General features: G+C 41.5%; 3 protein-coding genes, 1 long non-coding RNA gene and 1 pseudogene across 5 annotated transcripts; 4 read left to right on the top strand and 1 right to left on the bottom strand.

Moving 5' to 3' along the window:
* Window positions 1–11508, top strand: part of LOC111239404 — an 18223-nt pseudogene extending 6715 nt beyond the window's left edge.
* A 3362-nt stretch (window positions 11509–14870) lies between these two features.
* Window positions 14871–30345, top strand: LOC111239401 (alpha-2-macroglobulin-like). 2 transcript variants are annotated; one of them, XM_022769272.1, is made up of 32 exons: window positions 14871–14978; window positions 15139–15319; window positions 15466–15622; window positions 15759–15811; window positions 16075–16095; window positions 16365–16530; window positions 16616–16700; window positions 16816–16921; window positions 18224–18317; window positions 18407–18516; window positions 18618–18788; window positions 18965–19189; window positions 19283–19346; window positions 19969–20114; window positions 20849–20998; window positions 21536–21673; window positions 21800–21878; window positions 21992–22172; window positions 23270–23495; window positions 23612–23738; window positions 24434–24555; window positions 24731–24782; window positions 24923–25006; window positions 25125–25301; window positions 26107–26182; window positions 26719–26875; window positions 27066–27140; window positions 27768–27930; window positions 28023–28210; window positions 29068–29280; window positions 29911–30032; window positions 30186–30345. In XM_022769272.1, the coding sequence occupies exons 1-32, from the start codon at window positions 14893–14895 to the stop codon at window positions 30313–30315; spliced, it is 4125 nt and encodes a 1374-aa protein (XP_022624993.1). In that variant the 5' UTR covers window positions 14871–14892; the 3' UTR covers window positions 30316–30345. The 2 variants fall into 2 exon arrangements, with proteins under 2 accessions (XP_022624993.1, XP_022624994.1); XM_022769273.1 differs by having other exon boundaries at window positions 21800–21866.
* A 170-nt stretch (window positions 30346–30515) lies between these two features.
* Window positions 30516–31387, top strand: LOC111239402. Its single transcript, XR_002665860.1, has 2 exons — window positions 30516–30617; window positions 31051–31387. It is a non-coding gene; the product is annotated as an uncharacterized LOC111239402 (long non-coding RNA).
* Window positions 31388–35970: 4583 nt separating this feature from the next.
* On the bottom strand, window positions 35971–44919 carry hmbs (hydroxymethylbilane synthase). The gene is made up of 14 exons (XM_022769289.1): window positions 44761–44919; window positions 42932–42985; window positions 42454–42526; window positions 42028–42077; window positions 41564–41619; window positions 41028–41105; window positions 39611–39688; window positions 39453–39528; window positions 39199–39312; window positions 39065–39103; window positions 38834–38953; window positions 38659–38712; window positions 38308–38394; window positions 35971–38222 (listed from the first exon to the last, which is right to left on the bottom strand). The coding sequence occupies exons 1-14, from the start codon at window positions 44782–44784 to the stop codon at window positions 38049–38051; spliced, it is 1077 nt and encodes a 358-aa protein (XP_022625010.1). The 5' UTR covers window positions 44785–44919; the 3' UTR covers window positions 35971–38048.
* Window positions 44920–46892: 1973 nt separating this feature from the next.
* arcn1 (archain 1) lies at window positions 46893–56964 on the top strand. The gene is made up of 10 exons (XM_022769288.1): window positions 46893–47061; window positions 48280–48543; window positions 51989–52168; window positions 52435–52640; window positions 52762–52923; window positions 53453–53618; window positions 53734–53881; window positions 54007–54115; window positions 54486–54690; window positions 55808–56964. Exons 1-10 carry the CDS (start codon window positions 47059–47061, stop codon window positions 55895–55897), a joined length of 1533 nt encoding a protein of 510 aa, XP_022625009.1. The 5' UTR covers window positions 46893–47058; the 3' UTR covers window positions 55898–56964.
* Window positions 56965–71264: the final 14300 nt, after the last annotated feature.

The raw sequence follows: 71264 nt of genomic DNA on the forward strand, positions 1-71264 counted from the left end.
CTGTAACAACTCAATGGGTCCTCCATCAAAAAAAGAATTAACTAGCACTAATTTATAACGTACTGCTACTGCTTTGATATTTAGTAATATTTAGTCTGATTATTTTCGGCTCGTTTCTGGTGCAGTGCTTAGTTCACTGAATTATAACATTTTACTGCTGCAATTAATGACTCAGGGTTTTCAAGAGGTTGGTAACCAGCTTTGTCAGACCAGTTATTCAGGATCAGTTATCTTCAGTAAACTCAGATATCTCAAAGGGACGTTAAACAGACCCCAGATCTGTTTTTAGAGCAGCTGTATTTTAGCTGAAACCATATCTTTATCTCCTACTCACTGAATCGTACGGAAAACCTTTTGACATTTACATATTCCACAACAAATAACATGTCAAAGACTCACATCAGAACACCACACAGTGTTGTGATCTGATGTTGAATGGGAATCAGGTTTTACTTTTACATCACTTTGTGTCATTTCCTCTCAAATTCTCCAGGTCTTATCCAAAGGAGCCATTGTCACGCAAGGATTTAAACAGGTTGAAGTTCAAGATCAGTCAGGTGGGTAAAGACTGGCTTTAATCCTGAGTCTGGAGAAATGAGGCATGGACAGATAACATTTAAACCGCAGTTTTATTGATGCCTGGAGGCCTGTGAATGAAACAAACTGTTGGTTTGTTGTTTCAGTGAATGAGGGCGAGGTGTCCTTTAAGTTCAGCGTGAGTCCAGACTCAGCACCAGACATCCAGGTGCTGGCTTACACCATCCTGCCCAGTGAGACGGTGATCGCCCACAGTGCTGACTTCTCCACAGAGAAATGCTTCGGTCACAAGGTCAGTGTAGGAAGAAGACGACGTGGCACCAACACATGCACCTGTCGGACGTAGGTGTAGAATCAAAGTGTATATTAATTGTTAGTACAGAACATCAGTGTACCCACATGTCAGCCGTCTACATGAGGCATATGTTTTAGTAGAAATGATCAGTCAAATTAAAGTCACTAATGGTTGTCATCAGAGTGACTTCTGGGTCTTCACCCATCAACTCAATCATACAACCTTATGCTCCAGTTCTGGTCTGTGGTTCCCTGATGGCGAAGCCCAACATGCTAACTAGCACTTACTGTGCTCTTTCTGTGGACTTCTTCACCTGGTTAAATAGATGTAGTACTGTGTGCTCACTCAAGGTCTCCTACTGCGCTGAAGCTTTAGTGACGTCCCTCAGTTGTAGTTGCTAAATGAGTAAATGTAAATATCACACTAGCTGTAATTGAATTACTTTTACCTGAACTGGATGATGTTCCACAGGTATATTGGTGTGGAAGCATCACCCTGAGCACAACAGGCAACGAGGAGGGGCAATAACTTAACCCCCCAAGACTGCAGTGAGGTCAATGTAGGGTTTCACCCCACAGGTTTATGTGGGTCCACATGATTTTTAAGTTTTGTCATCTACCCAACTCTGAAAGTTTGGACGTGTGCATCTGTTACAAGTGCAGCGTCTCCACATGCAATAGAAAGGTAAACTGGACGCTTGTTTCACACATTGTTCCATATGTAATTCCTGAATTCCCATTGGTGAATCTGTCCTGAAGCTCGAAGCTTGATCACCATCAGCCACTATGAGGAATGTACCACCGGCTGAGTAAAAATCTATCATGGGAGATTTTTTGGGCATTTGTCAAAAATATAAAGAAGTCGGATTAAAATAAAGATTATAGGCTGTCAGTTTACACCACTAAAGTCCAGGTGGGGCGATGTATGTTTTCTGTGTGTGTCAGGTGTCGCTGGAGTTTTCTCCGTCCTCAGCCGTCCCAGGAGAGGAGACCACCATGCAGGTGACGGCCCAGCCAGACTCTCTTTGTGGCGTGAGCGCTGTCGACCAGAGCGTCCTCATCAAGGAGCCGGGGAAGACTCTGAATGCAGACAAGGTAACTGCTGCAATCAACCACAAATAGATGCATGCATGCAACTGTTACCATCATCAGTCATCCAGAGGTTACGATTTATTCTGCTACGATTTCCATTTGTCCTGATTCTTTTTAGTTTTTTTCTTCCTCTTCCAGTTGTACATTGTTACCAACTGTATAATTCAGCTGTTCAACGCAGGTCGATGCTGATTTTGTAGATATTTTTAAGCAGTTGTAAAGTATTCTGTTATAAAAATGCAATTTGAAAAAGTTTGCATTCTTCTGTACAAGTCAGTCATTTGGATGAAGACACTGTTTCTTACTCGACATCCACCTTTTCAAGATAAAAGAGCCTTAAATCCAAAGATAAACTCGATCATGAGTTCGTCATAGAACGAGAAACATTTGGCAGGTTAAAGCTTTGAACCCTGTTTTTCTTTACAGATATTTGGCTTGTTGCCTGTCAGCAAATCAACGTATATTCCATATGAGGTGCAGGATCCTGTCGAGTGCTTGCATGTGAGACCAAGAAGATACGTTTTGCCATATCCGTCTGAGAGAGATGATGCTTACACAGTTTTCCAGGTACGTCTTACACAACGATTTAGCTACGATATGAAGAATATTATTTGTTGTACAACTTTCCAACTTCTCTGGTTGTATGTTGTTGGATTAACAAGAATGTAGGAATGAAGATGGCAACAAACTTGTTTATCCGGTTACCATCATGCCTCAAGTACAGAGGACGGGAATACCACCACAGCCCCCACGGCCACCACGGCCCCTACTATGGTACCTTTTTTTTTTCAGAATTACTATCAATAAAACAGTTCACAGTGTCAATGCTGTCCTCCACCTCTGGTAGAATATTTCCTATTTTCTTTTCAGGTATTGGTTACAGATTTAACAGTGCTCCTGATTTAGTTTCCAGAACGGAAGTAGGATCAGCACCTGGTGGTGTAGGGGGAGCCTATCCTGAGCCTCCACCAATACAGACAGTCCGCACTTTCTTCCCTGAGACCTGGATATGGGACCTGGTGGAAGTTGGGTGAGAATGAAATGAGAGGATATTAGTGTATTTGAGTGCATCTTTGGGCCCATAGAGCATGTGCTCTAGAGTCCGTGTCTCTGGCTTCCTGCTGTCTCCCTGCACACATGAATGGCATGGAAGTAATTTACTAAAACTGCTCTTCAAGACTTTTATATTTAACTATATTTTTATTTAACCTAATGGCTCAAATCAGGATAACATGACGTCAGTGTGCGTCATGTTCAGGATTATGCTCTTTATTTAGGATATTGCATGAATTTCTTCAGCAACATGGAACTTTGATTAACTGCATTTTTTTTTTTTTTTTAATCTCAATATCACAGTATAACACAACAATTTCACATTTACACTTTATTATTTTATGTCAGTAACTATACTATAGTTACGAGTGTAATTAATCCAACACATTATCATCTACTCAAATTTTTTCCTTTGACTGATCTGGTCTATGTAAAACAAGTTTTTCTAAATCACAGTATGTGTCTCTGTATCTGTTGATCCAGAGAGACCGGAACAAAGGACGTGTCCCTCACCGTCCCAGACACCATCACCACCTGGGAGACGGAGGCTTTCTGTTTGTCCCCTCAGGGTTTTGGCTTGGCTCCGCGTAAAGAACTCACTGTCTTCCAGCCTTTCTTCCTGGAGCTCACCCTGCCCTACTCCATCATCCGGGGGGAGCACTTTGAACTGAAGGCAACCACCTTCAACTACCTGTCCAGTTGCATCATGGTAATGAAAGTTTACACATGAACTTAATGCTAATGTCAGCATGCTAACATGCTAACATCCCAATGACGATGTTACCATGCTGATGTAATGTTCCTTATCTACATCGAGGCATGTTAGCATGTAAACATTTGCTAATTTGCATCTGGATTGGATGGGATTTTTTTTTATTATTTTACTTTTTTGACCAATTGAAATTTTGACCTGATGAAAAGCCACATGAAAAGTCAGAGGAAATTCAGCAAAGTTGCTGCACTTCATCCTGTGGTGGACATGAATTTAATTAATTAATGCAGTTTATGGGTTCACAATCACTGAAATGATATCTGTGATTAAGACTTCACTGGTTGTCTGTGGGAAGCTCCTGTGCAGATTCAACACTAAATATGCAACAAGCTGTTACACTATCCTGTTTCTAAGTGTCACATGTTCGTATTGTGATCACAGTTTTTCTTCTTACGAAAACACTGAATGTCTTTAACTCGGATGATACGCAGCACAAAGTAAAGATCAGAAATATCTCCACAAAACATGGACTATGGATATAGGATTCAGTAAAGTTATGGATGTACCACACTGTAAATATGTGGGTTATGAGTTGAACTAAACAAGGGTCTGATTTTTCTTATTGAAACAATTTCACTTCAGGATGGAATCAGTATGTTTCACAGGAACTTTTAAAACATTGTTGAAACTCTTTGAAATCCTTGTTTTCTGAACTTGGTCAGTTTTCAAACAGCCTGATGATTCGATATCTGTTTATTTGAGAGAAAAAAAGGTAATAAGATGCACTTTGGCATTATTTTTTTTATTACTTAAGAGCAAATATTTTTAGAATTGACAATGTGATTATCCAGTTTCCATGATGGTGTCTCTACAGTTCATTAACTTTGAAGCATTTGGGTGATTCCTAGTTTTATGACTTCTCATGACGTCTCATATTTTATTTGTAGCAACACGATGGTATCAGTTTGAACATTTGTTCACCTCCAATTTTAAAATACATTATTGTCTCTTGAACAGCTCACTGTGACTCCAACACCCTCCTTAGATTACACTCTCACGCCACTTTCTGGTAAAGAGTACACATCCTGTTTGTGTGGCAATGAGCGCAAGACCCTCAGCTGGACCATGGCCCCTTCAGTCCTAGGTGAGGATTAAGCTTTCATCCACAAAATATTAAAGGGTTGGAGGAATTGCTGCCCCTCTTTCCCCAGCTAAACTTTCTTTTTCATTTGTATGAAATCAATGAGATCGACAAAACACTTTGATACTTTTAGGATTTATTGTGTTTTATGATCTTTTGTTTTAGGGGTTATGAATGTGACTGTGTCTGCTGAGGCTGTGGCATCCCACACTTCATGTAGCAACGAGGTTGTGAGCGTGCCGGACAGAGGTCGTATCGATGTGGTCACACGATCTCTCATTGTAAAGGTTGGTGCCTTAAAAAGAAGATCAAAGAGAAAAAGTTTATCCCAAAAACTTTTTCTTTTCTGATACAAGATGAAGACTCGCTCACAGATCTCACAGTATTCCCTCCCTCCTTCCCTCTCAGGCTGAAGGCACTGAGATGACTAAGACCCACAACTGGCTGCTCTGTCCTAAAGGTAGGAGGGGTGGAGTAGATTGGATGTCTAAATTCATCCTAGGTTATTATGGCAATTGTGTCAAGTTCAGTGCAAGTGCCTCATATTCTTTTAAGTGTCATCACTTCAATGCATTTTCATATATTTTATCAGTAAACTGTAATGGAAGAACTGACACACAGCAATTTGTCATGACACTGATCGTAACTTCCAGTCTGTTCTGTTACAACTCATGATCCACTGACCGCTGGTTAAATGTACATGACATCTTTGTTTTGATTGACTGCTGCTTGAGTTTCTCTCTAAAACTGTTCCCTGTCTGTGCACAGGAGAGGCTTTGACGGAGGAAATAGACTTACAGCTCCCTGAGAATGTGATTGCTGGATCCGCCCGTGCTTCACTATCAGTCCTGGGTAACCTGATTAATTCATTTCACTTGAGTGTAGCAACTTACTGTATCTGCTCTGTTAGAGGCTTATTAACATATTTTTATACCAACTGTGCCATGACAAACTGATGGGCATCTTTTCTAATCAATTTGAAATTAAAGGTTCCATATTTTAGTTTTATTTGATTATTTATTTTGTGTTGATCCATAAGAAGATATATTTTAAGAACACAAAACCATCTCAGTGTAGTTTTACATCTCCTCTCTCAGGCTTCTCTCTGGACTCTAGTAACAACAGGTCGGTGAGCCAATCAGAAGAGAGGAGGCTCTGAGCCCCTCTTTGTTGTGACATCACAAAGTTACAGGAAGTCCTGACAGCTCAGTTTCTGAATACAGGCTGTGTGCATTTCTCTGTTGACTGAGGCTTTGACAGCATTACTATAGAACCTAGAGCTGATCTATAATCAAACAACACATGGACAGGGACCTTTAGACGATATGGACCTTTAAAAGTTGGATCAGTTAGATGTTCAGTCTTAGTGAGTCAGTGTTTTTGTGCAGGTGACATTCTGGGCCGAGCCCTGAAAAACCTGGATGGGCTGCTGCAGATGCCGTACGGATGTGGTGAGCAGAACATGGCGCTCCTGGCTCCCAACATCTACATCCTCCAGTACCTGAAAAACACACAGCAGCTGACCCCAGCCATCCTGGAAAAGGCCACCAACTTCCTGACCAGTGGTGAGTCTCTTTATCTGAACAATCTGTTGCACAAAACATAAGAACCGTTGCCATGTGTAATCACTGGAAAATGCTCATCATTCAAATTGGAGACTACATATCAGGGGCGCCCTGGAGGGAGACTCATATCTGGCCACAGACCTTTGCTGTCATTCCCCCTCTCTCCCCTTATTTCCTGTCATCTCTCTCCACCCTCTAATAAACACGTAAAATTCCCCAAAATGTTGTTTTGCTTTACGTCTGTACATCCACACTTTTTTCAAAAATCCATTTATCTGACAACGTGTGCATCATTGTGCTCTAACAAGCTTGTGTTTCTATTGTGATACAGGCTACCAGAGACAGCTGAACTACAAACACAGAGACGGTGCTTACAGCACATTCGGATCAGGACCAGGAAACACCTGGTGAGAAGAACATTACTGATCAGTCATGATTTAGATGCTGTGCAACAATGATCATGTCATTACCTTAAGAAAAGAACCCGAACAGAACAGCAGCAAGTAGATGATGTGATTGCACTTTGTTACGGTCAAGAAAGCATGTTCACCTGTACTGCTAATTAATGCATGAAATAGCCCTGCCAATGACCTTAAACATAACATGTTATGTTTAGTGTGTCATGTTGACTATCCTGAGGCATTATACAGATCCAGCGCTTCCTCTTTGTTGTTTCACAAGTTATTGTCTAACCTTGTTTTGATGTCCTCAGGCTGACTGCTTTTGTGTTGAGATCTTTTGCCAAAGCTCAGTCTTTCATCTACATTGACCCAAAAAATATTGAAGAGGCTAAGGCTTGGCTGGAGAGTAATCAACGAGAAAACGGCTGTTTCCTAGCGTCAGGAAAACTTTTTAACAACAGAATGAAGGTAAGCTGACGCTACCTGCAGAGTGTGATAAAAAACGACAACCGAAACTGAAGGTTAGACATGTTCATCTTCACTGACTCTCATCTCGCTGTAGCAGGACCCCTTTCATTAATAACTGAGCAGTGACCAATTTATTACAAATTCATTTGCAGTTTGTGAGTGACAATAATTTGTTAACACTGCCACCATTTTCAGTCTGTATGTAGGCAGTGCTCAAAATCAGGCATCTGCATGTTGGAAGTACAGTGATGATGATGTCTGATTGGTGCTTCCTCTCTACAGGGTGGTGTGTCTGATGAAGTGACTCTCAGTGCTTACATCACTGCTGCCTTCTTGGAGATGAAAATCTCTGCTACTGTGAGTAGACTCTTTCCCCAAAAGATATCTTGTTTTTTCTCTAAACTGCACAATTACAAAATCTACACACAAACAAATCACCTCTGCACCAGTCAAACAAGAACATAAAATTGTTCTGTGATTTCTATATAAATCTCAGTCCATAGTTGTTGCCGTTTCAACATGTCGTTAATTGTAAGTTGTTAAATGCTAATAAAATAACTTTATCTCTGTCCGGATGTAGAAGTATCACTCATGTCGTTTTGAATATTGGGAGAAAATCACATTTTATGTTGTAGATTTCCAGACAGAAAGAAAGAGACTGACAGAAAAGTGGAAGAAACCTTCTGTACAAAAAAGGGTCAAGAAAATGAGAGCGTGTAATTAGTTTGAATTAGGTCGAATTCAGCCCACATAGCCCAGCCCTGAAGAACTGACATCGTTCCATTCATTTGCAGTATCTCTGTCTCACTTTGGTAACAAGCGAACAGATGACCTCAGATTTTAAATGTGGTGGTTATGTTAGACACTATTTTCTGACTTAAGCTACATGAATGCCAAACACATATTGTGTATTTGACTTCCAATATCGAAAACACCTGCCATTAATTCAGAGACAGACGAATGACTTGTTATTTTAAATCATATTTTTTATGATTGTCAGTACAACATATGTTTTCTTTTAATCTGTAACAGGACGATGTGGTGAAGAAGAGCATGTCCTGCCTCAAGGAGTCCATCGGTAACCTCAGCAACACCTACACTACAGCTCTGCTGGCGTACGTCTTCACCCTGGCAGGAGACACAGAGACACGTGATCACCTTCTGCAGCACCTAGACACCGTCGCAGTGAAACAAGGTGAGCCGTCCTCCTACAGGAAGTCATTCTGGATTCAGTTACTGTGAACGCAGCTCATCTCATGCCTGTTTGTTTGTGATGGCTGTTTTTAGGGAGTCTCCTCCACTGGTCCCAGACAGCAACAGATACTTCAGCCTCTCTGTCTGTGGAGATCAGCTCCTACGTTATGCTGGCTAAACTCAGCGCCTCCCCCACTCCTGAAGACCTGGGCTACACCTCTAGCATCGTCAGGTGGTTGACAGGCCAGCAGAACCATTATGGAGGCTTCTCCTCCACACAGGTACAGCCCAAACAGCATAAAGCTGGACCGTACTGTACTATACTTCCTGGACAAATATGATGAAAACAACGTTACCCAGTACCTCCACAATCAGTGGTTATACCACACCGAGGACAACAGCAGTGTTAGAGGCCATTAACTACAAATCACATAAACAGCAAAATATCCAGTTTTAAATTGAAACTTTCTTATCTTACATTTCTGTATGAAAATCAACAATTACAGAGACCTGATATTAAGAAAAATGAAAATGTTGTTTCCTATTATTGCTCTCAAAGCTGAAATATGATCTGTGCTGCATTACCTCTCAACAACGATGTTTGTTACATATCTCATACAACATGGACTCCTGTGTTCAGCACATGTCCGAATGAGTGACCTGACTATACTGAGTCGCGTGTGTGTTGTAGGACACGGTGGTGGCTCTTCAGGCTCTGGCTCTGTACTCCACTCTGACGTTCAGTCCAGAGGGTTCGAGCACAGTGACCGTCCAGTCCGCCAGCGGCCAGCTGACAATTGATGTGAACCAAAACAACAAGCTGCTCTACCAGGAGAAGACGCTGCCCGACGTGACGGGAAAGTACAGCCTGGAGGTGAAGGGCACTGCATGTGCTTCAATGCAGGTCAGTCAGCACCGGCGCTCTAACTGTGTCTCTTTGAAGTACGTCCTCCTTACGACACTGCCTTCAGGTTGGAAGCAGTGGAGCAATACAGAAAATTACAAAGTGCCATTTTGTTTAGCTTGTTTAGTTTGTTTCTTTTTAATTAAATGGTGAAATCTGACTATTCAAATTATTCTAAAAGGATTTTGTTGAAACGATTGGGAGACGTTGAAATAAGTAGAGCGATGTAGGCACCATATCCATTTCATTTTGAATTTTTAATCTAAAATCTTAAAGGACACTGAAACAGAGGAGAGCTCCTGTCAAATCACTTTTTGAAGCTGAAATCGTGTATTTGGCTATTTCATCAAACTCCAGGAGGTCCGGTAGGCAAAGTAAAGGGTCACATATAAAGATAAGAAGTGAAACCTTGTACTTGTCTCCATGTTGAGGACCTTTGATGGATGATGCTACATTAAGCTATTTGACATGAGAGTCAGGCATTTTTTAACTTTGATGTCTAAATGTATGAACCTAAAACCAGGATGCACACACGAGACCCGCTTGAAAACAGCATGATGCTTCTCGAAGGATAAACTTTGATGCAGCATAAATTTGAACCAAGTTCAGTGAAGGAAATTCAGTATTTTTTTTAATATTAAACTTTCCTTGTGTGCCTGTTTTCCAGATTTCTCTTCACTACAACATCCCAACTCCTACTGATGTCACAACCTTAAGTGTTGAGGTCAGACCAGAGGCTGTGTGCAACAACAAATCTCAAAGACCCAAACTCCATTTGAAGTTTAAGTCTCTGTAAGTAATTGACAAGCAGATAGAAGTTACAGCAATGACAGAGGAAATACTGACATTTTTGATGAACAATAATCTGCACAGTGCAGCTGTACTGAGGAACTGTTGGTGGATGGACGTGTGGGAAACATTACTACGTAGCTCAAACATATCCTAACTGTAAACAAATCCCCCAAAGTCTCAGATGAAAAACATCCATGCGTACAACTAGTAGAGCTCTGAAGAACAGGGTGAAGGTGTGTAACATCACATTTTTATGGTTCTGTTGCAGATATAGTGGAAAGGAGACCACTACCAACATGGTGATCCTGGATATCAAAATGCTTTCTGGCTTTGTCCCAGACCCAGAGTCTCTGAAACGGGTGAGTTATCGGGAGAAACTTTGAGCTCAGTAGAAACTGATGAGTTTTCATGCGTTGATGAAGCTGAGTATCGTCTCCTCACAGCTCCAACGTGCTCTGCTGGTGAACCGTGTCGAACAAAAGCAAGACCACATCATGGTCTACATTCAGGGGGTGAGAGGAATTCACAGTGAGGATCAACAGATGGTGCTCTCCAGATTTGTTACTGATCGTGTCGTCTGTTTTTCTTCCAACAGTTACCAAAGGACACAGCCATCAACCACAGCTTAGAGCTCATACAGGAGCTCCCAGTGCAGAACCTGAAGCCAGCCGTGGTCAAGATCTATGACTACTACCAGCCAAGTAAAACTAATACTCAGACCTCCTACACACACCATAATCCCTTTTACACATACCAAAACTGAGTAGTTGAAATGTGTTGGACTGTTGGACAAATGAAGAAAGTTGGATTTAAAAAAAACAAAACATAACCATCTCGCTTCCTGTTCTTTTTCCTTTCAGGTGACCAGGCTGAGACACAGTACATCTACCCTTGTGCTGCAGGTAATGATCCTTAATGATGCAATAACACAACAATATTTCTTACTGAATAGATTTATGGCTGAGAAATCTAAACCACAAACAGCAACAGTGTCTTAAACTACTCAGAATCTTTCACGTTTCATGTTGTATAAAAAATATGTTTGTAACATACTGTAGACTAAATCCTCACCGTGGATTATATCTTCTTGTTCTTTTGCAGCTTGAAGAGAGAAGTGTGGTCAGTCATCGGGTTGTCACGGATACCAGCATATTTAAAAACACCAGCATTTTTATTAGATACATTTTGTGTACCTTGTGAAACTCCATGTCTGTTTGTGTAAACAGACACGTACAAACCAACAGTCAACATTTGCTCAACATATTTACTGTGTAACTACTGTATGTGTCTAAATGTGTCTGAAACTAATGCATAATGCACAATAAAGTAAAGTGATATGAATGTCCCACTCAGAACTGGTTTGGTGTTTCACTTCGTTTATCCACTATTTCATCTTTGTGCTCGTGCACCATTCCAGTTTCGGCAGTTGTGTATTTATGCCAGGCATTTCATCCACATACCAAAACAAAGGTTAAATGGTGAAATATATTCAAAAATAAGTGTTTTCATGGCTCTCTAAGGAGGCATTCATTTAAGTAAGCGTTAGATAATTTAACTCAAACGAATGAGTATGACTGTATGTACAAATGTGATACAATTGTTGTTACCTCAGTATATTTCTATTTGATTTATAGAAGATAAATTATCAAATAATGATGAAAAACACATTTACAGTTACTATGTTAGTAGTAGCTACAGTTCCTGTAGTGTCTTTGCAGACTATAAACCGCAGAGGAGGAATCGTAATGACTTGATCCCGTAACCTTTCCTTGAGTGCCACACTGAAATTTATTTATTTTTTTAATTTGTGAAATATCTCAAGAACTAGTGAAGGCTGCGACCTCGTACCTAATCACCACCTTGCTGATATTCAGTTGTTCATCACTCCCTCATATATGATATTGGTTTCATACAACAGTTTTATGAGCACCATATCAGTTAACATTAATAAGTAACTACAGATCATGATTTGCATATTTATTTCATCATTTATTTAGCTACGCCAAAACAAATAGTTCCGCAACTGAACTAGTGCTGGACTTTTGCTAAGCAACACATAAAACATTTTTCCTGACCTGTCATACGGGCGCACTTGAAGGTGTGCACCGAAGTGTGCAGGCTTATTTCCTTCCCTTCATCCTGACGACAATACATAGTCTAATACAAATGTTATTTCTGGAAATATATCCATCTTCGCATTGCAAAGTTTGCTACAATCTAAGATAGATAACGGCCGTTAATGTAACACTAATTGTACAACAGTTAGTTCCGACCAAGTAATTTGATTGGACGAGAGGCATTCCATGAGTGCTGATATAGAGTACAACAGCACTGGGACCTTTAACTACATGTATCACTCCGCTTCCTCCGCCTGTGTTCCATTAACCGTTGATTAGCATTACATTAACGGTCGTTGTCTATCTGAGATTGACACAAACTTTGCAAAGATAAATATATATTTCCAGAAACAACATTTGATTTAAACGATGTATGGTCGTCAGAAAAGGATGAAGGGAAGAAGCCTGGATGCTTAAGCACTCACCTGAGGTAACGTGTAGAGTAGCAAGCTAGTGTGCACTTTACATCTCAGTTTTTCAAATTTTTGTGTTCCTTTGCAACAGTCCCGTATCAGTCCAGTTCCGGAACTATTGCCTAGCAAACTAAACCATAAAATAAACAAACAAATCATAATCTGTTATTGCTTATTTAACTAATATGGCACTCGTAGTAGTGCGGGCTCTTATCTATGAGGGAATCACAGCCGTACTGATATTCAGTATAACATAACTCCGTCTCGTGTGATATTACTTATTTAACTGTTAATTTAACAACTCTACATGTACTTGGTCGGAACTAACTGTTGCGTAATGATATTTAATTTGTGATATACAAACTCTCCGGCCAGGGGTCGGTAACGGCAGCTATCATTCACGTATCTTTCGGTAACATTCAGCACGTACATTGTTCAATCTATTAAATCTTTTTCATTAGACTTGTTTCCCACCACAAATTCAGCACCCATCTTGTTTTTTGTCGTCCCTATTTAAAGTAGAAATTGCGTATTTTCTGCCCAATTCCCATGGCGGGCAGTACATAATACAGATAACAGGTAGCTGTCCTCAGTTCTGGTCCTTCCGTACATGTCCCGTTTCCTGTTCACCCAACTACCGATGTTACAGGTATTAAAGCTGTTTTGTGTTTGTTCCCCAGTTTATTTTTCTTACCTTGTTGTTATTCATGTTAGGAAACTTAACAATAAGATAATTTTCCAACCAGTATGTTTCTGTTCAATTAACAGAAATCTCTTAAAATATGATGACAGATTTTTAATTGTACATTTGAACTATATATTTTCTGCTGTCTCAACCTATTTATTTTCTTCTACCAAACTTCTCTCATTGTGTGCATTAAGCATAACATTTCTCTGCTGTTCAATGAGTGTAACAATACATACCTTTTTTGATATTTAATATTTAAGTTGTATTTATGTTAACCTAACACAAATTTAGGTTTCAAGACAAGATAAGCTAAGATGTACTTTTATTAATCCCACGGGGGGAAATTTGTACTGTTACAGTAGCAGCAGGATAAAGACGAGGGCAGGTATCAACCATCCACCCTCTCAGTAATTGCTGCATAACAAATGAAAAGCAGAGTAAGAACTGCCTAGAAATAGAAATCAAAACCTGATTGTCAAGCCTTTGATGAATACATCTCAAGTCCACTTCCTCCACTGAGTGAGGCTTTTTCCATATGACACAGATGGTGTATTTTCTCTGTCCGCTATGTGCACATTGGCTGCCCTCGAAGGGGTGTCTTTCGTCCCAATCCTTGACGTTGAACTTTAGTATGTTGGATGGTTTGTTTACTAGTACAAAATCTACCTTTGACTTAACAGTCAGGAAAAGCACTGTTTATATGGAAAAACCGAACCACCCACACAGTTTAAAGGGCAATGTTGCATAATAGGTACTAAAGTATAATCGAATTATACTTCAGTACCCAGACCCTAATGATGGAGAGTTCTTAACTGAAGAGTGGTTATAGCGGAAAATAATTTTTTCTTTAGTTGCAGTAGCTGTAAATTTTTGCCAGCTGAGTGGGTGATCATAATTCCACCATTAGTCAGCTGAATGCCACGTGACTAAGATGGAGTTTCCCCATTGGCTGTTGCTCGTTCAAAACAAATTGTCACATATGGTTTCTAGCAGGGCGCGTTTACAGCCTGCAGCCAACTTAGCGCATTTGTCACTAGCTTTAGCGACCCAACAGTGGTGCGGAGCCTTGATTTATATCAACATCTGAAGGTTACAAGTCTTTATTTCTAATTATTTCTGTTTGATATGTATCATTGGTCATAGCACTATTTTATTACAAAGCCACCTTTTAATCTGCTCCTGTTAAAGTTACTAGCCTACATCACGCATCAATAAAAACTCAAAACACTTCCTGTAATCATTTCAGATTAAAAGCCCTCTGGCATTTCAGTGGACAGAAACCCAAATCCACAGATCCTTTCACCAACCATAGTATAAAGTAAATGAAGTTGTTGATTATTCTTTAAAACAGCTTAGATCCGTCCTCTGGATGTGTGACATGTGGCTTCAGGATTTTGGTTTTGTCTATAAATGATTGACTTAAGGGATATGTTACGTTGTTTGTGTGATTTGGGTGATGAAGGAGGATGGATTTGTGGCAGAGTGAACAGAGGCTGGCACAGAGGCTCATGTCAGTCAGTCATGGGTTTTTCTGGGTTACAGATAAGGACATGGAAACTCTTTGTCTGCCTGAGTTGGATCTGTGTGGTTGGGACGATGGCAAAACCGTAAGTTTACCTGGATTGTCTCAAAAACTTACAATAGCATGTGTGTAATTTAGTTGTACACTGCACACAGAAAAGATGTCAATGCCAACACATTTCAGTAAGTATTAGAACTTGTTGTTCTGCTGAATTGTTTGAGTGCTGAATGTTTCTGTGTCTATAGACAGTACATGGTGGCTGTTCCTGCGGTTCTTGAAGCTGGAGCTGAAACCAAATTCTGTGTGAGTCTCCTGCAGCCCAACGAGACTCTGGTCATGACCGTCACTCTGATCTCCCAAGAGAAGAACACAACCCTTCTCAAACAAGCATCCAGTGAAGAGTTTCATACCTGCACTCACTTTAAGGTCAGCTCCAGAGAAAGTCGTTGATTCATTTCCTCTATTCCACTTTCCCCATTTTTTTGAATGTCTGCTAATTTATAAATATTATCAGTTTGGTTTTGCCTTGTTAACGGTTTTCCTGGTTTCTATACAATATTTTTCTCTCGCAGGCTCCTTTAGTGCAGAATAAAGAGGTGCAGAAGTTCGAGGTGGAGGTACGAGGCGACACATTTTACTCTAAAGAAATCAAGAAAGTCATGATCAAAGTCTATCAGCCAATGACGTTCGTCCAAACAGATAAACCGATCTACCTCCCTGGACAAACAGGTAACCCTGATCTTATCTATGGTGTTATATACTACAGCTCGGTCACATTGTTTAGAGTATTTTTCTAAAGTAAAAAATAAAAAGCCATATGAGAAAAAACTGTAAAATCTTAATTTAATCTCTGGATTATTCTCAGTGCATTTCAGGGTCATTACACTGGACACCAGGTTGAGACCTGTCGGTCAGCTGGTGAGTATTTGAACAGTATCTTCTTTCTTCTATTTAATTTACAAAGGACAGTGTTAGTGACACTGTGATAACGGTGCAGGTTTTAAGTTTTGCCCCAATGAACCAGAGTATCAGCTCCTGATGGATCTCTGGGTCAATAGTCCAACCAGGATCCCTTTAGGTTGACCTGCCTGTGCTGATTTGAAAGTCTCATTAGGAGACTACATGGTGGCAAGACACAAGCTCGTCCCTTAACAGATCTCTCTGCATCTTTTTTTTTGCAGTACAATGTCATCGAAATTAAGGTAAGGTTAAAATGCCACACCTTAACACACACAGTAATTATGATATTGTTCACTCTGAGGATGTGATCTGAAAGTTTTGTCCTCCATCTTTTTAGCAGGATGGTTATCATTATCACTTCACAGCAAGAGTTTCTTGGGTTTGAGCCCCATTAGAGCTGACCGGCCTTTCTGAGTTTACATGTTCTCCTCTGTTCACAAAGAAGACGTAATTTTGTGCATTTTGTGTGTAGAATTTTTTTTGCCATAAATGCATTTCTTTTATTAAACAGGATTCTAATGACAACAGGATTGGGCAGTGGCTAAATGAAAACTCGAATAGTAAAATATTGCAGCTTTCTTACTCTTTGAACTCTGAGGCCCGTGAAGGAAATTACCACATTTCTGTGTCAGTTGATGGAAGGAAAACCTCTCACAGCTTCAAGGTGGAGAAATATGGTAAGTCATTGTATGTTTTTTTTTTTTCGTTTTACCTCATGGTTTGGAATTAAACAAGAATGCTGACAACAACACTTTTCCCCAGTTTTGCCTAAATTTGCCATGAAAATAAATACACCTGATGAAGTAAGCATTGGACAGGAGGAATTCAAAGCTGAAGTATGTCTAAAGTAAGCACCTGTCTTTACAAATGAGAAATTACACTCAGATTGGTGAGTGAATGAATGTTGACTACAAAGCAGTTCACTATAGTAATGAACATTTTTGTTATTTGCATCTAATCAGATATACATATGGGCAGCCTGTGCCAGGCAGCGTTGAAGTTAAGGTCTGCCGAACTCATACCTATCAGACAGACTATGAGGACCCATGCTACAGGGAGACAAAGCAGGTACAGTTACTATAGCAACCGTTTCATCTCTCTGCTGAAACAATATGCATATAGACATAGACCTTACATAAACCATTACAGAACATATGTATACTGAATATCACTTACTGTACACATTTAACACTACATTGGACATCCTAAAGGAGTTTTAAATCAAAACGCAGCTGGACTTGATTATTAGTCTGGGAAGACGTTTCACCTCTCATCCAAGAGGTCAGATGCGTGTACGCATCTGACCAGGCTGGTCAGATGCGTACACGAACTGATGAAGCCTCTTGGAAGAGAGGTGAAAACGTCTTCCCAGACTAATAATCAAGTCCAGTTGCGTTTTGATTTAAAACTCCTTTAGGATACCATGACCTGGACAAATGAGAATATGCACAGGCTACATTGGACATATTTGTGAAAATTACATCTTACATCTTAAACTACAGACTGGGGCTTTGTATCTCACTGCATTAGATCTAAACAGCCACAGGCTTGTACTTTGTTCAAGGAAAGCTGAAGTCTCAAATGCCTAAATCATTCTTTGATCCCCTTTAGTGTAAGGGTCATAGCTCTAGTTCAGTGTGATGCTACTGTCACAATGGCCAACTGTGAAAAAATTAGTTCACAGTACAACTTAGTCAGCTATAACACAACACTGGTTGCTGATAAGAGTGCCTGAACACTACTTAGCAAGCGAGTAAAACAATTGTTAGAAATAGTTTGTTAGCTAAAAGTACAGACAGTTATAATAGTTAGCTAGAAATACTAGATGTAATAGACAGGTGTAATAGTTCGCTGAAATTGCTGGATAGATAGTGAACATTAGCTAAAAGAACTGGATGAACAGGGAAATTATTTGCTAAAAGTACTAACAGTTTTAGGTCTAGATAGGCGGTAAACAGTTATAAAAGTTAGCTAAAAGTATTGGACAAATGTTGAAATCAGTTAATTACAATGGAAGAATAGTTAAAATAATTAGGTAATAGATGAATGGTTGAAATTGTTACCAGTAATTCACAAAAAGTCTTTTACTGTAAATGTTAGTAGTCCCTGTATAAATCTGACTAAACTGACCTGATCTTATATGGAAAAAAAAATACTGTAACAATATTAACTGTTATGTAAGTAATAGTGAACATAAATGAACATTTGCTCAGTGAGCTACACTGAGAGAGATATTTTATTGAAAACTAAGTCAAGCCAAGCTTAATAAATTAGTCTGTATATCTGTACACACACACACACTTTTCTGTATATCTGACAGTGTACACCTGTATACTTGAATTGGTAATCACATACTTGATGATCTTATAGACAGATAAGACCGGCTGTGCCACTTTCACCTTCTCACCATACATGCTGCAAGGGACATTTTATCTCTATACCAAAGTCGAAGAGGAGGGGACTGGTAAGTGTTTGGATACTGTCTTTTCAAAAAGATAATTTTATGTATAAAAAAACTAATAGTTATACAGTAACAATGAGGTTTTCTTACAGGTATTTCATTTTCACAAACAAAGAATATAGGCTTTTCTTATAAAGTCGGGACGCTGTCCTTTATTGACACGCCTAAGATTTATCAGGAAGGATCAAATGTGGAGGGAAAAGTAAGTGCAAACTGTTTTCTTTGCTTCTTTAGTGTCATTTTGTACACAGTGGAACTCAAGCCATGTAATTCCACAGTAATACACCTTTGGGCTTCCAACAGGTTAAAGCAGTTCACTACAATAATACACCCATTCCTGACATGGTGGTCTACCTGTTTGAGGGGAAAAACAAACATTCAGCACGTCTGCTACAGAACCTCACAACTGACAGTGATGGTATCGCTGCTTTTTCATTCAACACATCCAACCACAAAGGGGACGTCAACCTGCATGTAAGTAAGAAGTTGCACTAAAACTACAGCCTGTAATCCAGGAAGATGATAATGCGAACCAAAAGCTCCATCCAACCATGTGCTTGCTCAAGTTTCTCTTTCACAAATCTTGGAAGTGGAACAGAAAGTTGATAATGCTGCTGGTTCATTTACAGTGTTTGTTTGCTTCGTTCTAGGTAAGGAGCCAACTGGAGTCAAGATCCCCAATTAGAACTCCATTCTATGAGGATGGACATCACAAAGTGTCTCTGGCCAAGCTTTCTACTCCTGATGCTAAAACAATCAGCTCCCTGGAGGTGAGGAAGAAGGATGAACCACTTCCCTGCGACAGAGAAGAGACCATCTCCATCCGATACACAGTAGTGGGAGAGAAACAGGCCTCTGTGGATGTGATGTATCTGGTGAGTGATGGGTGAAAGATTTCTCAGTGTGCCCTACTAATACTTTTATGACAAAGATGGAATAATACGATTATTCTCTCTCAAATCCTCCAGGTCTTATCCAGAGGAGCCATTGTCATGCAAGGATTTAAAAAGATTGAAGTGAGAGATAATTCAGGTGGGCAAAGACGTGAATGGTGAGTTTAAGGAATGACTTCTATCTGCTCTGTAACAGTATACAACAAAACTGTTGACATCCCTGTGCAATATCACCAACATGATGATGACAATGATTCAAAATTATACCATCCTAACAATAGTTTTTTGTATTATTTAAGTCCAAGTGTAGGGTACTTGATTTATTGTACGATTAAAAACAAACAGGTTTGATAGAGTGAACTCAAAATCTGGGACCTAAACTGCAACAAAGGTGGATTTAACGGGGATATAAAAGAACCTGTGAACACCAAAGCTTCCTCAGTTTTGGTCTGGGTTGTGTCTAATGCAACATGGCTCCACATGGTAAGGAACTGCCAGAACCATAAGAAACCAGATATTATGATACTTTATAAAGATGGAGAGGGTACAAGAGCATCAGTAGGCTAATAACCATAAGCTGAAAGCAGGGCTATACCCTTTACCCTTATGGTACTGAGGGGGGTCATGGGAGTTTGACCTACATTCATGTACAACTGATTATAAAAGCAACAGAAGACCACACACATTTTACACTGTGTCATTGATATATGGAGGCATGTGTTTGATGATTGTTGTTCATAACAGCTGGTCTGTTATTTCAGTGACTGAGGGAAAGGTGTCCTTTCAGCTGGAAGTGTCTCCAGAGGTGGCACCAGTCATCCAGGTCATAGCTTATGCAATCCTCCCCAGTGAAACAGTGATCGCCAACAGCACTGACTTCAAGACTGAGAAATGCTTCAGTCATAAGGTCAGTACAGAAGTCAGAGTCAGATACAGTATACAATGGTTGGTGATATAGAAGGTCAATATGTAGCCTGAAGTCAGACGGTTTTTATCTACATAGGACATATTTTATTCTCAGTTATTAAAACCATGCTAGTTATCAATCGAGATTTCATAATATCAAATATCAGGCCTAAGCCTAAACTAGATGAGAAAAGGCAGGAAAAATGTGACATGTGAGTCTTTTTGTCAGAGTGTCAATCATCCCAGATGCTGCATCAGTTGTCTTCCACTATGGCACGCTGCATGGAATAAAACAATCCTTTGTCGTGATCAGAGCTCATTTTGTTTCCAGTGTCCCATTATTGGGCAGATATTACGTAGTCTGGTCCTGGCTGAAGAAGATAAGTAAATTCATACATGCTTCTTTGCTAAGTCTACTGAGAGTTATTATCAGGGTTGTAAAACTTTCCTTTGCTGCAATTTATTAGTGTATTTATTAACACTAATCATATAAATTAGGAGTACAGCCACCGCTGAGTTAATGTGAAAATAATGCTATTAAAACCTTCCTCAGAACTACATTTATGTACCTGCTCTGCAGGAAGCAAGGGGTCTGGCTGCGGACCTTTGTTGCATCTCCCTCATTTCCTTTCATCTCTCTGCTGGTGCTAACTCATACAGGCAAAAAAGAAAAAGAAGCTGAAGCATAATACATGTTTTTGTCAAATTGACAAGATAAATTTGTCCGTGTGTCAGGTGTCGCTGGACTTTTCTCCGTCCTCAGCCGTCCCAGGAGAGGAGACCACCATGCAGGTGACGGCCCAGCCAGACTCTCTTTGTGGCGTGAGCGCTGTCGACCAGAGCGTCCTCATCAAGGAGCCGGGGAAGACTCTGAATGCAGACAAGGTAACTGCTGCAATCAACCATCCGCCCACTAATCCTTGTCAACAATTACAGAACAACAGGAAGCAACTCGAAGCAAGGCAGCCTATAGATCCTTCTCCAAAGCTCTTCCTGGTAGATCTCAAGGCATTCCCAGGCCAGATGGAATATGTAGTCCCTCCAGCATTACTGGGATCTGGCCCATGGTCTCCTCCCAGTCGGACATGCTCAGAACACCTCCACTGTGAGGCGTCCAGGAGGAATCCTAATCAGATGCTGAAACCACCTCAGCTGACTCCTTTTAATGTGGTGGAGAAGCAGCTCTAGTCTGAGCTCATTCCAGATGTTCGGGCTCTGAGGCTGAGCTCAGGCCCTCTTTATACAGCTGTTCACTGCTGTTTTCACCCACTTTTGGAACACTTTATTATTCTGTTCTTAAAAAGTAACTATGAGTCTACTTTGGCAAGTACACTAGGCCGAGCCAAAAGTACCCCAATTGTAGGCACTTCATCAAACAACAAACTTTAGTTGGTTTACCTTGATCCAGAGCTTTCTTTTCAGATACTTGACCTGTTGCCTGTCAAAGAAGTATCCCAAGTTCCATCTGAGGTCCGAGAGCAAATAGAATGCTTGATGTGGGGACGAAGGTACTTTAATCCACGCTATGCCGAGAAAGATGACGCCTTTAGTGTGTTCCGGGTAATTCTTAAGATACATTTTCAATATTAATATACAATATAAAGAATATTAAGAAACATTAAAGTGTTTGTTGTTGACCATGTGATTAACTTTTCAGTGATGTCTCTCTGTTGTTGAATTCTATAGAGAGTAGGACTGAAGATGGCGACTAATTTGATTGAAATGCCTGTATGCGTCATGCCTGAAATATTACGTAAATACTCTGGTAACTTTTTTTTTTTTTTTTCTCTCTATTACACTAATGTTTTCAGCATTCATTTATTTCAATGTCATTTTTGGCCTTTGTCTCTGAAAGAATATTGTGTGGTGTCTTTTCAGGTCCTTTGTTTCAGACCCCCTCATTCAGGTTCAGATTCACTTCAACTTCCAATCATCGTATGCGTGTTGTGAACTCTCCTGTTTCTATTGTGGAAATCAAGTCTGTAGTTGAGGCTCCGCCAATACAGACAGTCCGCACTTTTTTCCCTGAGACCTGGATATGGGACCTGGTAGATGTTGGGTGAGCATCTATCACAAGCCTTCTCACATGATATTGTTTGTAGTTTTGATCACCTAAACAAGGTTCTACCTTTTGTACCAGAATGTGGTTCTTTTTTAGTAATGTCATGCAAGACATTTTGTCTTGTAAGGCATTTTACCTTTATGTGATAGCACACTGTACAGATTACAAGAGGGAAATGAAGAAGCGACAATTCCCCGACTAAAACATAACTGGGAATATTCTGGTTACCTAAACACTAAACCTTCAGGACAACTCTACAATGTTTAAAACTGCACTCATCAAGTTTTTCTTATTAAGAACTGACCAAATGACTGTGTGCAATGTGAAAGGGCTTACAAGTGATCACCACCTACACCAAACACCAAACTGTAGCTTCCCTCAGCTGTGCAGAGCAGTTTAACATCTTTTGGCTCATTGTTTTGGTCTTACTGCCAAACAACTGTACTGCTTTCCTTCTCTCCCACCATCATCAACCCCATTCAAGAGGCCCTGTTGAGTTTTATTACAGACATAAAAACTTAGCTGCTGTGAACGTGGATTATTCAGCAGCAAAAGAGCCACATATTTCCTTCAGGAGTTGTTGAAGACCAAGCTAACGAGAGATATTTTTGGACTTCACTGGAATTGCATTTCAAGGTGGATAAAATTATGACTCCAGAAATGAACGCCAGTGTGTCTCTGTGTCTGCTGGATGTTTAATAGGCAACAATTTCACCATTAACAACTTGTTAGGTGATAATATGCCAGTGTTGTGTTCACACCATGTTCCACTGTCCACAAGTAAAACAAACAAACGAATGAATACAGCATTAAGTTGTTATTATAGCAGAATAGTTTTTGGTGATGGAAAAAGCTCATGAACCTTATAGAAACTATGTTTATTTAAGAAAATGTTTGTTGATTTACCACTCCCTGTTTTTGATGGTTATGAAACAGTTGTAAAGATTAGTTTGAATGCATTTTGATTATCTGATTTTCTCAGCTGTGTAAATCGTTGAGGTTGTTTATTCAGCATGACAGATGATGCCTGATTTCCTTTAAAAAGAAGTAGTGACTTTCTGAAAATACATGTCTGTGTGTGTCTGTTGATCCAGAGAGACCGGAACAAAGGACGTGTCCTTCACCGTCCCAGACACCATCACCACCTGGGAGACGGAGGCTTTCTGTTTGTCCCCTCAGGGTTTTGGCTTGGCTCCGCGTAAAGAACTCACTGTCTTCCAGCCTTTCTTCCTGGAGCTCACCCTGCCCTACTCCATCATCCGGGGGGAGCACTTTGAACTGAAGGCAACCACCTTCAACTACCTGTCCAGTTGCATCATGGTAATGTTTTTTACACGTACAATAGTGTGACAAATGAACAGGATTTATGATTAACATTTGTGTTGCCTGGGATGTGTCTTCAGTTTATGAACTATACTGTTGTCTTGGTTGAACAGGTCACTGTGACTCCAGCACCCTCCTTAGATTACACCCTCACCCCCCACTCTAGTGACCAGTATACATCCTGTTTGTGTGGCAGTGAGCGCAAGACCCTCAGCTGGACCATGGTCCCCTCATCTTTAGGTGAGGGTCAAGCTTTTATCTACTCTGATGTTGTCAGATATAAGATTTAAAGACTGTCAGGGTGGACAACCTGCTTCTCCTCTTCACCAGCATGACTTGCTGTAGACCGGCAGGTCAAAATTCTAATTCCTTATCCTGGAGTCCCTCAATACACCAGCTGACACTATCAAACCCAGCATGTCCTGTTGATCCTGTATCTGTGTTTTTACATTTACTCCCAGCTCTAGGACCTCCTGGTATTCTTATTAATTAGTGACCTTTTTGACTAATTTCAATCTAGTAAATTCGCTCTGGCCAGGGTAACAAATAATCTTTTTGTTGCTATTGACCCTAATGCTGCCTCTGTACTCCCACAATGTCACATCAGTGCAACTTTATGTTCTCATTTTGACTTGTTTTTCCAACTAAATTCAGCACCGTACCTCAGGGGTTCCTCAAAGCCCCATCCTAGGTCCTCTTCTCTTTTCTATGTATATACTTAATTGTCAGTTTATTAGACACACCTAGCTAAAACGAATGCAGTGTACAATATTACATACAACAGCTCTACAATAAATACTACCTTCATGATGGTTATAATGATCCATTTTTATTGAAACTACACTGTGTGTTAGGTGTTTCTGTTATTTTGTCCACTCTATTTATATATAAAAAATTTAAATCAGGTTTCACACTCTATTTGCTGATCTCTTTAGGGGTTGTGAACGTGACTGTGTCTGCTGAGGCTGTGGCATCCCAAGCGTCATGTGACAATGAAATTGTGACAGTGCCAGACAGAGGTCGTATTGATGTTGTGACACGATCTCTCATAGTAAAGGTTGGTGACTTAAAAAGAAGATAACAGAGAAAACGTTTAAACCAAAAACATTATTTTTTTCATTTAATACAAGAAAACATGTTATGTTATGTTATGTTATGTTATGTTATGTTATGTTATGTTATGTTATGTTAATGTTAATGTTAATGTTATTCCCTCCCTCCTTCCCTCTCAGGCTGAAGGAACTGAGATGACAAAGACCCACAATTGGCTGCTCTGTCCAAAAGGTAGGAGGAGTTGATGCGACTATATTTCCTTCGGATTGGGATGAATTGCCATCGACCATCCATTAAATCTAAATGACATCTTTGTTTTGATTGACTGCTACTTGAGTTTCTCTCTAAAACTGTTCCCTGTCTGTGCACAGGAGAGGCTTTGACGGAGGAAATAGACTTACAGCTCCCTGAGAATGTGATTGCTGGATCTGCCCGTGCCTCAATATCAGTCCTGGGTAAACTTTGTGCAAAACATTTTGACCACTCTGACTATCACTGATGTTCTCTGTGCAGTGTCTTTGAAATTTACAGTCAGGTTAGTTAGATGTTCAGTGAGTCAGTGTTTTTGTGCAGGTGACATTCTGGGCCGAGCCCTGAAAAACCTGGATGGGCTGCTGCAGATGCCGTACGGATGTGGTGAGCAGAACATGGCGCTCCTGGCTCCCAACATCTACATCCTCCAGTACCTGAAAAACACACAGCAGCTGACCCCAGCCATCCTGGAAAAGGCCACCAACTTCCTGACCAGTGGTGAGTCTCTGCTCGCTTCATATTGAAGAACAACAGCGAGAAACTCAGACATTCAAACCCGCCATGATTATTATTCACCTGTTGCATCACCATCAAGTTCAGTTTGGTAAAAATATAAATAAAAATGAAAAATAAAAAACTTTCAAATGAATAGTTATAATATAGTTATATATATATATATATGATAATTTGTACTGTTGTTGCAAACAAACAAATATGTTTTCAATAAGTACTTTAATTGAAAACATATTTGTATCTTTGCAACAACAGTACAAATATAAAAAAGAGATTACCTATCTAATTGGAATTATAGTTTCCCTCACACCATTTGTACTTGACTGGAGTCTGGAGGATTTGCATGATGAATTCTGATGACGAGCTTTACTATTAAAAAAAAAAAAAAAAAAAAAAAAAAACGATTAAATGCAACTCAAATTGGAAAGCTGGCATTGACACGCGATTAATGAACCCAGGTAATCTCTTAAAAACTGGTAAAATACAGACTTATAGCCAACTGTGTGAAGAAGTGTGTGGTTACTCTGCAGCAGCCTAGTGTTGTTTGCATGTGATTTAATGAATCCCCAACCATCTTCAGTTGTAGAGTTTTGCCCATATAAGATAAAGTATGAGATTCTAAGCCGAGCTCAGTTCACTACCAAATTATATAAATGCATAAACACAAATTAGTGCTTTTCTAATTTATCTAAAAATACAATCAAATTATTACCTTAATATCAAACACTGTATCAAATCTGAAAATGTTTGAGGATCACAGCTGGAATTACATGTTGTTGTTGTTACACAGGCTACCAGAGACAGCTGAACTACAAACACAACGATGGTGCTTACAGCACATTTGGGAGAGGAACAAGAAACACTTGGTGAGAACATTTATTATGTTACTTATTTAATTATGTCAAAGATTAAATTACGTTGATTTAATTCCCTTCAATAATACATAATGACAAAATAAAGGAAAAGGAATTTTCGCAAATTTATTAAAAATCAAAAACTGAAATTGAAAAATGAAGCATTGTGGTGGCAGCATGATAATATTGGGGGGAGGGGGGCTTCTCAGTGGCAGGGACAGTCTGAAGCGAGGGAACGATGGATGCAGCCAATGGTGCAAAGTTTGTAGGGACAAAGAAGACTCAAAGCTAAATCTACAACACTGAAACTTCTGTAGATACAATTACTTTGTGGTATAGTGTACAATTAAAGGACAATATGACCTGATAATGTACAATATCCATCCAGTGTTGCAGGGAAATACAGTGTTCAACTTTAAAGCAGTTCATACGCCAAAGGCAAATACAGTAATACCACTAATGTGAAGACATTAAAGTATCACTGGGGCATTACAAAAGGTGCCTCTGCTTGTGTCAGTTATTGTCTAACCTTGTTTTGATGTCCTCAGGCTGACTGCTTTTGTGATGAGATGTTTTGGCAAAGCTCAGTCTTTCATCTACATTGACCCGGCAAAGATCCAACAGTCAAAGACTTGGCTGCTGAGTAAACAACAAGGCAGCGGCTGTTTCCAGAAGTCAGGAAAACTCTTCAACAACAGAATGAAGGTAAGCTGACAGCACCTGTACAGTCACTATGAAGCTGAAGAAGTGAACATACAGGTAGAAATATTTACTTTCACTCAGTGACATCTTGCTGCAGCTTCAGTTAAATGCCAATTCATTCACAGCTCAGTAATAACTAACGCCAGAGGTACGGTGATGATGACGAAGTCTGATTGGTGCTTCCTCTCTACAGGGTGGTGTGTCTGATGAAGTGACTCTCAGTGCTTACATCACTGCTGCCCTCTTGGAAATGTCCGTTGATGTTGAGGTGACTCTTTCCATTGAACCTGTAACTATTTGATTTGACCTGTGACACATAATCAATCTCACCTGTGGGTGTGATGTCACCCTCTGCTCACTGTGTGTACACGCAGCCTCTCCTTGTCCTCCTGATTAGTAAGAGCTTGTGTAAGTTGCTTGTGGTGAGCTGCCTTCTGCTCGGTGAGTTGCGTACCTATACAGTGTAACGTTGGGCATAAATAGTAGCAGCAAAACACAAAGTAAACATATTGGTAGCACTTTACATTACAGCTTGATAATGCACCTTAGGAAAACTCATGTAAATAGACAAATAAGAAAAGAAATTAAAAAACATCTTCACCACAACACAACAGAAGGGTTTCCAGGGGACGCTAAAAAGTGATGAACCCATCTGGATTTATTAACATTAACGTCCCAGTCAGGTCCATCACAGTAAATGACAGACACTTTCTGCTCATTGGTATGAAGTCTATAATGTGAGAGACACACAACAGACTAATAATAGTAAACGTAAGGAAGCTATTACATCCAGATAGTGTCGAAATTTGTTCTCTGATCACTGATATGATCAAATAGAATCTGCTGTCAGAAGAATCCTGAGATTATAACGAGGGATGATTTCAATCTGTAACAGGACGATGTGGTGAAGAAGAGCCTGTCCTGCCTCAAGGAGTCCATCGGTGACCTCAGCAACACCTACACTACAGCTCTGCTGGCGTACGTCTTCACCCTGGCAGGAGACACAGAGACACGTGATCACCTTCTGCAGCACCTAGACACCGTCGCAGTGAAACAAGGTGAGCCGTCCTCCTACAGGAAGTCATTCTGGATTCAGTTACTGTGAACGCAGCTCATCTCATGCCTGTTTGTTTGTGATGGCTGTTTTTAGGGAGTCTCCTCCACTGGTCCCAGACAGCAACAGATACTTCAGCCTCTCTGTCTGTGGAGATCAGCTCCTACGTTATGCTGGCTAAACTCAGCGCCTCCCCCACTCCTGAAGACCTGGGCTACACCTCTAGCATCGTCAGGTGGTTGACAGGCCAGCAGAACCATTATGGAGGCTTCTCCTCCACACAGGTACAGGACATCAATGTAAACATACAGTGTTAATGTCTGTGGCTTCACTGGTGTCTCGTGTCCTTACTGTGAATCTATAAACTAATAACATAACCCTCTGTTTACCTCATACCACACCTGTTTAAATTCACTGATCACCACACATTCAGAACCACAACAGTGTTATTACCCATTTACTACAAATCACATTTAATATTACTTTCTAGTTTTGAAGTTCTTCTCTGACTTGCCACACTCGTTAATGTGTCGACTATGAACTGTAACGGCCCTGGTTGGCATCTGTATCTAAAGTAGATATAAAAAAGAACACGCTGAACGTAACCTGCCGTGAGCCGCCAAGAGCGAGTGAACAAAACAGGCCGTTACGTTGCTGCTCTTTTTGTCTTGTGTTGAACAGGCATCAAATGTAAAGAAGCTCGTAAGTGTCCATCTCTGTCTTTGCATCTTTTTGTTGCCTCAACATGATGGGACAGTCTCTCACCAACGACATTGATGCTGTTGCACTCAGCTGTGCACAAAGAGTGAGGAAAGTAGTTGAGAAAAGAATGAAAAATAGTTTCTACATCGTCACACCCCCGGCTAATTACTGGGTGAAATGGGTGACTGATAGACAGATTCTGACTTTGTAAATGTGGCTTCAGATAAATGATCCAACAGCCACTTTGCTTAAAGCATGAAGAAGCCTTTGGTGCCCAGAGATAAATCTACATTTAGAGACACATGAAACATGGCTGAGTTGCTGTATGTTTATAAGTGAGAGTGAAATATATTTGTATGGTTGTCATTACGTCACAGCAATGATGTTTATTATATTACTCCTCTTGTAATGTGTCATTACATGTGTGTGTGTGTTGTAGGACACGGTGGTGGCTCTTCAGGCTCTGGCTCTGTACTCCACTCTGACGTTCAGTCCAGAGGGTTCGAGCACAGTGACCGTCCAGTCCGCCAGCGGCCAGCTGACAATTGATGTGAACCAAAACAACAAGCTGCTCTACCAGGAGAAGACGCTGCCCGACGTGACGGGAAAGTACAGCCTGGAGGTGAAGGGCACTGCATGTGCTTCAATGCAGGTCAGTGGACATATAATTAGGTCCAGATACATCGATGCCCGACATCAGAGGGACCGATCTTTTCATTGCCAAATAGTTCAACGATATTTTAGTTTAATTCAACTCATGCAGCTTCAGTCAACTTCTGGTCCGTGTCATGTCGACATAAAGCCAAGTCTGACTGTGAGTACCTTTACATGCACTAATGTCCCTGCTACAAGTCAATGCCGAACACCAGTGCTGCCATCTGGTGACGTCATTGGGACATAGAGTATATTCATCAAAGCCGCCTGGACTGGCAACTGTGTGAGCAAATAAACTGCAAAATAAGTGACAGCCTGAAGTGTAGTGACCCCTCCTCTTCTGTCTGCAGACCCCTCTCTGTGAAGTGCCATCATTAGGTTTATTTAACAATGTAATGGGTGTAATGACATGTAGGACATGGAGTGGGACGGACTTTGATGTAGATGTCTAAAATTAATTAAAAAAATATTCCATACTAAAATATTCCGTCCAACTGGTGGTACTCGAGCCAAATCCCCTCGTTGTGTAAGTTTGTCCCTTTCAAACAGCAACAGTCACCAACACGTGAAAACAAATTCTTCAGATTCTTTTTCTCGTTCACCTTTAATATGACGAACCGTTCCCCAGGTTTCTCTTCACTACAACATCCCAACTCCTACTGACGGCACCACTCTCACCGTCAGAGTAAAACCAACCAGCTGCATCAGCACATCTCTCAAGCCCAGATTCACTCTGGAAGTCACCTCCAGGTGAGTAACCAACCAGCAGGTCCACCTTCAGTTAGAGAGGAATACTGCAAGTGATCCTCTGTAGCTGCCAGTGCTAAATACCTGTCTCTACTGATACGTCTAATACAACTGTGTAAGGTGTGAAGGACTCACGCTGTTATGGTTCTGTTGCAGATATAGTGGAAAGGAGACCACTCCCAACATGGTGATCCTGGATATCAAAATGCTTTCTGGCTTTGTCCCAGACCCAGAGTCTCTGAAACGCGTGAGTTATCAGAGAAACTTTGAGCTCAGTAGAAACTGATGAGTTTTCATGTTTTGATGAAGCTGAGTATCGTCTCCTCACAGCTCCAAGGTGCTCTGCTGGGGGACCGTGTCGAACAAAAGCAAGACCGCATTATGGCCTACATTCAGGGAGAGAGAGGAATTCACAGTGAGGATCAACAGATGGTGCTCTCCAGATTTGTTACTGATCGGGTCGTCTGTTTTTCTTCCAACAGTTACCAAAGCGCACAGCCATCATCCACAGCTTAGAGCTCATTCAGGAGCTCCCAGTGCAGAACCTGAAGCCAGCCGTGGTCAAGATCTATGACTACTACCAGCCAAGTAAAACTGATACTCAGACACACACCATAAAACCAGACTTTAAAATCCTACAAACCAAACATTTAGTTTGAAATGTACCCTGGATAAACAACAGCTTTAAAATTCAATGAACATAGACTGCAGTTTGTACAGAAGCCCTGAAAGGCCAAAAAAAAACTTTTGAAAAAATGATCCTGTCAGAAAAAGGTGTTCATCTCTTTCAGGGCTTCCATGAGTTTGTCATGAAAAGAAAAATACAGTGTTTTATCATCCTGGTTCCTACACCACATGGAAATCAAAGTTCATTATATTCATTTAAAGCCTCAGAAACAGTGTGAATTTGTCAAAACTCGTGAAGAAAGCAGCTGTTAGTTTTCACAACAACCACAAACGTTCACTGTTTGGTTTGTTCAGTCTCTCTTCGTCTAATTCTCCTTTTCTTTTCTCCTCTCAGGTGACCAGGCTGAGACTGAATACATCTCCCCTTGTGCTGCAGGAAACAATCTGGAATAACATGCTGTCCCTGTTATTACAGAAACAAAAAATTCAACAATATATGAAATACAACGTACAAAATGTTTTAAGTTTTCCTCTAACCTACAGGGATGATTGTAGAACTTTTATTTTTAATTTTTATGATGAAAAGTCTCACTATATTATATTAAACTATATTTGATATAATGTAAAATAAAACTAAAGTCCCCTGATGATTTTTCCTTTCATTTGCAGCTTTAAGACTGATGTGTTCTCTGTGATTCAAGTAAAACCTTTAATAAATAATAATAATATAATCACATGTCTGTTTGTGTTTATGTACCTGCATTATTCTGGCCACTATAGGAGAGTGGAACAAGTTATCAGTGGAACCTGCTGACTGCTTCTCCTGCTTTGCTCATATTCATAAAGTAAAAGTCCAGTGTAATCCTAGAACACATACATGTGTGAAAAATTACATTGCTATCATGATATTACATTTTAATTTTCAAATTTACATGATCATCTTAATCTAAGTTCCCAATTGGCTTCTATATGTGACTTTAATATTTATAATTAATGAGCAGCCTGGGCCCTCCAGCAGGGGTCTGCCTCCTCCTCCAGACGATGAACAGCACGGCCCCTCATCCAGGGCTGTTGGTCCCCCCCTTCGCTCCAGCACCACTCCCCTCCTCTGTTCAGCCACCTCCTCTGCCTGGACTACCTGTACCCAGGACCAGAGCCTACAGGAAGAGGAAGGCGGCCCGAAGCTGCTGTGGCAGAGCGGGGGCCGCTGCCCGGAGGAAAAACCTCCTCCGGCTGCTCATACATCTGTGTGTCCAACCCAGAAGGATTGACACTGACCTCACTCACATTGCAGGTGTGTCACACTGTGTGACTGTTGGTGGAAAGACTGTGGAGGGAAGAGATGAAGAGAAGACAAGGGGACAACGTTTTCTATCTTCATGTATAATTTTTAATTGACATTATTTATAATTATTATATTTCATTTGTTGCATTTGGAGTGGTGTTTGTGTCAGCTGATGTCTCATGATGATCTCAGTCCAGTGTTCCCTGTCTTTTAGCTCTGTGTTTGGTCTCCACCAGCTCCTGAGGGAAATCTGTCTCTTTAGCTTCTTAATGCTCCACTATGTTCAGCAGCTGCTCTCGGACCGTGTCTGTCTGCTGTTTGCTGCTGACGAGGTCGTGGACAGTGACTACGGCCGAAAAGTATATATATTCAAAGATGACAAAGACGGTAAGTGAATCATTAAGTGTTGTGGTAAAAGTGTTGTAAATAGTTTCCATTGGGCACAATGTGAGGATTCATTTGTAATTTGTGCTTTTATTCTTGCAGCTTACATCATGTGCTGTGGTGCAGTGGATGGATGGGCATCAGTTGAGAAAACAATATATCGGTACGTGTGGCTCGATCAGGAATGGTGTGCTGTGACTTTTCTTAGAGATTTGAGTAACCATGGTGACGTAAATGCTGATTAAAAGGTGAAAAAAATCCCATAGAGAGTGAATGGGGAGATGTCTTCAAAATGACCAAACCCAGCCCTCTTTGGATCTCTACTGCTGCATCATACTTCAACACACACACACACACACACATATATACATATATATATATATATGATGATGTCAAGTCCAGTGACATCATGTCAAGATGTAGTGGTACAGCTTTATTGCAGATCAGCTTCTGTTAGGGCATGTACATGTGTGTATACATGTCTCTCTGTGGTTGTGGGGACAAATTTGTGTTTGAAACCATCAGTGTGAGGTTATTTTGGCCAGTTGTCGCAGCTTCAAAAGGCTTTTAGAGGGACAGACAATAATCGTAAAAAACAATGATGATATTGATAACAATTGTTAACAAATGATATACAATAACTGCAATAAATGATAATCACTATAATGGCGGCAATGTATGTGTGCACGTACAGTATGTAGAGGTTCCCCCCATTTTCATTAGCGCTAGCATTACCAGCCAGCTTGATTGCATTGTCCATTTATGAATGAATTTAACAATTTATAAGATTGCAGAATACTTCAATGTCATAAAGTGAGAACTTCTTACAGCCAGGAGCCTGTTACTGTCAGGTTGCTGATGCGGGTGGGCGTACTTGGTGTCCTTGGGGACACAGGTCAGATCCACCCCTCACTCCTCCCCAGCTCCACCCTCTCATCCAAATATGGTTTCTTCTGGCTCCAAAAAACCAAGATGGCGACGTCCATTAAGCCAAACTCGAGGCTTCAAAACAGCAGTTCACAAACCATTTGGTGACGTCACGGCAGTTTGCCACTTGGTCATAGTATATTAAGGCACAAAAACATCATAGTATATTAAGCCGTTAAAATGTCAAAAAACGTCATAGGCATTAAATTCACCATGCATGTCTTTGCACTGCAGGAGGAAGCCGGAGTATTCGGAGAGAACCCAGAACTGTCATTGGAATAGTAAACGTGTTGTGAGTTCCGTTTTATGAATTGGTCCCTAAAATTCAAATTTAAATGTTTAAATTTAAAATAAACTATGGAAAGTCACAGCAGAACTAAGGGAGGCATCTCCTGAAAAGCAAGATGACTGCAGGTAATAACAACCTGCAGGAAGTTCTTGCTGAGGCCAGTACAGCACACATGAAGGTCACCCAGGTGAGTTAGAAATGAATGCAAATGTTAGTAGCTTTAACTGCTGACGGGTATGTGTGGCAGAAAAGTTGCAGATTTTTTTGTGTGTGTGGTTACAGCTGTATGTTGGGTAAAACCGGTACAAGCTGATGTAGAGGACCAAACATCACATCATGTCTCAAACTGTGGATGTGACCACGGAGCCTCTGACATGGCCCATAGCTCCAGACGGCTACGTCCCCAACTCTGTGATCCGGAGCTTGAGGAGGAAGGGGCGGGGACTCGGCCAAACAGACTGCTGGGATGACATCATCTTATACAGTCTTCATCAGGACACAGAGGATGATGAGGATGTGAGCTCCAGGGTCTTCTGGTTCTTTGAAGATGACGAGGATGAAGAGGAAGAAATTACGTTCGATGTGAAAAGGAGGAAGAAAGACAAGGAAGAGGATGATAAAAGAGATGTGAAGGGAAGAGAGGATAAAAAGACAGAGACGGTAAGAAAGAAACAAACAGAAGTGGAGGGAAAGGAAGTGGCTGATGAGAAGAAGGACGAGACGGATAGAAGACACATCCTGACACCATCCCACGACTTCCAGACAAAGACTCATCTTAACCACGACAACGGAAAAGTGAAGCCTCAAAGGCAAGAAGCTGGTTCGACAAGGACTGTGAACTTCCTGTAAGTACTAAAACTAATGAGCAGTTGCAATTATTCAAACCTTCTCATGCAGGTTTCACAAATCCCCATGAATGACTGAATTTGTGTTGTTGTTTTTTTAAGACCAACCTCCTCTCATGAACAAACACCTGCACCTTTGAGAGACCTGAGGGAAGACATGAAGCTTCCTGAAGCCGTCACACCTCCACTGCAATATCCATCAAATACACAGAGAACACCCAGTTTCATTCCTCAAGGTACGAGCAAATGATGCTGAACTGTGGCGGTTGAGAAAATGCGTTTTCCCCCTTTTTCATTTTGTAACATTTACTTTTCCTTTTCTTTAGGGCGGCCAAAGCCTCCTGTGGTGTCAGCAGATCCTTTCATCCCAAAGCAAGGTCACCGTCAGTCGTCCTTCACTAGTAAGTTTAAGTGAGTTATTTTCTCGTAATTTGGAGTTTTCTCTTGGTCCAGATCTTGTGGTGTTTGAGTCATGAACTCCTGTTTGTATGTATCTCCCCACAGCTGCAGAACCCAGTTTTACAAGGTGTCTCCCAACCACAGAGCCCCAGAACTGGACTTCTCATCCCCAGAAGTCTGCCCCTTCAATCCCAGAGGATCCTCAACCCCAACCAGACCCCAGCCCCCCTGAACCAATCAGAGATAAAAGGTTCCTCCTGTCCTCAGACAAGTACAGAAACATCAGCGACCAAGAGCCGGTGACCCTTGATAGAAAAGTCCTGGAGTTCTATAAGAAGTTGAAATTGTCACGCTGTGGAAAACTCTCCAGCCCTGCTCAGTGCTTTCCTGCTTCTAGAGCTACACAAAGTAGGGGGCGGAGTCTGAACGGTGGCCTGAGTAGCTCTTCAGCATTTGGGACGAAGTCGTCCACTATTCAAACTAGTCCCAGCCGCCCACTCTGTCCTGACCCTGCACGATTTGCACAAGGCGTCACCTCTATCGAAGACCAAGGAGGCCACAAGCGCGCAACAACAAAGCCTCTAGGGAAGCCCTCCAATGCCAGACAACTGACTTCAGTCCAGCTTGGTCAGGGAGCAGCACCTCAGAGGGTGGTGCAGAGCATTCAGATGAAAGACACTCAGGAGCTGGCCTCCTCCTCCTCCTCCTCCTCCTCCTCCTCTCACTTCCATCATGTGATCCCAATGGCCTCCCAACACAGCTTCTTTACTTTGGATCCCTGTGGGAAGACTCGGTATGGAAGGCTGCAGTTTGACTGGATGAGGTTGATATGACAAGCCGCAGAAAGTCTTGGCAATTTAGACCAATGCTACCGCTCAGGAAGTCGTAGATGAAAACAGGGACTTGTACCATCTTAATACGTCTGTTCAGCAACTGGCCAGCTGTTGCACCACTTCAGCAAATAATAAAATAATATTTTGTGCATTATTTTCGTCAACATTTTGCTCATATAAAAGAGTAATTTAGGTCGAGGCATCTCAAGGCTGAGAAGCTTCTCTGCTCACCACAGTTGTGAAGAGTGGTTATCTGAGTGACCGTAGTCTTTCTGCCGCCTCAGCACTGTATTTTGGTCTCATCTGATTTCTGATCAATAAAGACTCAAAGACTCAACAGGTACAACACACATACGTTTATTGACATTTGTTCCATGACATCGGAGTTTGTAATTTGACCTGACCTTCACAGGTTCTGTAACAAAGAATCTAAATAGAGAAACACTATGTTAACTCATACAGAAATTAAAGCTGAAATACAAATATGGCAAATGTTACCTCACATTGTCTCAGGAGGTTTAAGAGGTTTAAATTAAGTATAATACACAATAAAGAGCTATAAAATAAAAACACACTGGCTGTACAGTGGGTTTACTGATGATACACTGTGATTTCCAAAGAACAGACAGTTTTATTTAAGGCAGACACAGTTCACATGTACTGAGGTGGCACTTTGATAGAAACTATAGAAAGACAAATGGCATTTCAGACATACGTTTAATTCATTAGGCAACTTATTATAAAGGTCAACAAGTTTGAAAATCTATTGCTTTTGGAAACACTTAAGTTGTGATATGTGGAGTACAGCATCTTTACATTACAGCAAATGGTTTTCATTTGTTTTTCTTCCACTAATTATAGAGAGAACCTGCTAAAATCTTGAACAGTGCATTCACCAAAGATCTTGTAGTTATGAAGATACAGGTTCAATATTTGAGTTTTATGATTATTAATTATCAGCATGAGATTCTAAGTCAAAATTACAGGAGCCATAATTATGAGAGAAGGCTTCTAATTTGTGTTTGGTGAATTTAACGTGATTACAGCACAACATAGTGCCATCAGCATGAATGAGTCTATAACGGCCATTTACTCAAGATGTAAATCAGTGTACAGAGTGTGGCAATACAGCTGTAAAATACTGTTATGGTTTAAAGTAATTATCTGTATTATTTTCAGTTAGATAGGGTTTGTTCTGCTGCTTTCTGAGTCGCAAAATCAGCAGCAATTTGAACATGAAAGCCTCTTCTTCACCTTTTTAAAAAGTCCATCACACGACTGTATAACCACAACTGTAGCATTTACACTTTATTTAAAACTCATCAGCTGACGGTTGATGCCCAGCGTGGTGCTGCAGGACACATCAGCAAAGCATCAACAGAACAAACTGCCCAGTGCACTTTTTTAAAAATCAGAGCAGAAAGCTGAACAGCAGACGCCGCGGGTCGATAGCTCCAGTGTTAAACAAGTGTTCTCCAGTCGTTTAGTGAAACTCTCAGTACAAAGCTGCTCCACAGGTGGAGTAAAACAAACGCTCCCTACAGCTTGTGATCGTGCATATTAAATAAACTCTCCGTCTCTGTAGAAGAGGTAGCTGGTACACTCTTAAACATCAGCTGAAAATGTGACATTCAACATGAGCTTAATAAAGATTCTGCAGAAAATACGCCAACATAATAAAACCAACAAACCAAAGGATAAAGTTGTGATTTGTGAGTTTAGAGCTGATGAATGAATTTACATTTATATTTACATTTGTCAACTTTCACATCTTAATAAGCTCCACTTCACTGCGGCGGCAGCGCACTTGGAAACTCGTCTTTGGTACCATCAAAACTCAGCTTTCCAAAAGAGAAAGCAGCTAAAAGCTACAAGAGGAATTCTGCTTCAACTTCTCCTTTTTTTTTTTTTATCTGCTAAACAATTATTGGACACTGATGAAACATCCTTGAGGAAAAAATATTTGAGAATGCTGAATTTTAGTGGCATACCATTTACTGAGACACAGATGCGCTTTAAAAAAAACAAAAACAAAAAGGGTTTCACCATGAGGATATCAGCCAGCGACGGCGCTCTAAGTGCTGACGACAGCGTTTAAAGGCCATTTTGTGTTTCCCACTGATAATCCCAGTAAGGCTGTTTCTACACAGCTCAGGAGCTGGTTCCATGAGGTAAGAGCAGGCGGGAACCAGGACCAGGAGAGCTGCAGTGATTCTGAAGCAGCTGATAATGACGGTCAGCTGAGCAGCGTTGAACCAGACTGAGCACAACATTGGTCCAAGAAGCGTTTGAAATCCTCAACCACCTCTGTGCTGTTGACTGAGCTCACCAAATGTGTAATATAACATGAAAAAAAAAAGGCAAGTTTTTACTTGACGCAAGGCCAAGACCTCTGTAGCCCCGCCCCCCGCCCCCCCCGGCAGAGCAGGATTATCTGGCGTCGTTGAGCTGCCTGGCCACCGTCAGGATCTCCTTGGCTCCTTTGCTCAGCAGTAAGTTGGCCAGGTCGACCCCCAGCCGCTCAGCTCTGTCCTGGGCTTCACCCGAGATCTTGCTGGCTGTGACTCCCACTCTCTGGACAGGCTCGTCCACCTGCTCTAAGCTCTGACACACAGAAACGCTTCATCAATCATGACGGAAAACAAGACGACGTCACACTCATTACTTGTTCCGTTCAGCCTCTTTGTACCTTGTCATCAGCAGCAATGCTGGTCTGCATGGTCTCCTTCAGGCTGTCGGATCCGTCCAGGCTGTACACGGCGCCCGTCAGGTAGAGCTGAGAAAACACAACAACAAACTCTCATGAGCCCATTCAGCTCTCACAAGTGACATCACCTGAGGACATTTATCAGACTTCCCTCTGGAGCCGTGAAAAGACTTTACACAGCTTCAGTAGTAGTAGTTCTCCCCAACACATAAACAGACTTTGATGAGTGAAATCAGTGACGTTCTGACTGAAAATGATGTCATTGGTCAGATATGTCACTCACTACTGATTGGTTAAGGTAAAAACACACTTGTCTCTACCTGGCATTCTTACCTGGGTGTCTTTCACTTCAGTGTGGACAGCCACAGGAACGCTGCACCCACCCTCCTGCAACAGACGAGATGTTCAGTTCAATACACTAGGGAAATTAGTTAGTTAGTTAGTTAGAGTGTGTGTGTGTGTGTGTGTGTGTGTGTGTGTGTGTGTGTGTGTGTACGTGTGTGTGTACCAGTTGTCTGAGGAAGGCTCTCTCAGCTATGCAGCGCAGCACGGTTTCAGAGTCATGGAGGACGGACACCATCTCCAGGATGTCTGCATCTCTGGCCCGAACCTCCACTGCCAGAGCCCCCTGATGAAAAACACACACGTATGAATGTCAGGTGTTATTATTATCATAATTGATTATCAATTATCCTCTTCTTCTATGCATGAGTCATATGTTGCATCTCACTGTTCTGACCTGTCCAACAGCGTACATGCAGTCTTCAGGCTCCAGGATCTACCGATGGAAAAACAAGATGAGACAGTTTGACTCCGTGTCCCTCAGAGAGACTTGGACTTCACACAGAGGACTTGATATGAGCAGAACTGTACCTGGCTGATCCGGTTCTCCCAGCCCATTCTCCTGAGGCCGGCAGCAGCCAGGATGATGGCGGCGTAGTCCGCCTTCTCATCCAGCTTCTTCAGACGAGTGTTCAGGTTCCCACGCTGCAGACGACAGTTAAGGACAGAAACAAATATCCTCTCTGGCTCGACAACCTCCTCCACCCCCCACCACCCTCATGAGGAACAAAATAACCCCCGTCTTATTATCAGATATTATCATGTTCACAGAGCTGAAAGGATACAATATCCTTGAACTCCAGGTGTGGGAATCTCTTCTTCAGCTGAGCAGCGCGGCGCAGCGAGCTGGTGCCGATCACGCTGCACAAAACACACAGTGTGAAGTCAGGTGTGATGTGACTGAAGACAAACACAACCAGTCAGATGATCCACTGCACCGTACCTGTTCTCCGGCAGAGTGTCCAGAGTTTTCCCTGTGTTTTTTGGATGTAGGACCACGGCATCGTGGGGGTTTTCTCTCCTAAAAAGGACAGTGAGTGGTTACAGCTGGTCAGTGAGATTACACAACAAATACTACAGCGATCTGCAGAATGGACAATGAGCAACATTTGACTCGCACTGAGTGCCAATATGGACCAATAGGAACTGTTCCAACAAAGGAAGAGCTTATGTCCCAAACACAGCCTCACTATCTCCTCCACTGCGCTTCAGCGACAGCGGCTGTAATAAACAATAAAGGCCTCATGATATGGTTTGACAATATGTTCTCAATCAGGCTGGGACTTTGTCTTCCTCTGTTTCCTGTCCCCTGAACGCCTCGCCTTCCCACTGATGTAAATACATTTCTGAAAACAAAATGGTTGAAAACTCTATTTAAAATAGAGACAACTAAATGAAGAAATTAGTTTTCTTATAAATGGATCCGTCTCCTCCCTTAAATTTTATTCATTAGATTTTTAAAATATTTTTTAAATATGATTTAATTTAATCTAATAGTTTACAACATTGTTTACTTGCTGGCAGTCTTTGTTTTCCCTGCATTTCCTGGCTGCCACTAACTGCTGACTAAAACAACTGTTATATCACTTCATGTCTTTAGTTTGAGGCAGTGGCGGCCTGAAGGTTTGGGGAACAAGTTTCAAAGGTCGCCGGTTCGAATCCCTGGACTGGCAGGATTAAATCTGGGTGAGAAAAGTGAAACAGCAGCATTTCTCCAACCTTCATCAACACCACTGTGGTGCCCTTGAGATAAGACTGCAACACAACTGGACGCATTAAAGAGAGACACGACCACAGCTCCCACTCAGGAACGTAATAGCTTGTTAGAGCAGCTTACTAATTGTGTTTCCAGGCTAAACAGGGCTGTGATCTTCTCCAGTCAGTGGCGCATCAGGTTATTTAACAGCATGTCTCCCGGCAACACCTTCAGATGTCAGTTCCACTGCCATGGAAACCCCCACCAAGAGACACTTTTACCTCAAATATGTCCAAAAATGGTTCTATCCTTTTTGAAAAATGGAAATTTAGCTCATTAGCTGTATTGACATTATAGTTTTCTTTCAAAAAATTGAGGAGAATCCAGATTTCTGTTGGACTTTAAAAGGAAATTAGCCTAGGAGCTAAAACTGTTTGTCAAAATGGTGCCGTGTCAGCCTGTGGCAATGTCAGCTGCTTCTGTTTTGCAACATCCTCCATCTTGAAACTGTTAAAAATAGAATTAATGGAACTAATTCTACTAATTCTCAGGTCATAGGCTGGAAAAGTGACTTTAAAACACAGCCTGACGGCCTGACACCCTGACACCCTGACGCCCTGACACCCTGACGCCCTGACGCCCTGACTCGTGTGAGCGCACTTACTTCAGCACAGCTCCTATAGTGAATCCTGGAGGCAGAGTGGTGGGAAGATCTTTCAGCGAGTGAACGACCAGATCGACCCTGCAGGACACAGAGGAGCACAGTCATGTTTACATGCTCCTTTTATGTTTCATGGTACAATACAGCCATTCAGTGGTGAACCTTATGTTACATCTTCAAGGCAGCGACAGAACAGAGACACCTGCAACATCTGAGGCTGCAGCAGAAATCAAAGGGTTCCCCTCTGCATGGATTCAGTCTGATGGTGTTATATATGGGATAAATGGCCAGTTGAATGATGCCGACTTGGCTGATATCAGTATTTTATTATAGTCTAAGTCATGCAGTCAGTGTTATTCATGCTGCTTTTTGTCATTTTAACTGTAGAATAAATTCACAAATGAACTGTGATGTGCAGCTACAGCACAGAAGTATCAGTCTTAGTTAAAGAGTTAAACGCCAACAGTCGGTGTCTGCTGATGAAACAATGCAGTGGAGACAGGGTGGTGTCAGCCACAGATGACACCGGTCACACTCACTCGTTCCTCTCCAGAGCGTTCTCCAGCTCTTTGGTGAACAAACTCTTCTCTCCAATCTGCATTAAAAAAAAACAAAAAAAACAAACAGTTACATTCTGGTACAATTCTTCTTTAAATCGATCTGTTGCAGATAAAATAAGACATTTCCAAGCAGGATAAATGCACCATATGAAGCCCATATATCAGGTATCAAATCAGAAATTATTCTGTAATGAATTTTCTTTCTATTGCTGATGTTGGTCTGTTATAATGAAGTCTCTGCTTTGTGTCCATTAACAGAGAATGAACTGGCAAATGTTTTGACTGATTAATAGTATAGTTAATTAATAGTATAATAACTGATTAATAGTTTGATTCACTTTTCAACCAGGTTTGAGTGGCCTTCAAAATAAAACTAAAGTAAAACTAAAATTTGTCCCGTAATATATATAGTAATTTTGAATACTCATTTAAACAAGCTTCACCTTTGATAAAGCTGTGTCAAGGATTTTGTCTCCTGTCGTTGTCATGCCAACTGAAAGACAGAAGATAGAGAGGTTCAATAAAAGCACAAACAACAGCGAAAACACCAAGAACAAGTCAGAAATGGAGCCACACATCTGCACTACGTTTCAGTGGATCATTAAGTCATTGCTTTTGTAAAGTAGTGTCTGCAAGACCATAACTGGTTTTTGATTAGTGTGTGTTCAAGACAAAAAAACTGTGTAAATGCCATAAAAATGATTTTACAGCATTTTTTTTTTTTACATTTATAGAGTTTATAATTAATCAAATCGTCAAAGCAAAAATGCCTCTGTGACGCTAAGAAATTTGTGACACAGCTACAAATGAACAGTACATTTTCTGTTACGATATCTTCACAAAAACTGAAAGTTTGGGACAATTCTCACTTATTTCCAAGTGGAGGTCAGGGTACAGTTGTTTCAGCTTCTCCGCCACACTGTCCGTCTGGATGCACGCCAGCTGGGACAGAAGAGCACAGCAGCAACTGACTTTAGCTGGATCGTATTCATACTTGTAAAAAGAGTGTTAAACACTCATCCACAGAGTCAGTGACAATCAAATCAGTGAGGAGCAGTTATCTTAAGGAGACATTGTTGAGTCAGAGCCATCTTATCTCTGCAGAAGAGCTGCAGACGTCTTTCTCTGCTGTATCTAAACCAGCGTGGAGGAACGGTGCTTTAGATAACTCACAATTAACTGACACATTGAGACTCTGCGTGAGTTATCTTCACATTGAAATTATAGTTAAAACCAAAATCAAAGCCAAAAATATAAATGATCCGAAGGTCATCTGCTCTGAATGCTTATAAAGTTAATGAACATAATTGAATTAAAGCTCAGAAATGAATGAATACAGGACTTTACCTGGCTTTTGCGGGTTCCGATCCGGATGACCCGACTAACCTTGCCGTTCCCATCCTGCAGAGGTAAAAAGAGAAGTTAATAAACTCACTTTCTGCAGAGCCTCCAGCTGAGTTACCGCTGCTCATTTACAACCACATCCAGCATTTTCTCTGCCCGCCTCACCCTGATGTACTTGTAAGGTCCATCCTCCATAATTCTGAGTCCACACTAGTGTCTGCACTGTAGAGGCTATTGTGTCCGCTGTGTGGCTGGGACTGCCTGCTGTGTGCTGGTAAGGAGCTGTGCTGAGGTCATATAGCCTCTAGATACTGAACAGTGGTCTTTTTTACCGGACACCACCCCCACTCCTTCAGGACCTCCACCCCAAGATATCTCTGGTTCCAAAAGATAAGTGTGCCAATTCATTGAGTCCGTTATAAAAGGCAGGGAGGGGCAGCTTAGGAGGGTCCTGGGTATAAGGTGTGGTCATACAACAGACAGTGTGTGTGGAGACTTTTCTTTTCTGACACTCTTTATTTTCTGAATGGTCAGCTGCCAACAGCAGAGCTGCTACTGATCAGAAAATAACAATACTCTGAATTAATGAAAACTTAAATCACAATTCTCATTGCTGATATTTGTAATTTGAATTTCTATTCTAAATATTCCTCTGTGTATGAAATGAGGTAATATATCTTTAACACTATGTGCTGATATCGTCTTAAAAAACTGTACACTCTACGTGAATTATTCTTATATTAAAAACTGGTTATGAAGAACTGATAATGTTTTATCAAAGATGTCATTAGCCACTTTTATTTAGTTGGCTAAGCCTGGTAAGAGAGGATGGAGGCATGTGATTAGCTTAAGGTTGAATAGGCAGGGATTGGGGGGAAATCACATTATTATAAAAAATTATATTACATAGGAAATACAAGCGTGTCACTGGGAAATACACCAATAGGAAATACTAGCTCTTTGGAAATTTTGCAATGGGAAATAGAAGACTCCATATAAACCATGATACTGAAAATACTGAAATAACATTTCATAACTGTGAGTTTAGTTTTAATAGTTTATTAAAATATTTGACAATTTACATTTTTTTTCACAATGTTCTGTATTTATAAAATATGTTATTATTTATGACTCAATTTTTTTTAATTTTCTTCATGTGCTATCATGGATTTTCACAGACATGAAGTCATCCTGTCACTAAAGCTGTTTGAAGCTGCATTTTTAATTGTTATCTTCTGCTTGTCAATAAACTACACTCAAAAATCTACTACTTTAACGTTACCTAGCAAAGCACCAGGTTAAATCATAAATTTGAATGTTTTTACAGAAACTCTGATGTGCACACCTGCATTCAGCATCAGTGAAATAGAGCAAATAGGACTTAATTAGCTAAAATTGACAACATAAAAAGGTGCTTCCCACGTTACTAGCATTACACGAAGTTGGTAAAAGTAGAATTAAAGGGTGTAAAAGGAGCTAAAATAGCAAGTATTCCTGGTTGATTTCTAAGCCGAATGTCAATGTGACGTCACTTTTTCAAAAGTAAACCCACATTTTTCAAGACGTCATTAGCTAAAATATCAGTTAAGTCATCTACAAACCTGAATAAAATAGTACAAAATCAAAGCTAACAAACTAGCTCCTATCTGTCAACAGCTCCCCGCCTACTTTTCACCGTCCAATGGGAAGCCGAATACCAAAACAGACGTTAACATTAGCCAATCACCGCGCTCCAAAAGCCGGCACATACGGAAATGGCGGTCCCCATCAGAAAGAGCAGTGACTGCTTCATGCATGGTGCTAACGACCGGGTCAATTGAAGGAAATCCTACCGGAGATTTTTGCTCCTCCGTCATATCGATGATCCGCTTTACTCCGCCGATGTTATTGGAATCAACAGCGCGTTTTCCTGGATAGTAAATCCATTAAAAAATTATGAAATCCTTGGAAACAGTCAGAGCTGTCCTCTCCCTCAGCTCCCATATGAATGAATCAATGCGGAACCTCGTGATGTCATTGGACTGGTTAGAGGTCATTTCCTTGTTCCGTCTACCAGTTTCCTCTTGCGGAGAGTGTGATCGAAGTGCATGGATAACGAAGTCACGGTCAAATCAAAATATTGGTCGAATGTGTGTTTCGCATTTTTCTGTGTTAGTCCCAAAAAATCCTCATTATATGTGAACACAGTTTACTGACTCAAAATCAGAACTGCTGTTATATACTTACAATCAAAAGGAACATTTTAAAGCTTTACTTGTGTGACTTTTTTTTATTGTGACCTGATGATGTGGCCATGGTAAATACTACCGGTATTTTAACTTGTATATCAAGTGCCACATCTACCTAACTGTATGATAATGAGAATATAATGCCATAAGGGAGGATTAAGGAGGCAATCTGTGAGTGAGAGTAACACTAAATACAGCTGGCCCACATATTTGTGGCTTTCTTAAATACATTAGGGAAAGGACCATTGAACTGTGTTGACACCTCCACCTCTTAATGAATAAATAGAGCTGACAGTGTGGCTCCACATCTTCCACACACAGTTTAACTGATGACACCTGGTGACCAAAATAAGTTACTGCAACACCATGAATTCTGTAGTTCTATAGTGGAGTGGATAGATAGATAGATAGATGATAGATACTTTATTTATTTATAGGTAATATCTCAACATGTGGCACTATCAATTTAGACAAGTCAAAATTTGCTATTATAGTTTTCAGTATTATAAGAGCCATGGTTAGATTAACCAGCTACGGGTCGCTCATTGGTAGGCCCCCAAAGTGTAGGCCTTTGGTGTTACTAAAAACATGAACAATGGCTTTGCCCCTTTCAAGTGTTCCAGTGAGCCATGATAGTGTGTCAATTAGAATAATAAAAACACAGATAATAAAGGCCTGAAGACTACATTTTGTCACACAGACCCTCTTCAAGACAGGGCCCCACAGGTAGTAAACCAGAACCCACCTTAGAGCCCTCAAGTCAGTTGATATCGTGCTTCAGTTGAACAAAGCAGTTATAACATAACTAGTTAAAACTAATAGTTTGTTGATCTTTGTAGTTTATAGAGCAATGAAATACTCAATAGTCCAGAAACTGAGTGGATCTTAGAAGTTCTGATTTTTTAAAAATATATTTTATTATAACTGTTGAACACACAGTGACAGTTTTTGCTGTGTGATAATTGTAACATACTTTTTCATGAAAAACACATTCAGGCTTATTATTGTTTTATATGCTGTATGTAAATCCACAGTGTATTTATTGTTTTGCATGTTTATCATTTTATCAGTAGCAGTGCAGCCCACAATTCCCAGCATATAATAAATCCCAAATAAAAAATGAAAAATTTTACATGTACATTTATTCATGTGGCTGAGACTTTGGTTCAAATTGATGTAAAACTGAGGTACAACCCAAGCTGCAGTCAGTGGAGGAGCAGCCATTTTAAAATTGCACCATGGTATATTTTAAAATAACATTAATAATAATAATATATATTTTAAAAAAAAGCATAACTACAGTAGAGACTTATTAGGTAACCCCATGTGATAAGATTATTCGTGAAGAAATTAATTAAAAACTTTAAAACACTGTAATCTAAGGGCACATACATGTTGTGTTTTTTTAAAACGTGACATGTTATTTAAAAAAAAAAAAAAAAGTTTGAAAGTTTTAATGATTTCTATAAATAATGGCCGTTGTCAACAATGATATATACACATCAGTGTGGCAGATCTTAAAATATTTCAGTATCTCGTATCACCATCGCTTATTCGGTTCATAGATTAAAGGTAAATGGAGCCCGTAAGTCGTTGCCACTACCTGGGAAATCTAAACAGGAGGAAGAAACGCCCGTGGAAGCAGCTGTAGTAACTTATTTATGCAACAAGGCCAACATTTTGGGGCCCACGTCATTGGTTTCCACGGTGGGCTGATCTGGCGCTGCTCTTCCGGTGGAGACGTGGCTCTGTACTGCTGCCATATTGACGCTAGCTAGCTAACAATCATACAACTTGAAGTCAGCTGCACATTCGCACCTTGTTATTCCAGAGTGACTCGAAACCCCCCTAAGCAGGAAACACGAGACACTGAAGATCGTCGTACCATAGAGAGAGACCAAAATGGTGAGTGACAGTCGAAAATCGTGATATTTTCCTGCCTTTTATCGGGCCTTGCAATTATCATAACATTGGCTAATCTGGCAAATAGCTAAAGCTAGTTGGGTACCAGTTAGCTAGCCTCTCCAGGAGCGAAATAAGCTAATACAAACGTTTCTGTCCGTTATGTAGACAGCGTCAACGTTATATTTACTTGCTAAAAATAAACAAATTAACCGTTGTTTCATTATAAAGAGCCAAATTTTACGTGAATAGGCGGCACTGAATGTGCAGATACTGCTGACGTTAACTAGCTTTACAAGCTAGCGCTAGTGTTAGCTCCTGTCACTAGCCGGATCTGAGCTAACGTTACCTGCTGTCAGCTTGTCCTCAGCCAGACAAGACTGGATACCGGTGCTTAAACTAACCATAAGCATGTGTACATTTGTATTATCACTATGGTTAACTAGGTGGGACAATTTGTTTTCTAGATTATCAACGGTTACCACAGCTGTTGCTTGTCCATATCAAGTTGAGATACATTGCACTCGGGGGTCTTTTCATTTCCAGCTTCAGCCATTGTCAACGTGGAATGAATGCAGCTCTTTCATTCATTGGCCAGCGTGAAATAAAGTATCATTAATAGTGAACTTACTTGGATTAAGATAAATCAACACTTATGTGTAAGTTAATTTACTGCTATGGAAGCGTATTGTTCCTGTCCACGATCGCTGCCGTTGTGTCTGCCCTGATGGGAACGTTTCACCAAACACCGTTCAAAATTTTGTCAATTCAAAGTTGCTTGTACTTCGTGGCAGACACAAAGACAACATTAAAACTACGGGACATCTGCTGGATCGCTCCTCAGCGCTGTTAAATTCGGCATATATGTTGTCTCTGCTGCAGGAAGTATTCCAGTAAAACGTCAACCATTATCAGCCATTCCTGCAGACTTTATTACACAAAACGAACCATAGTAGGAGAATTTACAACTTTACAAGCTGCAATACTATTGGAATAGGTAGTTCTGAGTGAGTGGTGAGTATGCCGAATTTACACATACACCTGTACACACTAATGTGTGTGTTGTGGATGAATGATGACATTTCATTGTACATAATTAAGCTCCTGTTGACCTATTATTTACTTTTGAGTTTTGGAAACAGTTGCATACTCAAATTGTGAATGTGTTATAACTGAAGGATTGAAGGCACAATAATATTCACGATGTCTTTTCACCTGCAGGTGCTGTTGGCAGCGGCGGTGTGCACCAAGGCCGGAAAGGCCATTGTATCGCGGCAGTTTGTGGAAATGACCCGGACGCGTATCGAGGGTCTCCTGGCTGCATTTCCTAAACTGATGAACACGGGGAAGCAGCACACCTTTGTCGAAACAGACAGTGTTCGCTATGTGTACCAGCCCCTTGAGAAACTCTACATGGTCCTCATCACCACCAAGAACAGCAACATCCTGGAGGACCTGGAGACACTCAGACTCTTCTCCCGTGTGGTAAGAAATGATGGAGTTAACTTTCTGTTTCTGTCTATGCCTGTACATTACATCAGAGGTTTAGCCTTTTTTTTCCTTAAATCAACATAAATGAAGATCTCAGGGATTAAAGTTTCCTGTCGCTATGACTGATTTCTGTCAATTGGATATAAGGGAAGTCATGTATGAGATCAGTGTGGCTCCACAGGGAAAAAAGGTGAGGGGAGGGGCCCTATGGGCTTGCTATGTAAGTGGCATAGGGCCCCACAAATTATGCAAGGCTCTCTCTAGCCCTCAAGTCAAAGTGGGTGTCAATGTTTGTTTATAATTTCCATGAAGTGGAACTATCCTTCTGGTCACAAAAAAAGATTAAAAAAAATGCCATGGAACAGGTAAATTACAGTAACGTATGATGTGCATCTGTCTGTAGTCTGTCTGTCTCGATAACCGAGCTCAGCAGAGCGTGTCTTGGTCTGTCTGTGTCTTGCTCACCAGCCACTTCCAGGGCTGTTGTGTGACTTTGTGGCTGACAAAAGTGAATGTGAAATGAAACTATAGTGGAACTAATTATTACATTTGATAAACACCAACGGGCCCCAGCGTTTATAAACTGCAGCTCAGAAAAGATAACTGCGTCACACGCGATCATGTGCACCAAATGAAACTCGTGCTTCCCAGCAGCAAACTCTGTGGGGACCAGTCCAGACAATATATGGCGAACATAATAATGATTATCTAGTCTCTCAGTAAAGCTTTAATCACAACTCTGGACTCCTGCAAGATGGAAAGCAATGTATTGACATCAACTATTGAATTTAGCATACCGGGCAATATGCACATCTCTCTGTAAATAATAACCATCAAGTATTTCGCCAAGCTATAGTATAAATAGTATTTTATATTCGAAAATGGTACATAGCTCACAGATGGGAGGGGTTGTGGCCCCTTAGCAGAATTTTGATTAGGGCCCCAGGGAGGTCAGGACCAGCTCATGTGTTACGGGACTTAGAAATCGCGCTACCAGGTGTTTCAGGTTAGCTAACGTGATTTATCAGAGATCAGTAAAACAGTCAAAAATAAATGGGCTTGTCTCTGCTAACCTTGTAGTTCATGGTCCAAAAAAAAATCGAATAGCCAGGTGTGTGTTTATGGTATGTCACGAGAGAATTCAGTATGGCAAATGGCACTGCTTGAACTGTAGCAATGATTGTGTGTGGGGTGGTGCTTAAATCTCATAATTGTCTTGTTTAGCATGTGTCGAGGGCTAAAGGTTTTTTGTTTGTTTGTTTTTTTGCTTTAATCCCTGAGATCTTTTTCACACACTACATACGGTCACTGTGACCTGTCACTAGATGCAGATGTTTCCCTTTGAGTTACAGTACCATGCACTGAAGCAACCTCCAGCCTCTCACTGCTCATTGATGGTATATCTGTTGTAGGTAGATTGATTGTAGACATCCAACAGTATCTGCATTTGAAACCTGAAAACCTAAAATAGACTACAGTCTGCTGTTGTAATTGTCTAATGGAAGTGCGTAGATTCAACCGTTAATGAGGAATATTTTTTAACTTCATATGTAGCTTTGATCATGACACTCATGCTGCAGTGCTCAACAAACACAGACACCTTCCCTTACAAGATTTTAAAAAAGAGAAAACTGTCAGAGACAACTTCACCCTGTGAAGCCATTTAATTAGTAATTAACGTGCTTCAAGCAGATCAGTCCATCAAGTAAATTTCTTGACAACCTGAAGTTATCTTTGCCATGTAACAGCAAACTATTGTGCACTGCCTTCCTCCATTTCCTGACAAACATCAGTACTGCACAAGTAATATGATGACAGCGTTTTCACTTTTCAGACGATTTCATTTCATTTAGTTGATTTTCATTCGAGGTAGAAAGAAAATCAAAATTGTGTGTAGGTTGTATTTGGGTGTTTTGATTAGTAAACCATTGACACCTTTAATTAACACACTGTGGGGAAATGATAGTGAAGTTGGTTCAGTGTTCAATGTTCTCACTTTATCTTGAAAATGGAAGATCTTAAATTACAATCCAAAACGGTAAAAAAAAAGATGTAATAATTAACAGTAGGGATGTCCTGGTCATGTTTTGTTTTTGTTTTTTTCTTTTAATTTTTTGGCCCTGATCCAAGTCATTCAGTATTGGGTGTCTGTCTATCGATCTCACACACTGAAGTAACGCAGCTGCAGATCACACAGCTTATTTTCTATTAGCATTTTGATCCGAATACTGAAGGTCATGGTCCAACAATCTCAAGCTTCAATTATTAATTATTGTTGATATGAATAAAAGTTGAAAAAAAAAAAAAATTAAAGTGAGGTGACGTGATCCACTAGAGAGAAGACGTCTCACTCTGTTGGAATTGTTGGAACTAAAGAAATACTCAGTTCACTCACGGATGTACAGTGGTGTTTCGAGAGTGGAGGTTCTTCCCTCACAAATGATCTTTTAAAAAGTACAGACAGTGATGTAAAGAGACCACACACCCTGACAACAGCTGTGGTTAGTTTATGCCTGTCATGAAGTAACACACAGAATTAACAGGAATTATTTCAACCAGCGAAAGCATCACCGGCTAAAAGTGAGGATCTGCTTTCTTAATGTTTTCTGCACTGCTTTGCTGATGGTTATTACTATCGGAGATCAGCGAGTCTGTGTGTTTTACTAAATTCAGTGTCTGAACTCGGTGTACCCAACGAATATTTCACATTCACACACGCTAATTTTCACTGGTTTATGCAGTGGTATGCTGCACTGTTGAGCCTGTCTGTTTTAAAGGAGAGGAGCTGCAACACTATGAGGCTGAATATAGAATAAAATATGGATTAAACAGCAGAGCACAGTAACGAAAGGATGTGGTTTTAATCAGTCTGTACTGATCCATTAAAATGTCCGCATTAACCCTGGTACCGATCTTTACAATCGGCTCGGGACGTCTCTAATTAAAAGGTAGATTACATTAAGTTAACTTATTATTTAATGTCTGTTACAGTTGCTCAGAGCCTGACGTCCGTATTAATACAAAGAGCTTCAAGCTCTGCTATTAATACTGAACAGCAGCTGCCATTTCTTTATCTGGTTTAGAGTTGCAAGCAAACAGCTTTTCAGAAATAGGTGAAAGGTGCGTTCATGGCCCAAAAATAATCGGAAAACAATGTTCATTAAGTTCAGCAAAAAGGAGCATTCCTTAAAGTCTTACAGTGTTTTATTCCAGATCCAGAATAAAGAATAAACAGTCTCACAGTGTTTAGTTGTTTGTTTTTTCATTCAGGATCAGATGCATCATGGTCAGTGTAGTTGTCAGCTTTAGGCTTTTATATTTCATCATTTTGTGACTTTATAACAGTTCACATCTGTTTTTCACTGCAGGTGTCCCAGATGTTAAAATGTTTGCTCTGGCTCACTTGGTTGACATTCATTTCTCTTCCCCGCCTGTTCAGATCCCAGAGTACTGTCGTGTGCTGGAGGAGAGCGAGATATCGGAGCACTGTTTTGACCTGATCTTCGCCTTCGACGAGATCGTGGCGTTAGGCTACAGGGAGAACGTCAACCTGGCTCAGATCCGCACCTTCACAGAGATGGACTCTCACGAGGAGAAGGTTTTCCGCGCTGTCAGAGAGGTGAGGTCTCACTGTTAAGATAAGTTTATCGGTCACTGTGGGAAAATTGGGTCATTGAAGACACAAAATAAGGGGATACTCAAACAATGTCCATTTGCAAGCATGAATATAGCGACTAGTTTAATCCTGTTACGCAGTTTTATGTATTTATTGGGTAGAAAAATAATGCAAACTTCAAACACCAGTGAAAACGTGTCATTTTCTCAGTGTATTATTAAAAATGTGTAAATGTGTAATTGAAATGTTGCTGTTTTTTAATCACACAGACTCAGGAAAGAGAGGCCAAGGCAGAGATGAGGAGGAAAGCCAAGGAGCTGCAGCAGGCTAGGAGGGACGCTGAGCGCTCTGGAAAGAAGGTGCCAGCTTTCGGCGGCTTCGGCAGCGCGGGCATGACCAGCGTCTCCTCGGGGTCCATCATCACAGACACCATCGTCGAGCCAGAGAAACCCAAGATCACACCCGCTGCAGTCAGGTACGGCTCAGACAAACACACCAATCAGCTGCTTTTGATTTAAACTTTGCTTGCTCTTGTATTGGATTGCGTTACAATGCAATGTGGTACTGAAGAAGCCTCTTGTCTTTTTCTTCTTCAGACCCAGTGGACCCAGTAAGGCTCTGAAACTGGGCGCTAAAGGGAAAGAGGTGGACAACTTTGTCGACAAGCTCAAGTCTGAGGGTGAAACCATCATGCCCTCCACAGGAAAGAGAGGCTCAGATGTTTCAAAGGCTCTGCCACCACCAGTCAACGTGGAGAGGTACAGACACAACATGGTCTATATGATTAATGTTCTGGCATCATTAGAGGTCAACACTTTCCAATCAAGTGAAAATAGAGGGCCAGTTCAAAAATCAAAGATTACTTGATTTAAGGGTGCTTCACTGTAGCAGATGCTTCAACACCCACTCTCATTGTGATAAACTGAAAGTCTGCTCACTAATTAATCTGCAGTGTCGTCAGCCTGATACCTGCAGACAGCTGCTAACTAGCGTTAGCTCCCCAGACCGAAGAAAGTAGAATCCACTCACTGTTCAGTCGACATCATTTCTCCGAGCCAAAGATCATATCTCTTCCACCAACACAGCTCAGATCAAGTTAGGTAGCAGAGTCAGCTAAACATCCTGTGAGCTGTGGCAGGTCTTCATTGGCTGTGTAACTATTTACACAGCAGAGAGAACACACTTCACACCTCGTACAGCCTCGACTCAACCACTTATTCAAAGTAACCACTGAATACACACGACATTATAACACATACGTACTGTTTGGATGTGTTTCCTCTCCAGTGTACATCTGCGTGTGGAGGAGAAGATCTCGCTGACCTGCGGTCGTGACGGCGGCCTACAGAACATGGAGGTGCTGGGCATGGTGACGCTCCGAGTCACGGACGACAAGAACGGACGCATTCGCCTCATTATCAACAACAATGACAACAAAGGACTGCAGCTGCAAGTAGGTCGACACACATCGCACATCACACAGTGACTCTAAAACCTGACACTAAAACAAGCCGTCGCCCTCGTTTCTGGTTTCTGGTTTCATGTTTCCGTGTGTCGTCTCTACTCAGACACATCCCAACGTGGACAAGAAGTTGTTCACAGCGGAGTCGGTGATCGGCCTGAAGAATCCAGAGAAGTCGTTCCCTCTCAACAACGATGTCGGTGTGCTGAAGTGGAGACTACAGACCACAGACGAGTCCCTCATACCTATAACCAGTACGTTCTGACGCACGTGCTTCATCTGGAAACTCATGGAGTAAATCCAGTTTAAAATGATGCTGCTGCTGTTTATTTCATCAGATAATCTGATCTCTGATCTAATCTCCTCATCTACCTCACAGTAAACTGCTGGCCTTCAGAGAGCGGCACCGGCTGTGATGTCAACATTGAATACGAGCTGCAGGAAGAGAGTCTCGAGCTCAACGATGTGGTCATCAGCATCCCTGTACCGTAAGTACACCGACGAGACGCTGCCTGACTCAGGAGCTGTTCCTGCGTCACACTGACTGTTTGTCATTGTTGTTGATATATACTCAGTGTTTTCAGATTTGAGATCTGGTCACCTCGCTAAATTAAGAGTTAAGACACTGGTGAATGTTCTAGTTTTAATCACACCTATACACTATCATAACATTTGAAACATATTATGGGAAGCCGTTAGTTTTATAAACTTAATGGGACGTGGCTGAAACCTCAAAATACACAAAGGACAGAAAGTTGAATCTTGTTTTAAAGGGTTGTACTTTTTCATCGTGAAGAAATAATGCATCCATAACAAAGACATGTGCTGATGTGTGTCTGTCTCCCTGCTGCTCTGCAGATCCGGGGTGGGAGCTCCTGTGATCGGAGATCTGGACGGAGAGTACAAACACGACAGCAGGCGAAACGTCCTGGAGTGGTGCCTACCGGTCATCGATGCCAACAACAAGACCGGGAGCCTGGAGTTCAGCATCGCCGGACAGCCCAACGACTTCTTCCCCATCAATGTGTCCTTTGTGTCCAAGCGCAACTACTGCGACATCCAGGTGGGTGACGGAGCAGACGTCTTACCTGTCGTTGGTTTCTGTGTCAGTCTTTGTGCCTGTGTCTTCATCAACTTCGAGATAGTAATTTCTGAACCTGAATCGTTTGCAACTGCTGGTTAGAAATGAACACATTTTCCTGCTGCAGTGATTAGTTGATTGTTGTTGAATGTTTTTGATTGATCCGGTTTATTTTGAACAAAAAAAAAACAAAATGAAGTATATAAGCAAAAAACATCAACAGACACATCAGAGTCCTAGTAAATAATTCAGATAAAGAAATCCATGCTTGAAAAGGAACAGGAAGAAGTCAGAACTTTTCTAGTCCTGACCCCAGCGGTCCACCATCAGTGTCAGTCAGATCAAACACAAACCACACAACGAGAAGGAGAGCGTCAGAATAAATACGAATCTGAGATTCTACAAACAACAATCCAAGAACAAATCAGTTAGGTTAGGAATAAACAATACATCACAAGTCCGTCCAATATCTGTTAAATATATTCTTATTTTTACAGAGAATCAGCCACAAGAATCCAGTATCCAGTATCTAGTATCTAGTATATATAAATTCTGATGAGCTTTTTTCCAGTTTTTTTTTTTTATCAAATAATGATGAATCATTAAAATACTCCTTAGTTTCAGCCCGTTATCATTATTGCACCTTTGATTATGTTTGAAAGTCCATCAGACTACACCTCCACGTTAACGACGAGCATTTAATGATCGACAATAAAACCTCCAAACAGCGAGGGCCACTTTTTGACAGACGTTTAAATTAAAACACGTCTGTCATTTTTTCTATTTCCATTTCCTCAACAGTGAACTGTGGATCATTGAGGTCTGAAATGACAGAGGGAAGCAAAACACACCTTTTATATAAACTGTCTTTAGTTGTGGAAGTTAACAAGGCTGAGACTCTTTAAGTTTTAAAAGAAAAAAAAGTGGGTCAAATTTAGTTGATGTTCTGTAGAAAAAACTTTTCACGTCATGAGTAAAATGTTGTGGATTGATACTGTGTGAAGCGTAAATATGTGCAGAAACAGTTGTGGTCGCTCCTGATTGTGCTCAGTATTGTTCGTACTTACATGTTAGTAACTGACTTTTTTCTTTTTCCCAGGTTACCAAAGTGACTCACGTAGACGGCGACAGCTCCGTTAGATTCTCTTCAGAAATCTCCTTCCTGGTCGACAAATATGAAATCCTGTAAAAACAAAAAAAAAAGAAAAGAAAAAAGAAAAAAATATTTGAGAAAACGACAAAATTTAAAAGAAAAATCACCAACAAAAAAAAAAAAGTCCAAATCTATGCTACAGAGAAAGATTGAAGATTTCTTGCCTGCCCACCCTGTATACTACTTCAGAGACTGTACATCGACAGGACTGCGTCAGCCCTCTGACGAAGCCTCTTCCTGTGGTGGAGCAGAGCAGCGGTGGTGTATTTATATGTTTGTATGAGAGAGGATCATCTATATATAGAGTTAATTGAACAGGTTAAACAAAAAAACAAAAAAAAACAAACCCACACAAAAAGAAAACTACGCTGATGCTGTTGTGTTCGCCAAGAAGAGCTGTAAAGAACTTCAGACACAGTAGAGGATGACTGCAGGTGGTGGGGGGGGGAGGGGCCACGAGAGGCCGGCATCCATCTCTTCATCAGTAAAACCCTGCCAGGTGGGAGAGAGGGAGAACAGGGACCTGAGGGGCCGCTGTGTCAGTCTCCACTAAGAATGAGCGCCGCTAGTTTAGCATCCTCCACAAACTGTCTCCTTCACACTCACAATGGTTCGTCGATTCTTGAATGGGGTTCTTGCTTTTTCTTTCTTCTTCAGATTTTCTTATCCATAATAACAGCATTGTAGCTGTCTCAATCATTATAAGCCTGTCGCTCTTTAATCGTTAAACTGTTGTGATTTTGCTCTATTGATATCTCACTTCAGATGATTGTTTTTTTTGTTTATTTTTTTCTTTCTTGTGAGAACACTGATTTATTTTATTTTTTTTTTTCAGTTTTTGTAGAAGTAACACATTGGTTCTTCGCTGAAAAGCAAAAATTATGGCTCCTTGCTAAACATATTGTCTGTACTGTCTGCGGTTATCATCAGCAACATTGTCCTTTTTATTTTTAACTTTGGTATTTTTTACTGTTCTGTGCTGTATAATTTGTCATTGTTTACCACTAATCTGGATATTGAAATTTGACAGTGAAGAGCAGGACTTTGTAAGTGATTCTCAGCTGCAGGGCAAAGTTAACCACCAGTAAAAACATTTGACTTTTGCATCTGTTGAATTGTCTTACAATCTTTTTTTTTTTTTTTTTGTAACACAATTGCAACCACTCCACTTTGTTAAAAGGAAATGCCATGTTTCACCCTGGTCCATTTCAGTCCCAACGATCAGCCCCTGAGATACGACAGAATTAAAAAAGGAAAAAGTACTTTGAACGCAGCCCAGAAACAACACACATGCCCCTAATGTGACATCCCACAAGGCCTCTTTTTTTTTTTTTTTCTTTAAGACCGGAGATGGGAGCGGGTGTGTGATGTGTGTTGGTGTGACTGTAGAAGTCCACACACAGTAGCAGAGCGGGGATCACAGCCTGCCTGCCCGACACTCAACCCATTCCCCGCACATCCGAGCTGAGCGGAGCGACTGCTGCTGTTCATCCACCCAGTCATCCTTTACTTACATTCTCGCAGTGCATCGACATGATTATTCTTAATATAACGTTTGTCTTTCATGTACTTGTTTTTTTTTTTTTTTTTTTTTTTTTTTTTTTTTTTTTCATTTGTACTTCAATTCAATTTAGCAATGGCTGTGTGGATATGGGGTTGAAAATGGCTGTTTTGACCATTTTTAACTAAATTACTGAAGGGGAATCTTAACATTCCAGTGTACAATTAGAAAAAAAGACTCTTTAATGGAATAAAATGTATTACTGAAAATGTAAGCCTGACTGCTTTTTTTTAAATTTTTTTTTAAAAATTAAAGTGTTCAAATAGCTTGTCTTAATTAGCGCCAGGAACGTAGCTGGAAATGATCAATCAGAAATATTGCTGTATTACAGTGACGTGGTCTCTGTTGCTCCCAAGGCAGTTTATTTTGTATTTTTCTGGCATTTAGCTCTGGATTGATGACGGAAGAAAACTTCTACAGAGGCGCAACCTCAGGAGAAGCAAACCAGGCAAATGTTTGCCCCCCCCCCAAGAGGAGAAGGGGCCCCCCGATGGCCCCCTGTATTGACACATTTTGCAATGACAGCTATAAACCCCCTTAAACCTCCCATAAAAACACCATACACTGCTGCTGCCCTAACCCCCACACCCACCCCACCCCCAAGTGGGGCCCCTGGTGATGTGCGCAGTAGCTAGTGTCTACTGATTGCCTGCATGTGAGGCGTTCAGGGAACATCTGTAAAATGTAATGTCTACCGATAGCCTGCATATGAACACTGTGTTATCTGTGAATTGTAGCGTCTGCCTGAGTGTGTGTTATTTCTTTAGCTGTACACAGCATGTGTTTCCTGGATCAACTCAGTTTAAATTTAAAAGGGTTTTTCATGTTGTTGTGTCTGATGTGATGACTAATCACTGACACCTTTAAGTCCCTCAGGATGATTCATCGCATCTGCAAAAACACCACAGAGGGTCACAGAGGCCGGACCAAACACGGAGCTGTGAGCCACAGGTTGTTCTCTTCATGTCTGACTCATGTCTGTTCTTTATTGTACTTTCATTCAAGTGCAGGCTCCATTAGTGAAGTGGTGCCAGCTTCATACAGTAGGAACTGTATCCAGAAACACTGAGGATGTGCTGAGGCACAGGGGAGCTTTAAGATAGATATATACTTTATTTATCCCCCAGGGGAAATTCAGGTGTCCAGCAGCTCACTGGTAATAATAATGATAATAATAATAGCTATAATAAATGATAAACAATACAATATTTAGGCTAAATGCTAATGAGCGCATGCTGACATGCTGATGTTTATTGTTAATTTAGCATGAATTGTCCAAAATATTGAACAGAAATCACATTATTCAAGTCAGAGTTCATCGACTGACGCTGTGAACTGAGGAGGATTTTATGAGGTGTGGACATGTTTTATGTGTTTGTTTTTTCAGGAGTTTGGGGTCAAAGGTCAAACAAACAGGTCAAATGTCAAAACAATCCTTATTTCTTTAGTCACATTCACAGTCGTTGTTTTAACCTCGGATGAAAACATTTTACCCTCCAGTGGAAAGGTCAGAGTAACTTCAGACTAGTATAGATATAGAGAGTATAGATATAGAGAGTAAATATAGATATAGAGTATATATAGAAAATATACATATATAGATATCCAGAGTATAGATATAGAATATATATATATAGAGAAAGTATTTATAGATAGAGTATAAATAAAGTATAGATATAGAGGGTATATATAGATAGAGTATACATATATAGATATAGAGGGTATAGATCTTTGCATCAGAGCAGGAGGTTCTGGCTTGTGGAGACTGACTTGGTTTGTGCTCCGTGTTCACAGGTGGATTATGTGACCGAAGAAGCTGAAGATGAGGAGGTGAGTCAGATGTCGAGCGGAGACGCTGCGGCCCAACAGATGGGTGAATGCTGGGAGTTGAGGCGGGGGGGTGGGGATGGGGAGGGTGAGTCTGGGAGGGCAGGAGCAGGGCTTTAAAAGGGTCAGAGGGGGCGAGTTCAAGAGAGCTTACCAGCACCCATATTTGGGCTGTGGGGTGTTGTTGGAGGAGGGGTGGTGGTGGTGGTGGTGGTGGTGGTGGTGGGGGGGGTGTTAATAGCAGCCCTCCAGTCATAAAAAGAGGGTGTGTCTATTTCCGAATGAATGAGCAGGCTGATAAGCTTTGTGAAGGGTCTGAGAGGAGGGAGAGGGGAGAGGGGAGAGCAGGGCGACGCTGGAGCAGACACTGTTGTCTTTGGCATGTTGAACACACAGCCTCAGTCTGCAGACACCTCACCGCGCTCAGCACACCGTGACTCACTCTGGATGTTTTGACTGGATTTGGAATCAGATTGGACTGGACTAGATTGTGGAGGCTGTTTTTCCTGGATGGAGTGCGGAGGAGTTGGAAAAGTTTGGTAACATCTCGTGTTTGTCGCCGTCTCCTCGGCCAGATTCAGGGATGATGCTCAAGAAAGTGAGATTCAAGGTAGGAAAACTCACCGGTTTGTGTAAAACTTCTCCATGTTTTTGTGCATAAAGCTGTCGTACGGTTGAATTAGACACATGCAGGGTGAGTAGTGTCTATAGAAATCCTCTCTTTCCTTATTATTTCACCATATACTTATATATAATAACATTTAAATCTGCGTTTTATCCTCTGATGCTTCACTCACAGACCCAATATGTGGCATTTAGTTTCTCTCAGTCTTGAGATAACTCAGTGATTCAACCAGTATCATCTTTTCCTGTGGTGATCCTAAACTCTAAATGGCTCCTTCCTGAGGAAACTCAGCTGTTTCACAGGAAGTGATCTGATAAAAGTAGAAAAAAACCATTAGAGAAAGGAAAAGATTCTGTGTCTGCAGCTGTGATGTGTTGAAAGTATAGAAAGGTGGGAAAAATTATATTAAAATATATGAAACAGATAAAATATATGACCAGACTTCTAATCCAATCTGTCTCTATCCACTTTAACCACATTGAATAACTCTTAATCCACCTGTAATCCCCAATCTTTGTGTCTCATCCCTTTTTTATATATATATATAATAATATATATATTATATATCTATAGTAAAACCTCAGTGGAGACCTGAACAAAAGCTGCGCTGGGCCTCTGCTGGATCTTCATCAGCGGCCCTGCCTGCAGTTCAAAGGGAAAAGCTGCTGCTCAGGCTGTGTGGCGACACTGAGGCGATAATTACAGCAACCAGAGGAGCTGTAGCTACTGGCTCTCACCAACTGTAAATACCACTATAAAAGATTTACTGCTGTCACCACTGCGGGTAGGAAACAAGGGAAGAGACGGCAGCTGCTGTCGGATTATTATCTGGAGAGTTGCATTAGTTTATTATTATGTCTTCACGGCAAATCTGACGCATTCATGCATCATGCATTGTGTTTTCTTCCACATATACAGTATGTTGATTCTTCTATATCTCTATCACTAATTTGCAAATCTTTTCCTCAAACATTTTCCTCTTTCTTGTGTTTAATCCGTTGTTGCACCTTTCAAAATAAAAGTTACAAAGTGCTTTAGAGAAATTAAAAGTCCCATATAGTCTAAAGGTCTGTGTCCATGTGTAGTTTGATTATAGATCAGGTCTAGGTTCTATATTAATACTGTGAAAGTATCAAAGCCTCAGTCCACAGAGAAATGCACACAGCCTGTATTCAGAAACTGAGCCTTAAAACCAGCCGTTAGGACTTCCTGTACCTATGGGATGTCACAACAAGGCAGAGCCTCCTCTCTTCTGATTGGCTCACCGACCTGTTGTTACTAGAGCTCCAGAGAGAAGCCTGAGAGAGGAGATGCAAAACTACACTGGGATGGTTTTTTGTTCTTAAATCACAAATATATCTTCTTATGGATCAACACTTCAAATAAAACACAGAAGAAGAAGAAAATATGGAGCTTTAGAAGCAACAGGGAATAACATTATTTTTAAAGCAGATTCAAATCAACAAAGTCTCCCATCTTTTTGTTATTTCCCCCCCTGCTTTCAGGCGGCATTTAATCTGGAGACTTCATAAAGTAGAACCTGGCCACTGAGTTCAGCCCTGACTTTGGTTTTAGGAGGTAAATATATTGATTAGTTAGATTAGGATTAGTTACTGCCTCTGCAGGGGGTAAACAGCCTGCAGCGGGGGGAAGGGGGGGGTCACATGAGGGAAGTGTGAGAGTAACTGTAGGTCATTTATTGCTGTTACTGTAGCATCCGTCATGATCACGTGATCATATCGTTGCTGTCACAGCTGACCGTGTGCAGTTACTGATGTTCAGTCACATGATACAGGCGAGAGTGAACAAAGTCTCTTCAGACACAACTTGTTATTTCATGTCACTGACTCTCACCTGTTGCTGCCAGCTGTTCTGACCGTCCCACTCAGAGGTGACACTTTTCCCAAGCAGTGTGTCAAAGAGCGCGTGAGGCAGATGGGCAGGACCAGTGAGAGTGAGAGAAGTAAACAATAAGAAAGAAAGAAGTGAATACAGACTCTATAAGGACTCAGATCAGCTCCTGATTTGTTGAATATATGCACTTTCTACAGGAAGTTACACATGTAAGTTTTAATTTAAAGGTCCCATCCAGTGTAAAGGTCTGTGTCCATGTGTAGTGTGATTATAGATCAGGTCTAGCTTCTATATTAATACTGTGAAAGTATCAAAGCCTCAGTCCACAGAGAAATGCACACAGCCTGTATTCAGAAACTGAGCCTTAAAACCAGCCGTCAGGACTTCCTGTAACTTTATGATGTTACAACGAGACGAAGCCTCTCTTCTGATTAGAGCTCCAGAGAGAAGCCTGAGAGAGGAGATGTAAAACTACACTGAGATGGTTCTTAGTTCTTAAAACCACTAACATATCTTCTTATGGATCAACACTTCAAAATAAAACGCAGAAGAAGAAGAAAATATGGAGCTTTAAGATCCAGTAGTTTCCCCCTGGACAGCAGTGAATGAGCTTTCTGTCCCGAGGAACATAAACTCATGAACACTTACTGAACTTTTACATCTGCAGCATGTGGAAAAGTTATACGTCCAGCTCTGTTAAGTTTCTGTCTAGACCTTTTGGTGGAGAACCAACAAGGTACAATTCTCTATAGAACCACGTTGTTTCACTTCTTGAGGAACTTTTTTTTGTATTTAGACTAAAGAACACCAGAACAACTGACAGACTCTGAGGATATTGGATGAATTCTGTGTGTGTGTGTGGAATTTGCCCTGAGCGAGCGTCGCAGCAGCAGGTCGGCCGACCGTCACTCTGTCCTCAGCAGCTTCCTGTTCTCTCCTCACACCGCTCTGCTACATTCTGTCTGCCGCCCTCTCTTGAACAGCAGCAGCTCTTTGACGCTGATTCACTTCAGTTTGGTTAAATGCTTTAATTGTTTTGTGTATTGATTGTTTTTCCATCCATCTGTTTTCTCTGGGGTCGGGTCGCGGTGGCAGCATGACGAAGCAGGGTAGTCCAGACATCCTGCTCCCCAGCAATACTTCCCCCCTCCCGGGGCGTTCCCAGGCCAGATGGCATATCTAGTCCCTCCAGCAAGTTTCTGACAGAATCTTTTTAGTTTAGCAGAAAAAATATCCCCTGAGACAGCATTTATATTTTCATTTATGAAAACGTTTGATGTCCTTTTAATGTTCTTAAAAGGGAAGCTTGTCTTACAACAGACATACAGCGCAGAAATACATAAATATATTAAATTAAAAGAAGGTGCACAAACGGAAGAACCAGACACAGGTGACGGTCAGTTTTAGCCATGCTAACGGTCTGACCAGTCAAACACCTCACGATGTCCAGTACATACCTGCAGAGCTAATCAGTCTCAGCTTCACTTTGTTTTTATAATAATAATAATAATAATAATAATAATATAGCACTGTTCTCACAAGAAATTTTGCAACAAAGAAATTACATGAAATGTACATAGAACATGTTAAAAGCAGCTAATTGCCAAACAGCAAGTTGCTAATTAAAAAATGTTAACATGCTAACATGCTAAATTAAAAAAATGTGAACAGAGTAAACACTGGACCTGCTAAACATTAGCATGTTAGCTCAAAGAGCCACTGTGCCTGAACAGAGCTGCTCGGGGGCCTGTAGGCGCTTAGTCTTGTTAAACTTCTTAAACTGTAAATTATTCTTTTCTTTTTTTTTTTGCCTTTTCTTTACATTTGAAATTCCAAAAGTGCCAGAATTAAACAAAAAGAGAGTAGCCGTTAATTTAGTTATAAAACAAAGCCACAATTTCCCAGTTTGCATGAGAAACATGGTGAAAAATAAATTCTCTGGCGGCTCTTTTTACAGACTGAATCACTGTTGGCATCAAAACTTTATTTATTATCAATAGACTGGTTCACTGAAACTCTGTAGGAGCAACACTCATGAACGTAATCTCTTTTCTTCATGTCTATCATGAATAATAATTACCCAAATTGACATGTGTAAAGCTGCTGCCACTAAGTTCCCCCGTCAGTGATGAAGCAGTTCACGCCCTCGGCACTAGATGGCACTAGTGTCCTGCTCTTCGCTGCTCTCTGCCTCTCAGACATCCTCATAAAGAAATGATGCCTGAAGCCAAACTCTCAGTAATCCTTCGGAACAGCAGAGCTCCCGGACATTTGTCTACATTAAAACCACTGTGCCGGCCATTGTGAAGAACAGGAACAACATGTCAGCGCTGAAAGACGGAGCATGACACGAAGACTGACATGGAGGTGACTGTAGGAACATGCAGTCACTCAGCAGCAGTGTTGTTTAATAAGACATTTAGGAACAACAGACATGCAGCTTCCCTTCAGTTTGGCCCCGGGCTGCGGGGGCAACATGTGGGAGTCTGATCCACCACCCATCAACTGCAAACACATCCTGGCAAAAAATGATGACCCATTTCCTTCAAATCTTTACAGTACAGTCCTCCCCCTCCGCCGGCCCTGAATCTCTTGATAATTGAATTTCCACCCCGGTCGACAGTATCAGAGGCGCGCAGAGACGTCCAAGCTTTTTGTTCACTGAGTGAGATACTCCAATCATCTCAAAGGATCAAGTCAGCGCCCATCGAGGCCTTTGATGTTCATAATGAGCGCTTCCCTCAGCTCAGCCCTGCAGCGCTGCACTGTATGTTTCTATAAAGGCGTTAGGATTTGAATGGGTGCGTGGGTGCTGTTGTGGTGCAGGGGAGGAGGGGAGCCGAACCAAATGTGCTTTTCATTAAAGATGAAAGGGTAGAGAGCTTTTTACTGTCTCAGACGTCTTTTTATGCTAAGTGTGTGTGTGTGTGTGTGTGTGTGTGTGTGTGTGTGTGTGTGTGTGTGTGTGTGTATATACACATAAAAGAGAAATTTACCTTTGACCCCCAGTGGTTTGTGGTTACCTGCGGGCACTGCACGGAGGAGGCGCGGTGCCATGTTGGCGAGTATTTCTCTATCCATTGAAAAGGGAAAATATAAAAGACGATTTAAGGTCTTCATTGCACTTGTCGCCTCCTTGTATGTTCACTGCATGCATATTAAAGCTGCTCAAGGCGATCTCGCTCATATTCGGCTCAGAGAGAGAAGATATGATGTGATGTCTGTAAACACAGCTCTGCAGTGCAAAGTGTTTCTGTATCACCAACAGATCAAATGTCCACCTGTAAAGTACTTTGGTTGGATGTAACGTGGAGTTTTTGACCACACGGAGCAATGTTTTTTATTTGTGCTGTACTGGAGGAAGATGCACAGTGTGATGCACGCTCACGCCGTTGGTTTCCTGCTGTTCTGCTAATCGACAGTCGGTGGTGATAACGTGCGCAGAAGTTTAGCAGCATGCCCTTAAAGGCAGAGAAGAAGAAGAGAGCTAGCTAGCAAACCTGCATGTGAACAATGAGGGATGTTAAATAGATTTTAAAACACTGACTTTGCAAATGTTTCATGAGGAATATTGAAACTGTGTTTTGGTAAGAAATGTAGTAAATAGTAAACATAAATATTGATTGATTGATTGACTTCTTTTATCTGCAATAAAAATATATACAAAACACACCATTAAAAACACACAACATACAGTAGTGCAAATGAGCAGGTAGCAGCAGATATGTTAAATCAACACCAGACACCAAATCTTACAAGACAACTAAACAAGTGTTTCCTGGTGCAGTCAGTTTTTTTTCTTGGGCATTTTTTGCCTTTATTGTGATAGAAACAGGGAAGTCAGAGAGAGAGAGAGAGAGAGAGAGAGAGAGAGAGAGAGAGACATGCAGCTGCAGTCAGATTTGAACCAGGGCTGCAGCGGTTATGATCTAAGCCTAAATGGTGCGCGCTCAACCAGGTGAGCCTCGAAACATGAACATTGTTTACCAGGAAAACCTCTTAGTGCACCTTTAACATCGGTACATAAAAAGGATGTTGGTGGCTGGAAGGGAGGGTGAAAAGCGAGGAGGGGCGAAACGAAACGAAATGCAAAACACAAATGCGGATGTCAGCGCAAACTTTATACTTTTACACCATCGAGCACTTTGTCTGGAGCACTCCGACGTCCCTGTCGTTGTGGTTTTAGTGGTTAGAGTTCAGTCTCAACCTTATTTCCAGTCCAACAAACCAATCGTACACTACGAGTCAAGAACCAGACGGACAGACACACAAGACGTTAGAGAACAGACTGTGAACATAGTGAAGCGACCAAACAAGCTGCTGACCCGTATCTACATGATACATGCATTATGCATTTCTCTGCTGTTTATAAAAATGCTCACTGAGTGTGTGAAGCCAATGGGAAGATGCAACTGGGCAGGAATAGACACTGATTGGCCGGGAGCAGAGCGAAGTGAGGTGAAGGAGCGTCCTGGAGATTTATGACTCTAGAAAAAGTAAAATAACAGAAAGAGCTGGAGTTCCTCCTGATGATCCTGAGATCAGACAGAGGCTGAGCTGCCACACACACACACACACACACACACACACACACACACACGCACACATCAGGTCATGCTAGCTAGCTTAAAGCTAACACCTGCACATCAGCTGTTCGGTCTGAATCACAGTGTTGGAGCCATTTGGAATATTTGCAATATTTGTAATTTATGCATTTTTCTGATTTGAATTACGTCTGTCGTGTGTTTGAAGGTTGTTTTTTGTTTTATCCTGGTAAATATTAGGAGCTGATACCTGATCGGCTGAGCTGATCTATAGGTGTGATGTGCCCTTTAATGAGGGGAGAGGGGAACAGGAACAACCTTTATCCAGCACATCTTTTTTTCTTGTCTCAAGTTTATGAGCATCTTGTTTTTCTTTTTCTTGCCCTTTTCTTTTCTTTCCGTGAATAAATATTGAGTCGTGACACCAGGAGAGAACGTGCTGATATTCTTGATATCCTGATCTCTCCTACACACAGTCTGAATAAAAACTGTTCAGTTTGAAAAGACACTCCACGGCACGATTTATAACGATTCATTTATAATATTACAGATACAGAAGCAGCTCAAATCCATGCGACTGGAAAAACTAGAGCAATAATGGGCGTTATAGCTCAGGGATAGATCGTCCTGTGTTGTTGCAGATCTGCTGAGCAGTTGAAAATGTGAGTAGGTGGTCATGGTGGGAGGCAGAGCTTGTTTCCAAAGTAGAGAGTTTAGAAAGCCAGACATCTCAGCAGTGATTAACACTCCCGTCAAACCTACATGGAGATATTACAGCGGTTACACTCAGTGCAGCTTTAAGTGTCTGCAGAGACGATTTCCCACCAGCTGCCATAACCACATTGCAGTTTAATTTGGATAAACAGACTGAATACAGTGTGTTTCACTCCGTTCGGGATGTTTTCCTCTGCAGCAGCTGTGTGATTCGGGCTGACGGACCCGTCTACTTCATGTAAATCAGGATAAATCCCACCCAGCTTTGCAGGAATGTGAGGCATGTGCAGCCTGGCATATAATTCATAATGAAGCGTTTCCAGATCAGGACATGCAGAGCGTTTGCTGTAAAGCGTCTATATGCACTTAAATGCCTGCAGCGGTTTCAGCAGGAGTTCAGTGATATCACAGTTGCAGAGGGAAGTAAGCAGTTTGGTCAGAGAGGAAACACCAGCTATGTGATGATGTTTGTCTGTGATGGTTCAGCTGCAGACGAGAATAAAGTGTTATTTCACCACCGTGCAGGAATAACTAACAGCTCATTGTGGGTCCTCAGTCGTGTTTGTGAGTCCGTCTGGACATTTTTGTTCTATTTATGTCGATCCTCTCCAGAATAGAGCCAAGGAAAAACGAAACCTTCGGCCCAACATGTGCCTGGGTTCTTCGGCCCGAGTCTGGCCCACATCTGGACAGATTCCGGCTGTTGTCGTCCGGTACTGGCCGACAGCCAGGAGATTTTCTGTGCGTGTGCCAGAGTCGGTCCAGATGTGGAAGTAGCATCTGACAGTTGTTCTGTATACGGGCCAGATTCGGGCCGTGGAACCGGGGGAATACCGGGCCGGAAGAAAAACAAGCATTAGCGGATTTATATTGTGTTCTGGGAGAGCGGTCAGAGTCACGGCAGCGTGGACCGCCGTACTGACACACCTTCCTTTCATTTGTCTGTTGTCTCTGTCCCGTAAAAACCGTGTATCTCCAGTTCTGTTTCCTGCTGGGTGACTGTGCATTGTTCAGGTGATCCAGTGGGTTAACTTCAATGTTTCATGTAGTTTAAAGAATAGTAAAGTTTTCTCAATAGAGGAACTGAATTCTTCTTCATTGTCCACAAAATTACAAATCATCAAATTTGGAGATTCGTGTTCTGTGTCTTTGGGCAGTGTGACGTGTGAGAGACTTAAAACCCACAGACTGTCTTTTTCTTCATCTTTGGACGTTAGATGATGGACGCTCCACGGTCTCATTTGTGTCAGTTTAGTGTCTTAGATGTGAAAAGGGTTTGAGAACCTCTGGTCTGAGGGATCAGCACTGTAACTTTACTCTTTGCAAATGCACGTTTGATTAATTGCCTCTCAGTCTGCAGGTGAACGTGAACACAAATCTGACGGCGGACGGTGTCAGAACACGGACTCAGAACGAGAAGCTTCAGTGTGAGAGAATGAATGTGTGTTCTCCGGGGGGGGAAACGTCGCGTCTCCTCCTCCCTGTCCTGCACCTTGTTTATTATCTGCGCGTCCACTCTGAGGTTGATGTTTCTGCAGGGTTTCATGAACAACACAGGATTTCTTTATCCAGAAGAATGAATGCCTTGTGTACCCGTGTTGGGGCGAGGCTGACCGGACAGGAAAGCTGGGAGGGTGTGTGTGTGTGTGTGTGTGTGTATGTGTGTGTGTGTGTGTGTGTGTGTGTGCGTGTGTGTGTGTGTGTGGGGGTGTGTGTATGTGTATGTTTGTGTGTGTGTGTGTGTAATACCAAAGGAGAGAGAGAGGGAGAGCCTGAAAGACCACGCATGTGAGTCAAGAGAGAGGGAGAGAGAGAGAGAGAGAGGGAGGGAGGGGACCGGCAGCAGCCAGACAGTGTGTGTCAGCAGTGTCGGCCACATGGCTTTAACCAAGTGTGTGTGTGTGTTATGATCGTGAGAGTGTGTGAATCAAGAAGAGACAGTGAGCAAGAGACCCTGACGACAGAGGAGAGAGAGAGAGAGAGAGAGAGAGAGGGAGAGAGAGAGGGAGGACACAGAGGGAGCCACCTCCTTGGACGCCGGTCAGACTTTTGTCTCTTTCTTTGTTTTTGTTGTTGAATTGTGACACCAGCACCAGCAGTGTCGTCCCGTCCCGTGTGAGCAGCAGGAGTGTGTTTGTTTAGTCCTGTGGTGTAACTGGACCCTCCCACCACCACAACACACACACACACACACACACACACACACACACAGACAGGCGTGCCGCCCGGCCAGGTAAAGTAGAAGCTTTGTATTATTTAAGATTGAAAGGTGATTGCTTTAGTGATAGCTTGTTTTCAAGGTGTGTGTGTGTGTGTGTGTGTGTGTGTGTTCTCTGTCCTTTCTTTGTGGTAAACAAAGTGCAATTAGGTTTACTTGCTCTCATGTGATGATTATAATGATTTCCATGCAGTCGCAGAGCAGAAGCTCCTGAAGATGAAAGAAAAATGAACAAATCTTGGTGTGAAACTTAAATATTGGACGTGCTGCTCGCTGCCTTCAGTGTGCTTTTCCTGTGTGGGATCTTGGAGATGTTTTCTTCTGCAGCGGTTGAGTGTGTCCCTGGTTTATCAGCAGCACAGACTCAACAGCTCAGGCTGAGGTTTGTCAGGTGGAGGCTGCCTGAGACTCACATCATATGGAGCTGAAGAGGCTGTAGGTTTAAAGCTGCGCTAATCAATATCCTCATTAACACCTGATCGAATGACCATGTGTAAAGTGAAAGATTAGCATTGCAGAGCATTTTATTGTCTTTCAGCTCATGGCTTTAAAGTTTTGGTTCAGTCTCGCTGCTCTCTTGTAGCTGTACAGTTAGCCGTTAGCAACTAGCATGTGAACAACGTGGAGCAAAACAAGAGTTAAAAGCAGAAGAAAAGTTAGACTCATACATTGGTTGTGCAGAAACATGAAATGAAGGCTAATGCTATGCTAACGCTGTGTCTGCTGGATGTGTGAATAAGCGGCTGTTTGCTGAAACAACTTTACAAGGTGACGACATGTCAGCGTGGAGCTTTCAGTTCGTCACTATTACATCTGTTGCAGTTGTATCGGTAAAACCAGTCAAATATTTCAGAAGTCACAATCGGGCGTTGAACAAGTCCCGGCAGGTTCATCACTTTTCAGTGCCCCCCCCCCCGGGAAACACTTCTGTTGTGTTGTGTGAATCTGCAGCTCATGTGTTGTCAAATTGATGAAGATGATTTCTGAATTTACATCGCGTCTGATACTTTGCATGAGTTTTTTTTTAAGTTGAAGTGTGATAAACTCTCAGGGCCGCTGCAGTTATCGCTGACCTGGAGTAACCTCAGCACAGATGGACAGTGTTGCCGTACCTGGAGGGAAATAAGTTATGGATTGTGAGGAGAGCAGCGTCTCTCACTGCCACGTTAAGTTTCTCCGTCTTCCCACCCTCCTGAAACACAGGCTGCTTTATGGGCCGAGAGAGAGAGAGAGAGAGAGAGAGAGAGAGAGAGAGAGAGAGAGAGAGAGACCCAAACAGGGTTTGTTGTTTGAACCTCCCGACCGAAGCAGAGCTGGGCCACATTTTTCGGGCGCCTGGCAGAGAAACCGCCTGAGCAGAGTTCCCAGACTGCAGCAACTCTCCAGCTCGTGATAATAAATCCTTTGTTATGTGAGCTCATTCTGTTAAGAGCATAATCAGGCCAGCACAGAGGCACTCTATCTGCGACCCCCCCCCAAGCCACGCCCCATTTATCCTCACCCTCACCCCTTCACCCCCTCACCCCCTCACCCCCTCAAGTGGGGCAAGGTGAGCAACACAGGAGACCGTTCAGGTGCACGTTGCAAGTGGGGGGAGCTTTAGATCTCGGGGCCCAACAATCTATTCCAGTTACCTATTCTCTCACTGGCTCCCCGGTGTTGGGTCTTAATGCCTCCTCTGGGTGCTCCACTTCTGCTGGTGACCTTGAATGTGATCAGGCAGTTTACTTCTCCCCTTGTTGTGAATTTGCCACCAGAGAACCGTAATACGCTTATAATATCAGTGTATCATGGCTGCTTAGCGTAAGACCCACGGGAAATGAGCGAATTTATGGAGGAAAAATGAGCGAACGCTGGCAGTCGTCGGTTGTAAATTAGAGTAGGAGTCATTACACGCTGCTGCGGAGCCACACGATGACAACATCAGGGTGTTGGTGGTGATTATCGGAGTGGTAATTGACCTCTGTGTGTAAACTGGAGTGGGCGTGCGATACAGATTTGGCTGTGTTCATTTATTTTACATGACGCTAATTGACTGTGTTCGATTGAAAAACACTGAT

Source organism: Seriola dumerili, unplaced genomic scaffold (genome assembly GCF_002260705.1).
Source record: "Seriola dumerili isolate Sdu_G_001 unplaced genomic scaffold, Sdu_1.0 BDQW01002628.1, whole genome shotgun sequence".
Classification (NCBI taxonomy): Eukaryota; Metazoa; Chordata; class Actinopteri; order Carangiformes; family Carangidae; genus Seriola; species Seriola dumerili.

What these genes read in the sequence shown, in the direction of transcription:
- LOC111239401 (XM_022769272.1), top strand. Translation starts at nt 14,893, where the DNA reads ATGGGTTTTTCTGGGTTACAGATAAGGACATGGAAACTCTTTGTCTGC. An exon ending in TGAGACCTGTCGGTCAGCTG is followed by an intron (nt 15,812 to 16,074) that starts GTGAGTATTTGA and finishes TTTTTTTTGCAG; the next exon opens with TACAATGTCATCGAAATTAA. An exon ending in ACCTGTCCAGTTGCATCATG is followed by an intron (nt 23,496 to 23,611) that starts GTAATGTTTTTT and finishes TTGGTTGAACAG; the next exon opens with GTCACTGTGACTCCAGCACC.
- hmbs (XM_022769289.1), bottom strand. Translation starts at nt 44,784, where the DNA reads ATGACGGAGGAGCAAAAATCTCCG. An exon ending in GACACTCTGCCGGAGAACAG is followed by an intron (nt 39,529 to 39,610) that starts GTACGGTGCAGT and finishes TGTTTTGTGCAG; the next exon opens with CGTGATCGGCACCAGCTCGC. An exon ending in GCATGTACGCTGTTGGACAG is followed by an intron (nt 38,954 to 39,064) that starts GTCAGAACAGTG and finishes GTTTTTCATCAG; the next exon opens with GGGGCTCTGGCAGTGGAGGT.
- arcn1 (XM_022769288.1), top strand. An exon ending in TCAGACTCTTCTCCCGTGTG is followed by an intron (nt 48,544 to 51,988) that starts GTAAGAAATGAT and finishes CCGCCTGTTCAG; the next exon opens with ATCCCAGAGTACTGTCGTGT. An exon ending in ATCACACCCGCTGCAGTCAG is followed by an intron (nt 52,641 to 52,761) that starts GTACGGCTCAGA and finishes TTTCTTCTTCAG; the next exon opens with ACCCAGTGGACCCAGTAAGG.